Source organism: Malus sylvestris, chromosome 17 (assembly GCF_916048215.2).
Source record: "Malus sylvestris chromosome 17, drMalSylv7.2, whole genome shotgun sequence".
NCBI lineage: Eukaryota > Viridiplantae > Streptophyta > Magnoliopsida > Rosales > Rosaceae > Malus > Malus sylvestris.
In genome coordinates, this window is record NC_062276.1 from 19,743,019 (window position 1) to 19,814,638 (window position 71,620).

The 71,620-nt window shown below is 39.3% G+C and overlaps 3 protein-coding genes and 2 long non-coding RNA genes across 13 annotated transcripts in view; 3 read left to right on the forward strand and 2 right to left on the reverse strand.

Moving 5' to 3' along the window:
* The first annotated feature begins 24,203 nt into the window (after positions 1-24,203).
* On the forward strand, positions 24,204-25,812 carry LOC126612673 (uncharacterized). The gene is made up of 2 exons (XR_007619237.1): positions 24,204-25,115; positions 25,317-25,812. It is a non-coding gene; the product is annotated as an uncharacterized LOC126612673 (long non-coding RNA).
* Positions 25,813-29,459: 3,647 nt separating this feature from the next.
* LOC126612674 (uncharacterized) lies at positions 29,460-35,493 on the reverse strand. 2 transcript variants are annotated; one of them, XR_007619239.1, is made up of 2 exons: positions 35,407-35,493; positions 29,460-31,105 (listed from the first exon to the last, which is right to left on the reverse strand). It is a non-coding gene; the product is annotated as an uncharacterized LOC126612674 (long non-coding RNA). The 2 variants fall into 2 exon arrangements; XR_007619238.1 differs by lacking the exon at positions 35,407-35,493 and adding an exon at positions 31,196-31,271.
* A 3,967-nt stretch (positions 35,494-39,460) lies between these two features.
* On the forward strand, positions 39,461-46,578 carry LOC126612662 (uncharacterized). 7 transcript variants are annotated; one of them, XM_050281124.1, is made up of 16 exons: positions 39,461-39,730; positions 40,509-41,115; positions 41,544-41,673; positions 41,780-41,981; positions 42,208-42,294; positions 42,380-42,439; positions 42,537-42,638; positions 43,039-43,110; positions 43,290-43,345; positions 43,584-43,669; positions 44,411-44,501; positions 44,596-44,753; positions 44,871-44,962; positions 45,590-45,673; positions 45,855-45,928; positions 46,094-46,578. In XM_050281124.1, the coding sequence occupies exons 2-16, from the start codon at positions 40,554-40,556 to the stop codon at positions 46,167-46,169; spliced, it is 1,932 nt and encodes a 643-aa protein (XP_050137081.1). In that variant the 5' UTR covers positions 39,461-39,730; positions 40,509-40,553; the 3' UTR covers positions 46,170-46,578. The 7 variants fall into 7 exon arrangements, with proteins under 7 accessions (XP_050137081.1, XP_050137080.1, XP_050137082.1 ...); XM_050281123.1 differs by having other exon boundaries at positions 40,518-41,115; XM_050281125.1 differs by having other exon boundaries at positions 40,521-41,115.
* A 90-nt stretch (positions 46,579-46,668) lies between these two features.
* LOC126612664 (uncharacterized) lies at positions 46,669-51,669 on the reverse strand. Its single transcript, XM_050281133.1, has 11 exons — positions 51,527-51,669; positions 50,144-50,209; positions 49,949-50,016; positions 49,772-49,805; positions 49,521-49,590; positions 49,158-49,215; positions 48,866-48,994; positions 48,139-48,230; positions 47,506-47,590; positions 47,171-47,249; positions 46,669-47,031 (listed from the first exon to the last, which is right to left on the reverse strand). Exons 1-11 carry the CDS (start codon positions 51,531-51,533, stop codon positions 46,949-46,951), a joined length of 771 nt encoding a protein of 256 aa, XP_050137090.1. The 5' UTR covers positions 51,534-51,669; the 3' UTR covers positions 46,669-46,948.
* An 18,095-nt stretch (positions 51,670-69,764) lies between these two features.
* LOC126612661 (uncharacterized protein At1g51745-like) overlaps positions 69,765-71,620 on the forward strand; it is a 5,258-nt gene continuing 3,402 nt past the window's right edge. Inside the window, exons 1-2 of one of the 2 annotated variants that reach the window (XM_050281122.1) lie at positions 69,765-69,887; positions 70,288-70,661. In XM_050281122.1, the coding sequence (XP_050137079.1) occupies positions 70,471-70,661 (191 nt within the window). In that variant the 5' untranslated portion in view covers positions 69,765-69,887; positions 70,288-70,470. Of the gene's footprint in view, positions 69,888-69,923; positions 70,142-70,287; positions 70,662-71,620 lie in introns of those variants that run through there. The other variant, XM_050281121.1, reaches the window with a different exon arrangement.

Sequence of the window (71,620 nt, forward strand, 5' to 3'; positions counted from 1 at the left end):
AGGTTCAAGCTTTCCTTTAGTGGGTACAAGTGAATGATTTAGTACAAATGGCATTAGGAAATATTTTAGGAGAATGATCTCCTTTTATAGAAGAGAATTTCTAGCCTTGTTCTGACATTGTCACGTGTCGTGTTGTGATTGGCTTCCGATGTTGACATGTGTTGCACTATGATTGGCTTCTGATGTCAACACGTGTCGCTCAGTGATTGGCCTCCTGGTTGGAGGGGAAGCTCCTCGGTTGGGGACTTGCAATATCCAAGCCACTGAGTAATCACGAAACTTCTATGTACCGAAGTTTGGTATCGTCTTCACTTGCCTTATCTGTCTCATAGGTAGATGTGGCATCTTCTTTGGAAGTACTCTTCTTCCGTCCAGGGGTGGTATCTTTAACTGGTGAAGATGCACAAGGTAATGTATCAATTTCACTTGAAGCTTACTCGTAGTTCAGGCGTGGTCAAGCGCGATACAAACCATGTAGTAGGAGTCCCCCAAGTCGCCGAGCTAGGGGATCTGCTGAAAGAGGTGACAGACGAGGTAAGCAATCAGAGCTCCAAGCAATCAGTCCTAGATCAGAAGTTTGATTTCGAGTTCCGGCTGATTGTTCTCATTCTCCTTATCTTGCAGGCAGCATAAAGGATAAAGAGAAGAAAAGGAAAAGAGATGATATGAGATACTTTTGCTTTTGAAGAAGTAACTTTCCACAAGCTTATTCTTGAACTGGGTTGGAGGGTTTTCTGGTTACCTCCAGAGTATAAGGCCGACTGAAGAATTTGATGGTCAAAACAAGTCCATCAAATCTAGAGTACGTTCGACCCTGTTGATATGGGATACTTTTGCTGTTGACAAAGTAGTGGAAGTATCGGCATGTGTTCTGTTACGCTTGTCTCCACATATTTCCTTGTATCCTTCTCACTGGCCCTATCTGTTCCTCAGGCAGATGTGGTATCTTCTTTGGAAGCATAAGATGTTGAAGATGAGTACTCGAGAGCAATGCCAGGTAAGTAATCAGGTAAGGGGTTCCAGGCAGTCAGTTCCTGACTAGAAGCTTGATTCCAAGTGCTGACTGATTGCTCTCTTTCTCCTTGTCTTGCAAGTAAGAACAAGGCCAAAGGAAAAGACAGGGAAAAAGCATGATATGGGATACTCTTGCTTTTAACCCTGATGATATGAGATATTCTTGCTCTGGTGTAGCTTGTTTGGAGAGGTATTATCGGGGGGAAAGAAAGCTGAGTATTTTGAGAGGCTTCGTTGGGAGTGCCCTCTCAGATATGAAGAAGGGTTGAGCATTTTTGCAGGTCTGCCTGTCCGTTGGGGATGGAGGTCGACATATATAGGAGTCTCCCTAACAACAAGTAGTAATGCTATTCCTTTACCCTTCTTGATCATAGCACTAAAGTGGGAGCTGCCCGCTTCACGTGTTTGAACTCTGTCAGAGCACTTTGAAAAAGTGGTATGTGGTATCTGGAAAGCTGATGTTGCGTGTGAAGATTACAGACAAGCTTTATCCAAGGAGATCTGGCTCTCGAAGTTGAGAAAGCGATGCCTCTTTGGTTTTCGAACAAGCGATCCTGTTGGGGAACTGGCTCTCAAGATTCGGAGAACGGTGCCTTTTCGATTTTTGAGAAAGCAATCCTGCTGGGAGTCTAGCTCTTGAAATTCGAAGAGCGGTGTCTCTTCAATTTTTGAGAAAGTAATCCTGTTAAGAGTTTGGCTCTCGAGATTCGAAGGGCGGTGCCTCTTCGAATTTGGAACAAGCAATCTTGTTAGGAGTGTTTTCTCGAATGTGAGTAAAGGTTGGGCATTTCTGCTAGTCTACCTTGCCACGGAGCACAGAGGTTAACACACAGGGACTTTCCAATTATCCAGTAGTGGTGCTGTTCCTTTACCCTTGTAGGTAATAATATGGTAGCTGAACCTTCAAAATTTATGTGTATAAACTTTGTTAGTGCTGTTTCTTTGCTATTCTTTTACCCTTCTTGGTCATAGCGATGTAGTGGGAGCTGCAAGTTTCACGTGTCTAAACTTTGTTAGAGATCTTTGGCAAAGTTATCTGTGGTACCCATGTGCTGATGTTGCGTGTGGAAAGTGGATGATGGAACAGTAAGATTCACGTGCTTTCTACTTCACCAGAAATCTTCGACAGATTGCCCTTAATTTCCACAAAGCTGAGTATACATGTGACAGGTGCTGACAAGGCTGAGAAAGCAGGTGCCTCTACGATTTCTGAGATTGGCCCTCGTGGTCTCTGAGCAGCCCAGCTTTTAAGAAAGCAAGCGCCTCTTCGATTTTTGAGATCGGCCCTCGTGGTCTTTGAGTAGCCCAACTTTTGAGAAAGCAAATGCCTCTTCGATCTCTGAGATCGGCCCTCGTGGTCTCTGAGCAGCCCAGCTTTTGAGAAAGCAAACACCTCTTCGATTTTTGAGCAGGCGCCTCTTCGATTTCTGATGCTTCATCGAGTGCAGATTTTTATAGAGGCTGGCATTAAGTTCCAAAGCACACTTCAATCTCCACCAGTAGAAGCTCCCTTCTTGCACTTCTAAGATCTTGATTTGTCCAACCTCTTATCTCTTCAACACCTTTGAAAATGTCTGGCCCTTCCGACCGTCGTTTTGACTTGAACCTTGGTGAAGAGGCAGTCGCGCCTTCTCCAGACAACATATGGCGCTCATCATTCTTATCCCCTACTGGTCCTCTTACCGTTGAGGATTCTGTGATGAAGAATGATATGACTGCTGCGGTGGTGGCCAGGAACATTCTCACTCTCAAAGATAACAGACTTCTTTCCAAATGGTCTGATGAGTTGGCTGTTAAGGATTCTCTGGATTTCTGTGTTCAATGTGCATGTTCTGTGTCGAATATGGCCCAACGCCTATTTGCTCGAACCCGCCAAGTTGAATCATTGGCGGCTGAAGTGATGAGTCTCAAGCAAGAGATTAAAGGGCTCAAGCATGAGAATAAACAGTTGCACAGGCTCGCACATGACTATGCTACAAACATGAAGAGGAAGCTTGACCAGGTGAAGGAATCTGATGGTCAGATTATACTTGATCATCAGAGGTTTGTGGGTTTGTTCCAAAGGCATTTATTGCCTTCGTCTTCTGGGGCTGTACTGCGTAATGAAGCTCCAAATGATCAGCCTCCGATGCCTCTTCCTTCTAGGGTTCTGTCCAGTACTGAGGCTCTGAGTGATCACCCTCCGGTGCCTTCTCTTTCTGGGGCTCTACTGACTGCTGAGACTTCTCCTAAGCAACCTTTGTGAAGGCCCCCTCTTGTTTGTTTATTTTAACTCATGTATATGTACATATTTGTAACTTATTGGAGATATCAATAAATAAGCTTTGCTTCATTTCAACGTATTGTGTTAAATACACCAAAGCCTTCTTCACTAAGTTCTTTGAATTTTTCTTTTGTTGAAGCTTGTATGTTGAAGCTTTGTGAGTGAAACATGTAGGTTGAGGTAGTGTTCCCTTAATTTCTCGAGTGAGGAAAACTTCTCAGTTTGAGACTTGAAAAATCCAAGTCATTAAGTAGGGTCGGCTATATGAATCTTAGAACGCCATTGTGCTCGGTCCTATGTCATGTCCTTCGTTAGATCCAAGTACTCTAAGTCTTTTCTTAGAGTCTCTTCCAAAGTTTTCCTAGGTCTTCCTCTACCCCTTCGGCCCTGAACCTCTATCCCGTAGTCGCATCTTCTAACCGGAGCGTCAGTAGGTCTTCTTTGCACATGTCCAAACCACCGTAACCGATTTTCTCTCAGCTTTCCTACAATTTCTGCTACTCCTACTTTACCTTGGATATCCTCATTCCTAATCTTATCCTTTCTCGTGTGCCCACACATCCAACGAAGCATCCTCATCTCCGCTACACCCATTTTGTGTACGTGTTGATGCTTCACCGCCCAACATTCTGTGCCATACAACATCGCCGGCCTTATTGCCGTCCTATAAAATTTTCCTTTGAGCTTCAGTGGCATATGACGGTCACACAACACGCCGTATGCACTCTTCCACTTCATCCATCCAGCTTGTATTCTATGGTTGAGATCTCCATCTAATTCTCTGTTCTTTTGCAAGATAGATCTTAGGTAACGAAAACAGTCTCTCTTTGGTATTTCCTGATCTCTGATCCTCACCCCTAACTCATTTTGGCCTCCATTTGCACTGAACTTGCACCCCATATATTCTGTCTTTGATCGGCTTAGGCGAAGACCTTTAGATTCCAACACTTCTCTCCAAAGGTTAAGCTTCACATTTACCCCTTCCTGAGTTTCATCTATCAACACTATATCGTCTGTGAAAAGCATACACCAAGGAATATCATCTTGAATATGTCTTGTTAACTCATCCATTACCAACGCAAAAAGATAAGGACTTAAGGATGAGCCTTGATGTAATCCTACAGTTATGGGGAAGCTTTCGGTTTGTCCTTCATGAGTTCTTACGGCAGTCTTTGCTCCTTCATACATATCCTTTATAGCTTGGATATATGCTACTCGTACTCCTTTCTTCTCCAAAATCCTCCAGAGAATGTCTCTTGGGACCCTATCATACGTTTTTTCCAAATCTATAAAGACCATGTGTAAATCTTTTTTCCCCTCTCTATATCTTTCCATCAATCTTCGTAAGAGATAGATTGCCTCCATGGTCGAGCGTCTTGGCATGAACCCGAATTGGTTGTCCGAAACCTGTGTCTCTTGCCTCAATCTATGCTCAATGACTCTCTCCCAGAGCTTCATTGTATGACTCATTAGCTTAATACCCCTATAGTTCATGCAATTTTGTACATCACCCTTATTCTTGTAGATAGGCACCAAAGTGCTCTGTCGCCACTCATTTGGCATCTTCTTCGTTTTCAAAATCCTATTGAAAAGGTCAGTGAGCCATGTTATACCTGTCTCTCCCAAGGCTTTCCACACTTCGATCGGTATATCATCTGGGCCCACTGCTTTTCTATGCTTCATCTTCTTCAAAGCTACAACCACTTCTTCCTTCTTGATTCGACGATAAAAGAAGTAGTTTCTACACTCTTCTGAGTTACTCAACTCCCCTAAAGAAGTACTCCATTCATGTCCTTCATTAAAAAGATTATGAAAATAACCTCTCCATCTGTCTTTGACCGTGTTCTCTGTAGCAAGAACCTTTCCATCCTCATCCTTAATGCACTTCACTTGGTTTAGGTCTCTTGTCTTCTTTTCCCTTGCTCTAGCTAGTTTATAGATATTCAACTCTCCTTCTTTGGTATCTAGTCGCTTATACATATCGTCATAAGCCACTAACTTAACTTCTCTCACAGCTTTCTTCACCTCTTGCTTCGCTTTTCTATACCTTTCACCATTTTCATCGGTCCTATCCTTATATAAGGCTTTACAACATTCCTTCTTAGCCTTCACCTTTGTTTGTACCTCTTCATTCCACCACCAAGATTCCTTTTGGTGTGGAGCAAAGCCTTTGGACTCTCCTAATACCTCTTTTGCTACTTTTCGGATACAACTAGCCATGGAATCCCACCTTCGGCTAACTTCCCCCTCTCTATCCCACACACACTGGGTGATTACTTTCTCTTTGAAAATGGTTTGTTTTTCTCCTTTTAGATTCCACCATCTAGTCCTTGGGCACTTCCAAGTCTTGTTCTTTTTTCTCACTCTTTTGATATGTACATCCATCACTAATAAGCGATGTTGATTAACCAAGCTCTCTCTCGGTATAACTTTGCAATCCTTACAAGTTATACGATCCCCTTTCCTCATTAGAAGAAAATCTATTTGTGTTTTTGACGACCCACTCTTGTAGGTGATCACATGTTCTTCTCTCTTCTTAAAGAAGGTGTTGGCTAAGAAGAGATCATATGCCATTACAAAATCCAAGATAGCTTCCCCATCCTCGTTTCTCTCCCCAAAACCATGGCCACCATGAAAACCTCCATAGTTGCTTGTCTCCTTGCCCACGTGTCCATTTAAATATTCTCCTATAAATAACTTCTTCGTCTGAGCAATTCCTTACACCAAGTCTCCAAGGTCTTCCCAAAATTTCTCATTCGAACTCGTAGCCAACCCTACTTGAGGTGCGTACGCACTAATCACATTGATTAGTTCTTGTCCTATTACAATCTTGATTGCCATGATTCTATCTCCTACCTTTTTGACATCTACAACATCTTGTGTCAAGGTCTTGTCCACGATGATGCCAACATCGTTTCTCGTTCTATTTGTGCCCGAATACCAGAGTTTAAACCCTGAGTTTTCTAGATCCTTTGCCTTAAGACCAACCCACTTAGTTTCTTGTAGGCACATAATATTTATCCTTCTCCTCACCATAACTTTCACTACTTCCATAGATTTTCCCATTAGGGTTCCTATATTCCACGTTCCTAAACGCATTCTACGCTATTGAACTCTACCCTTCTGTCCTAGCTTCTTCAACCTCCCCCGTCTAATAGGATTAAAGTACTTCTTTTGTGTGTCCTGTGTAAAGTTGATAGGAGCATATGCTCCCAAACAACTTTGAGTGTAGTCGTTCGAAAAGAAGTTTCTATGGCCCCCTTGCTCATTTAACACTGCATCTGGGTGTCGATGGAGATACAGCGACCCTTGCTCACTTATCACTGTGCTCGGGCCACACAGCGCGCCACTTATGGGTGACGCCCTAGCTTTAGCGCGATTTCGTTCTGGATTCATTTTCATAAGGATTCGACGTAAACTAGGAGTGCCGGCTGTCGACTACCTGACGCCCTCCCCCTCCTCCTTTATCCGGGCTTGGGACCGGCAATGTAAGATAAACTTACACAGGCGGAGTTCTCCGCGCTACACCGAAGTAAGAAAATTTTAATTTTCCTTGTCTTCTTCTTAGATAGTGCTGTCGCGGGGCAATTGTCGGGGTGGTGCGGCACGTCAGCTGGCAGAGGCCAGGAGTCGGCTCAGCATGGGCCAATGAGGTGTTGTGGCAGGGACCACTGCTTGGGCCGCTTGGCTTGGTTAATGCCAAGGGCAACTTGCATGGTTGGGGCCGTGGATTGAGGCGCTAGGGCATAGTGCTAGGTGAGTTGCATGGTTCTTGTCTTTTAGGCTATTGGTCCCGACGCGGGCTAGCCCGACGATTGAGAGAACTGAAAAGGTCTTGGGCCTTATAGACTGCTAGAATGCTGGGCATGCAGGCCTTATGCCTGCTGGTCCGAGAGAAAAAAAAAAAGGGAAAAGCCAGTATGGGTTGAGCTCCCATGTTGAGTACCGTGAATGGCGTTGACTGCTTAGTTCTGTTCTGATGTGGTATAAACTAACACACAAATTAAACCCTATAATTTAGATTATTGTAGTATGAGGAAGTATGGATCGTTCTAGGCCGGGGATTAAGAGGAATGCTAATCAACACAAATTAAACTTAAAAACTGAAAACTAAGCTAGACTAAAACAAAATAAGAACTGAGGGGGTTTTTGGACGAATTTTAACAAAAATAAAGTAAATTGCAACAAACGAATTAGGTCTTGTACGAGATATAGGTGAAAGGCTAGCTAGAGGATTGTTCTCCACACATGAAACATATGCACACAAATCGATTTCCAGTTATTATTTCTATAAATCATGAATGACAATGCCCCAAATTAATTGTGAACAACACTAATTAACTCTCAGATTTTCCTAAATTCATTGAATTGGACTCAGCGACGCAATCAAATTATTCTTCTCAAGTTCCCTAACTATGAAAAGCATGATAGAGATACATCTCAAAGATCATTAAGTTCTGTGAAAATCATAAGCATTGACAAATCATTTGTAACAATGAAAAGGATGATACTTCTGCCAGGAACTTACTTAACTCAATCATTGTAACACCCTAACCCCCAATTATATGTATAATTTTGTTATTCCCCAAAATGTTTATGAAATTATCAATTTAGTCCATTTCTCTTTTACCCAATTGAGCTGCCACGTGGCAACACCCTATCAATCCTCGTGCTCTCTCTCTGTCTCTTCCCTGTAACCCCTTATTTCTTCTCTCTTTCTCTGCACTATACTTTCCCTCTCTCGGAACTCTCATCCCTCTCATTCTCTTGCACCGTGACCACACACACACACACACATAGAGCTACACCACCTGCACGAGGAAGACAGTCAACATCACCATCAAAACCTCATCTTTCTCTCTCTTCCCTCTGTCATGACAAGCACCGAGAGGGTGCAATGACGAACTCCGGCGAACTCCACCATTTCTGAGCAGGTGAGCCTCAGAAATCATTTTACGCTGCCTTAAATTAAACGTTAGTACAAATTTCTGAGTATGTATGCTTGTTTTGGTGAAGGTTGAACTTGAAATCAGTTCGGGTGTGTTAAACCCAGAATTCGGCGAATGCCTATGGCTTTCAAGTCACTTTCTGGACATTTCTGATTCTTTTCACGGTGAATTGTCGGTATAGACCTCTTCCTTTCATCTAGTCTTTCATTTTTATACCTATATTAGAGTCTAAGAATATAGTTTGCAGTCGACCGGAGCTCTACAGCTCCGGCGTCTTTCTTCGGTGTTCTTCTCGACTGCACCTAAGCCACCCAGGCCATCAGGCCTTCTCAAACTCCTCGGGCCTTAGCCCATTCTTGGATCAACCCATTTCCCTTTTTGGTTAATTGGTCTGCGGGTCATGCCCTGCATGGGCCGGGTTTATGTGTGAGGTGTGTTTTGGGATGCACAGTGTGTGTGTGCAGGCCCCGTGTATGTGTACAATGCGTATGTGTGTTGTGTGTGTGTGTGTGTGTGTGTCCGTCCATATGTGGTGTGTGTGTGTAAGCATGTGCACATGTGTGTGGTGCACATGTGTGTATGTATGTATGTGCAGGTGGGTGTTGTGCATGCTTGTGCTTGTGCTAACGTGTGTGTATATGTATTGTGTGTGGGTTTGGGCTCAAGCCCAAACCACCCATTTATTCCTATCCAAACCAAAAACCCTTAGGATCCTAAAAATTAGACCTTAACCCATTCAACCCAAATCCTTTATTTTAATTAGTTCAAGCCCAAATCCTTTAGAAAATCCTTTTATTTATTTATTACATTTTTGTGCTTAGGTGAAGTTGCTAGTGAGGGAATTCGTAATCCTTATCCGCACAACTCTACTGCTACGAAGTACTGTGAGTGGACCCCTTCTAAAATTACATGATTTTATAGTTCAATTGCATAAATGAATAGCATGCCTTACAAGTTTATGATTTGATTTTATGTTAAGCATGTTTATTGAAATTGTTGATTTTTGTCTCATGTTTTTGGTGAGGAATTAATTTTTGGCCTATATTGAGCTATATTTTAATATATCTTATTTTCTATAAAAACCATGAACTGGTAGACTATCTGATGGATAACAATAGGATGCTAGAACATGTTTTAGAAACCCTCTTTATAGTATAGACGATGGATGACTTTATACTATGAAGTGGTTATTTATGAGAGGCGTAACCATTTGTGCGTACCTAGTGGACACTATGCCGCCTGGGGCGAGGATCTGGTGTTGGCAGATAGGCCGGGAGAAATAATCCCTAGCGATGGGCTATGGGACATGGAGCAACATTGGGCCAGGAGTTGGTAATCTCTGGCTACGGGCGCAGAGACCATGGTGCTGGCATAGGGCAGGGAGAATATATTTAATTCAGTGATCTTACTAGCAGTACACCGCGCTTACGAGACAATATACGAGATGATACACGCGATGATTTATATGATGTTTTTCCGTGTTATACCTGTTGAGATGTTTTATGGCATGCTAGAGTTCAGAAAACCTATCATTTATTATGCTAGTAGTTTTCATTATATATAAACATGGGGGTTAGTATGTTTATAATTGTTTTCGTATTATGTATGTATATAAACTTGGTCCACTCACCCCTTTTTTTGTGCCCCTTTCAGGATTTAGAATCGAGGCATACGATCCCGACGTCAACACTTTCGCATTGGCATATTCGAGTCCTCTCGGTGTAGGACCGACATCCTTTTATTTATTCGATTTTATATTAATTCTTTTAGAGCTCTAGTTAGTTGTATACTCTGAACACGTTCCTAAATTATTAATTCATTTTATTTTAAATTCATAACCCTTATTTATTTCTTATTCTTAGCTTTTGTATCAATTAATGGCTTTCGTCACCTTTGGGTGTCGGCCAGCACGTGGCTACCCTGATATTCTGGGAATATCAGGGTCGGGGCGTGTCAATCATGACTAGTGACTTTTACTACTTGCAAATATAAGTTCATAACGATTAGGTGAAATTCCCTTATATTCTAGCATCAAATCACTGCATGCAAACTAAGTATGCATCCTTAATAAACATACAAGAATAAGTTCTCTATAAAGCAGATAAGTAAATCGCTTTCATGTTTTATGAAACAATAACTGGATGTAATCAATTTATATAAAACATATGATCATGGCTTCGAATTCACCTCTAGCTAAAAAGAAACTTAGTTACACATGTTCATCATAATTGAAAAGCAATCTAAAATAAATATTGAAACTAAATAAGAGTAGAAAGAACTTTGAAAACTCCAATGATTTAATGGCAGATTCGGCACTTTTCTCTAGATGCAGGATGCGGCATTCTTTTTCTCCTCCTGATATTTGCGACAACAATATGTATATATAGGGCAAAGAGCACGACTAAACCCTAGGAGGAAACATATTTGAATTATTTTAGGACTCCTATAATCATATAGGAAGTGTTGGAATGTGATAAGGATTCCTCTTTGCAGCTAGAGATAAGATAAGGTAAGATTGGATAAGATAGGATAAGATAAGGTTGGATAAGATAAGATTGGATAAGGTTGCTCTTTCCTGTCTAATTCCTTATCTTCCAAGCCTCAATTTTAATTCCTCCATATTTTAGCACAAATCCAGCACCATTTAAACACCAAAAACATCAGCCCAAATGCTATCCAAGCCTGCTGTCCAATCTAAGTCCAAAACTGCTCCAAATTGCTCCATTTTGCCATTTATCATCATTTTTCCCAACTGGACCTACAATAATACGAAAATAACATAAATTACCAGAATAAATAGAAATTAACTAAGAAAATGCAAAGAAATAAGATAACAAAGTCGCATAAATATGCTCCTATCATCATTGCTGGGAGAAAGGTGGGCTGCTCCCGAGAGAGAAGGTAAAGAGGATCGAGGCAGATGCATTGGCTCGTCTGAACGCTGTCATGGAGCCTATTATGAATAAAGGTGGAAAGAAGAGATCTTCCCCGCCTGCTCAAAAGATGCCGGTTGAGAAAACTGAAGACTTCCTTCGCTACTTGTGAGGGTCCGCCCGTTGCCGAGAGTTCTGTGATTGACATGACTTCTTCCAATTGGAAGAAAAATAAGGATGTTAGATCTGAGCAAGTGGCGCCTGCCATGTCGAGAATGGCTTGTACGATTGTTGATAGTATTGCTCAATGTAAAGGTCTTGTCATGCCCTAGTGCCGAAGTCTGTGCCAAGACGTCTGTTGGGAGTAAAGTTCGGTTCTCCTTCGGAAATGCTTGCTATTATGAAGAGGGATAAGGTGGACTATGCTATTAAAGTGGTGCTAAGGCCCACTCCCTCTGCTGTTGGGAAGGAAGAGACTGCTCGTGTGGGCAATTGTGAGAAATCCACTAAGTCTGCTTCTTGGGAGGCTACTGAGATCTGTATGCTCTTGAAACTAGATCTGCTTGAAGACATGGATGTTTGTGCCAAGTTTGTTGATGGTGTTTAGAAAGGTTTGTTTGCCCAATTTCCTTTGCGAAGTATACGACCCAACATAGAATGACTGCTCTGCTTGCTATGATGTGGATATATCAAGGTTGCCAAGAAGGTGGCGAAGACTATGGTAGCTAAAGCTTATTCCTTGGCTGAGAAGATCAGGAGGTTGGATTCTGAGCTCGTTACTTTGAAGGGGTCTACTATTTCTGCCCCCACTTCTCTCAAATTCAAGATCTTGAGTTTGCAGTTTCTGAGCTTCGTTTCGTTGTTTATGCAAAGGATGAAGAGTTTAATTCCTGCTTATAATTAAATGATCCACTTTAAGAGAATCATTGATAGGTTTAAACCCAAGTGTTAGAACTTCAAGGTGTACTAAAGATCAACAAAAGTCTGAAGAATGAAGTGGATGAGCTGCAGCGCATTCGTGTTGGTCTGCTCGAAAGGGATGAGCAACTGAAGGGTGAGAATGATGGGCTCGAGGTTTTGAGACCTTCTCTATTTCTTCGGAAGACTTGCTTACTTTTACTTTTGAGGCTTCCATTGATGAAGTAGTTGGAGAAGTTGGTGCCCAGGCTAGGGCAGCTAGAGGTGAAGCGCTGGATGATGCCACTACTAAGAGCGTCGTGGCTGCTAAAGGTGTGGCGACCGAGTAGTCGTGGGATGTCCAAGCTACTGAAGTGTAGTCTTCTAAGTAGCCTTTAGGATTTTCTTTGTTTTTCCTTGTAGCTCTTGTTTTGGTTGAACTATTTCGGCCTTTGCTAGTTGTTTATAAACATGTTTCCTTCGTTTTTCTTCATCTTCACTTTTTTGTTCATGCCCTAACCTTTAGACTTTTTAGACCAGTGGAATGTGTGCTACTTTTCTATAAGAAGACAGGCTCGCATAGCCTATGCAGCCATAGGTGTTAGTGTAGAACTTTGCAAAGTTGTTAGCCACAGGGTTGGTAGCTGGATGTCTTACTTACAGAAGTAGACAAGTTCGCATAACCACTAGGCTGTTAACCTTGGCTTTCTCCAATTCCATAAGTTGCGTAGCAAGTATCACAACACTTTAGAACTTGGTGTAGGTTGTTTTGTGCTTGGCAGAGGTGAAGCTTATCAATTACATAGCATGTCAGCAGTGGATAAAGCTTCATATATGCACGCTAGCTTATTTAACCTTTCACAAGAATGTGCGGTTGTATAAGTCTAGTGTGGTTTTACTGCTCGAATGGCAAGCCGTAGGTAGTCTTCCTGAAATCGTAGGCTACCTTAGTGCACTCAGTAGCACTTTGGGGTTCCAGGGCAACCGTCTATAGAGTGTACTGCGTAATGTGCCCCCTAGTCTCTAGGGCCCGGTTCCTAGCGAATTAGGCCAAGAGACCCAAAATCCTTTAGTTAGCTAAGCCTTGAAAAAGATCATTGTGGCTACTTTTAGGAATCCCGATGTAAGCCATCGTGTATCTAGTTATACTAGGGCAGCCAGGCTCATCCACGTCTGGATATTCGGAGTGTAGAGTTTATCCTCCCGTCTTGGAGAGTTGACCCATGTGAGTGTCTGGGAATTGGGTTACCCTATCGCATTGGAAAGCATGGTTGGTCCCTCAAGGAGCGCAATTCCTACGATGAGTCCTTAAGAAGGGCGCGGTCTGCTTTTGAAGTGTATGAGTGATCAGTTGTTGTAAACATGCAGCCGAGCCAAGTTGTGATTACTTCTAAATTCCTCATTGAAAAATGAGTGAAACGAACGAGAACTTAGCTGTGAGGTAGGAACTGCATAACAACTGGATAGTCCTCGGCTTGTGAGGTGGTGTCCGTCGAGCTAATTTAGTCTTCGGCCTTTAATGTAACAGGAGGTCACACATGGTACTTCCTTAGATTGTAGGTGCTCCACTTCTTTTTTATCTTTTTATCGTTTCATGGTGGCGATGGTGTAATTACTCTTACCATCTACTCTATTGATCTTGTACGGACCTTCCCAGATGGGATCCAACTTTTTGAAGCCTTCTCTACGGGCAATGATAAAGGCTTTTCTTAGGATTAGATCTTCGGGCTGGAACTGTAGGATCTTGGCCCTTTTGTTATAGCTGGAAAGAAGTTGTTGCTGGTAGGTTGCGATGTAGGTGATGGTCTGCTCGCGCTTCTCCTCCACCAGATCTAAGTTTGTGGCCATCTCCTTAATGTTCCGCTCAATGCTTGGTAGTAGAGCGAAGATACTTGGCTTAATGACATTGGGATGAATGATTGCTTCTGAGCCAAATGCCAAAGAGAAATGAGTCTCATCGGTTACTCGTCTTTTGGTAGTGCGATATGCTCATAAACATCCAGGGAGTTCGTCTAGTCATTTTCCCTTCTTGTTGTTGAGGGATTTCTTGAGGCAATTGAGGATTATCTTGTTGGATGCTTCGGCCCGCCTATTACCTTAAGGATATCTTGGTCGTTGTCAGTGACAATGGATTGAGGGATGCCAAATCAGCAAATGATGTTCCTCTATAAAAAAAGGTTCTATGTCCGTGTGAGTCGTTGTCGTCATGGGTTCTGCTTCTACCCATTTGGTGATGTAGTTGTTTACCACGCTCATCATGTCTCTGCCCCTAGTAACAAGTGGCATAGATCATACCAGATTGATTGCCCACTACATGAATGGCCAAGGATTCGTCTGTAGGTGTAGCTCACTGGCATGCAGTGATGGTACCGGCTTGTAGCGTTGGCAACAGTGGCACTTTTGTACTAACTCATTAGCATCTCAATGCATGGTAAGCCAGTAGTAACTTGCGTTAAAAGCCTTATGTGCCAATAATCGACCTCCGGAGTGATTTCCACAAATGCCTTCATGGATTGAGCTTAGAACCTTCAAGTCATTGGGAGGCGCTAGGTAGCGGAGATGTGGTCTGGTGTAAGATTTTCGGATGAGAATGCCATTCCACATGTAGTAGCATGCTGCCTTAATTTGAAGCTTCCTAAACTACAATCTTTTCGTGGGGAATGCGTCATTGACCAGGTAGTCTACAATGGAATCTTGTCCGTTTGGAGTTGTACTAACTTATGACACCTTGGCTGCTGGTTTCACCTCTATGCTTGGCTCGTATAGATACTCCACCGGAATAGAGTGTTTAAGTTGATGGTTGAGGGGCCTAGGCCGACTAGTGCATCCACATGAGCGTTGTTTGCTTGTTGAACTTAAGTGAAGGTGTAAGTCTGAAACGCCTCAAGTAGTCTGGCTAGTGATTAGTTGGAAATCAGAATGAATTACGATCTCTTTCACCGCCAAGTCTTTTGCCAATTAGAGGTCTGCTAGTAGGGTCTCGTGTTCTGCTTTGTTGGATGCTTTAAAGCTTAGAGTGATCTCCTGCTCAGGCATCGAACCGTCTGGGTCACAAAGACTATACCTGCTTTCAAACCTTTGTAGTTGGATATGCCATGGACGTGCAAATGCCAGAAGTCTCTATCAGGTGGAGCAGGCACGGCTAAGGTTTGCTTAACTACCTCCAGGGACTCGTTGGGCCGCTTTGTTGTGTCGTGAATGTGTGGCAGGCTGGGACCATGTGACACGTAGCAGGAGGTGGTGCTCAACTGCCGGTACATGCTGCTCCTATGTAGAATCTTTTGGGGCGACGAGGACAAAACTTGCTTCCAAGTATGTCCTTTCAACGTTTGTCTACCTTTGGCGTGTCTTTTGGGCTGAGTTATTGCTTTCGTCAGAAAACTTTGCATTCGCCAGGGTCTTACGCCTTTATCATCGCATGTCTGGATTGGGCAAAATAGTGTGTCATGAGGATAATTGCATGCGTTTGAAGGTAAAACTTAAGCTTCCGGATTACAACAACTATCGCCAAAGTTAGCTTTTGAATTTGTAATAGCATCAAGGAAAGCTTTTAAACTGTAAAATACAGGTAGTCGAGCCTCCAGCTCTTCTCGCATGATGGTAGAGCTTATTGCTGCTTTAGATACCGTCAAACATGCGAATAAGTCTTCCGCTACTTTCAATTTGGATAGTAGGGAGGTGATGTCGGGTACTTCTTCAAGTCCTTGAATGTGTAACGGTAAGTCTCGTCCCAAAGTGCATACTTTTCTGCTAAAGCGAAAGAGTTTGCCATAGTTAGATCTTCTTTCATGATTAATTTTTCGAATAGCAGGTGGTCTGCTAGAAGTCGTTTTTGGAATGCTGCTCTAGCTATTGAGTCGTTACATCTGACTATCCTTGCCTTCTTATCTTTGAACCTCTTCACATAGTAGTGAAGCAACTCATTTGGGTTCTTCTTAACGATGAACAAATGGTCGGACTTCTTTTTTATCGAGCGATAGGATGAATATTCTTTGGTGAAAACCAAAGAAAGTTGAAACTCCGAATAGATTGTGGTAGCAGGGTGTAGAACCAATCTTGTGTCTCGCCTTGTAGAGTGGTGGTGAATATCTTGCACATGAGATCGTCGTTGTTTCGATAGAGGATCATTATGCTTCAATAGTGCTTTAAGTGTCTCTCTAGGTTTTCATCCCTTTTGAAAGATGTGAAATGTGGCATGCTGAACTCGTGTGGAGGCTTTACCTGCTCGATCTCGTCCATAAAGGGTGACCTGCTTATGTTGGTCATGTTTCGTCGTAATGCCTTGTCGGTGACCTCGTTACGTTGGAAATTACCCAATCGCTTAGTCAAAAGTCTTTCTACTTCTTCTTGAATTTGCCTTTATTGGGGTAGTGGAGCTCTCGGTTGCCCCCAGTCGTGACTTGCTAGTCTAGGCTGCTCTTCCATGTATTTGGCTCATCTATGTCACATATGCGGTGTGTGTGGTGTGTTCCTAACAAGCGAGCGAGCTCTTCGCAGGCTGTCGGTTAATTGAGCCAGATTGAGTGACTGCTTTTCTCCGTCTGTCGTGCTGCCTACTCCGATGTGAGGTAGATGATGCTCATTGTGGGCTTAACCGCGTATGAACACTTCAATTGGAAGGCTGCTCATGTTGACTATCAGAGTGTGACCCCAACCATAAATATATGCTCGTACATGGGCCTAGTCGAGAGTGCACGCTCCTCCACGTGCTAAGACGGGAGTATACACTATCTCGGGGGCCCAATCGGGAGTGTACACTGCCTGAACGCTCGGTTCGTGGCTGTTTGCTGGGACGTTGCTGGAGAGGTTCTTTGTCTGCCCTTATCCTACTTCGGAACATCTCGTTTGGGGCACGTTGCATCTCAATGCACTGCAAGAGCTGGTTCACCAAGGTCGTCTACTGTGTGAGGGCGCTTGTCAACTCTATGACTTGTCGAGACAAGTGTTGTTCTCCATTTGGGTTGGAATAGCTTCGAACAAATGCGTCTCCTTGAGCAGTGGAAGTGTGGTAGACTCCGAGCGCGAGATTTGAGTTGGGAAATGGAAAATTCGTAGAAAAATATGGTGAAAATGCTCTTGGTTCAATCGTCAGTCCGAAAATTTGGAGCTAGGATGGTTAAACTAATCTTGGATCGATTTGGGCTGCTTAGAAGGCCACGAGAGCAGATTGGGTCACGGGAGCAGGTTAGGCCACAAGAGTGGGCTGCTCAGCGAGAGTAGGCTAGGCCACGGGAGCAGGCTAGGTCATGAAAGTGGGCGGCATGGAGAGAGTAGGTTGGGCCATGGAAGCAGACTGCTCGGCGGTAGTAGGCTGGGCCACAGAAGTGGGCTGCTCGGCCTATAGCGTACGTGGGTGCGAGGCTAGGGCTCAATTTGGCAACGCGTTAGCTCACGTTGGGCTTGGAGTGACATGGTTTGGGCCGTGGCTTTGGTCCCATGGGCCTTGGATGTCACGGCTTGGGTCGTGGTAGTAGTGCCATGGACCTCGCCACGGGTGGTTGCCATGGTGGCCACCGCGATGGTTACCGTGGTGGCCACCGCGGTGGTTACCATATTGGAGCCTCGTAGTGGTGATGCTGCTCTTCTTATTGTCACATTTAGCCTCGTGGATCGCCGCGATCCTATCTCTTGAATATTGGAATTTTCACTTGTTGAATTTTCTAAATTTCTAGTCATTGTACTTCTCTTTTACGTTTTATCAAAGAATTTTTGGAAATAAAAAAAATTCTAAAAATAAGAATGTACGAAAAATCTACAAATGGACAAGAATATAGAAAACCTTATATGCGAGAGTCTTCTACGAGTATAGGACTCAACTCTCAATGAAAGCACCAATTTGTGGATGAAAATTTCTTCCTCCTTGATCTTGGACAAAATTGCATCTACAAAACAATTAACACCTTTGGTTAAGGTCAAAAGCCTCACGCGCCCACAATGAATGAGGGGGCTTTGGCCGAAGAACCTCCGATGCCAAAGTTAGAATTTAGAGAGAAAAGTGTTTAGAGAGTTTTGAGTATAAAGCAAGAGTGAAGACCTAGGTTTTTAGAGAAAATGGGGTTCAATATATAGCCGGTTCCCCTTTTGAGAAAAGGTGGCCGGCCCTTTGGGGTATTTTTGTGTGAAATGGGTGATTTAATTGGTAATTAATGGATTAATTAGGAATAAATCCATTAATTAGCCAATTAACTCAATTTATATGGAATGTTTTGAAGGTTATGAAATAATTGCCTTGTGGAAAATATAGGATGAGGATGGATGAAATAACTTTGAATTGTTACCTATTTTGGGCATTTTTGACTTGATTGAGAGATGATTGTCCACTGCTCGCGCGTAGGAATCCCGATGTGCCTCGAGGATAATTTTGTCCTTTTTACCCAAAAATTCACATGTCGCCTCTTGATTATTTTTTACTCCACAAACTCCATTCATTCTTGAGGTTTACATATCATAAGGTATGAAAATCTTCTGTTCATAACCAATACAAGAGTGTACAACAACCCAAAAAAAAAAAAAATCCATGGCTATAAGTGCAGGCAGATTTACGAAACCCTTGAGACTTCATTGTTGGGCTAGTTTGGTATTTATGTGCTTTGAAAAAAAATTGTTTCTGCTGTGCTGTGGAAATAAACAGTTGTGAAATAAAGCAGTAATGTGTTTGGTAAACTATAGTTATAAAAGTACTTTTGGCAAAAAAAAAACAATATTATAGTGTCTGGTAAATCTTTATATACAACAGCTGTGATTGTGTAAAATGACTAAAAAGGCATAGTACTTAGATGTGCTATTAATTTAATTGATTGACAGTTTTTTGGGCCAACACAAACAAATATCAATTATTAAACATACTTTGCTGTTTTTAAAATATTCATATCTTAATTTAAATCTATTCTAAATACTAATTAGTACCACAAATTACTTAAAAATATCAAAATCTTTTAAACTGAATATGATAAGATCTTCACTACTAATTTTTTGCTATTTCAGCTAGCTACATGACAAAAACATCAATAACTAATCAATTTATCGTTAGCATCTCCAAAATACCCATCTTTTTATGTTTTATTATCATAATTAAAAGGGAGCCAACCCACTTTCTTTCCAGAAGCACCTCTCAAACACTCTTTCTCTCACATGTCTCTCTTTCCTTTCCCTTTCTCGTTGTTTCCGCCTTCTTCCCATTTCACATTTTCTTTCTCGATCATCCTTTCTCCATGTGATCTCTTTCTTTCTCAATTGAAATCCTAAAAAATTTTCCTTCGTGCTGGATGGTTCATTGGCGGGTTAGATTGCAAGCTCGAAACCAGGTCGACAATGGAGGAAGAGGGGCCTGGGATAGCTCTTCTTGGTCTGAAAGCTCAAGGTCCGCCGCTCCAAGGCCTTGAAGTACGGCCTCACGATCTTGAATAACCTCAAAAAAAATCCAGTCTCAGCATGGAAGGTGAGTGTTTGAGCTTCGGAATGTTGGTAATTCCATATGGGTTTTTTGTTAGTTCAATTGGGTTGTGGGGATATTACCATCAGAGGTAAACAACCATCGAGAAAGGCACCTGGCGCCGCCGTAGACAGAGAGGGTTGGTGTAATATTGCCCGTTGCATCACCACCTTGACTCCGACTGATTCCGAAAGCAGGTTGTATGATTGTAAATTATTTAATTGCTTGAGGTCATTTTGGGTATGGTCATTTTGGGTATGTGAGATTTTCATTAAAGACTCAGCGCCTATTGGAAAAGAGGTTTGCGCAGAGGCTGAAAATTTGGTTTTTTAAAGTTGATTTTTGCTGCTTTGAACTTTTAGCTTTTTTTTTATCAAAAATTGTGAAAAAAAAACTGGTTATAAGACGTTACCAAATGCTGGAAAGATCCTAGCTTTTTTTTATAGCCGTTTTTTTTTAAATATAAGCAATACCAAACTGGTACTTAGTTTAAAGAAAAGAAAGACTCCAGTCCACTAAGCCTAACAAAGCGTAATTTAAAAGAAGTTTTAACAAAACACTTTTAGTATTGTTCATTTTTAACGAAAAATCATATTTTTACATTTCCTTGATATTATTTACTACATCTTCATTTATCATTTTTCATTGAAATTAAAATTTTTTGAACTTTTCATTAGTTTTCCTTAATTTAAAAGTCAAAACATCAATATCACTTTTCTCAAGTACTCCAAATCAAGTAACTAGAACTAATAATTCAATTATGCCAAAAACACATAAAAAATACACCAGAAATCCAAAATTACTTATTAAAAAACATAAACAAAAAATGCTACAAATTTTTAGGGTAAATTACATAATAGCCTCTCAGGTTTGAGATCTATTACAACCCCATACAACAACTTTAAAACATTTCACTTTCATACATCAAGTACCATTTTATTTCAAAATAACACCTCCGTTAGATTTTCCATCCACTAGTCTGTTAAATGCTAACATGACTTCCACATTTGTGCTGATGTGGCTGCCACGTGGTAAAAAAAAAAAAAAATTTATACATTAAAAATATTATAATATAACACTATTAAAAAAAATTAAAAAAAAAAAAAAAAAAAAACCCTCAACCTTCTTCTTCCCCGCTCCCATATTCCCCCAACCTATACCCCGCCGAAACCCCATCTCCTTCATCTTCCCAATCCGTCCTCCCTCACTATAACCCAAATCCAAAACCACTCCCACCCATCCTCCACCTCCTTCGCGCACCCATCTTCCCATCTCCCCCACCCCCATCCAAGCCCAACCTACAACCTAGAAAGAAAAAAGAGAGAAAAAAAAAACCCCCATCTTCATCTTCCTTGCAACCCACCTCTTTCTCCTCCCTCTCGTCTTCCCCAAACCCACCGTGCACCCATCCTCCACCTCCTCCTCCGCACCCAGTATCTGCAACCCAGAAAAGAAAAGGAGAAAAAAAAAACCCATCTCGTCGGGGAGGGGGATTTAACGGGAGTGGGTCGTCGGGGGGGGGGGGGGGGTGGGATTTGATGGGAGTGGGTCGTCGGGGGAAGGGGGATTTGACGGGAATGGGTCGTTGGGGGGTGGGGGGGAGGAGGAGGTTGCTGCGCTGGGTTTCTGGTTTTGGGGGTTGCGGGTAAAGGTTTCAGGTTTTTTTTTTAATATTTAGAAGATTAGATTTAAAAAAAAAAAATTTAAATTAATTTTTTTGCCATGTGGCAGCCTCATCAGCACAAATGTGGCAGCCACGTCAGCATTTAATAGACTAATGGATGGAAAATCTAACGGATGTATTATTTTCAAATAAAATGGTACTGGATGTATGAAAGTGAAATGTTTTAAAGTTGTTGTATGATGTTGTAATTGACCTCAAAACCTGAGGGGCTACTATGTAATTTACCCAAATTTTTAATTCCAATCATCCCCAACTCATTTTTCAAAATTCAACAACACCCACACGTTAATTCTCAATTTGAACAGAACCTAGAATTCAGAAACAAAAAAATTCGTTGAGTATCATAAGAGCAGAAGAAGAAAAGAATAAACTCGAAACGTTTCAACTGTCCAAGTGGGGACTTTGAGCAATTGTTCTTCTCCAAAGCTGGAACCTTTGTCGTGGGAATTGTGGAGGAGGATCAGAATCTTGAGTGAGAAGAAGAGAGGAGAGATTGTGTGGTAGAAGAGTAACACAAAACAAAAAAGGGTACATTAAGTATGAGAGGGTTGTATTTGATGAAATTGAGTTCTACTATAAAACCAATTTACAATATATTGACAATATTAGGAGTAACCCAAGACCATATAAGCACATAGCAAACATTATCCCTCACTGATGTGGAACAACTCTTAACACGCCCCCGCACGTGTGACAGATTTTCAAGGCTACACGTAGACAACAACTGGGTGATGTGGAGCGCGTGTGGCCGTTTGGCTTCACACGAAGACAACCCGCTCTGATACCATTATAAAATTGGGGTTCCACCATAAAACCAATTGACAATATGGTAAGTAGCTCAAGACCATATAAGCACATAGCAAACATTGTCCCTCACCGATGTGAGACAACTCTCAATGGTATTTGTGTAGGTGGGGTTGTGACTGATGGGATGAAGAGTGAAGTAGTATAAGAGGGTGTGGAAGGGACAAGCTCTGTCGGAAAAGATGATGGGCAATTTAGGGGATAACAGTTGCAATCAGAATGAATTCCTACTTGTGCTCCGCCACCAATGTCGTCGAAACTAGGGAGCGAGTGAACCTTTGCTTCCCATGAAAGGAGGAAGTGCGAGGTCGGCACCATACCGCGGACCCATGTGGACCGTGGCCCTAATTTGTAAAAGGAAGAAGGTGCAGAAAAACTGTTGGAGCAGTTATGTTTTTATTTAAATATTTAAATATATTTATATTTTGTTTTATTACCAATATTATATATATAATATTTTCCTTTATTACCAATGTTAATTTTCAAACTGTTTTGTTTTCTTTTTCAGTTTGAATTGACTACGTTTTGTCCCGTTGTGATTTTTTGTCCGTTTTGATTACCATGATTCCTGGCGTTTTGGCTTTTACTTGCATTGATTCCAACAGTTTGCAATCTCAACATATTTTTTATTATTATAATGTATACATACATACACACATGCAATCATGATTTTATAAAAATGGCCATCTCAACGGATACCAGGACACACACCAACACATATATATTTGTAATTTTGGGTTATGCGGATTAGAAGTAAAAACAAGAAAAAAAAGTTTTACATATATTGATTTATAAGCAATATATTGAGAGGGTGTGAGTTCGAAGGCTCTTCCACTATGCAAGGAAAAACTTTATCAGAAGAAGAAGGTTCTGGGCTGTTTTGTCCTGGGGACGACGTGGTGTTTGTGAACTGCTTGCACACTTTGGGCAAAGCCGTGAAACGTCTTAAGCGACTTAGTCCGCGACTCATCCCAAGAATCATTCATCACTCAAGACTTCTACATTTTTCGGGTAATTTCGTTCATTTTCTATTTCATTTTACAACAAAAACGAAATAAAAGCACAAAGAGAGTAAAATTCGTTCATCTCATTCATCATGCCTTTCCAATGACAGTTCCATGCGTTACATCACCTTCAGTAGAGGCCTAGACGCATCTCCAACTAGTAGAACCCGAATACCCACTCATACTATGACCCGAATTTATTGACCCATTAAGACCAACTGCAACTACCAACCTCAAATATTTAAGTACATTAAAAGTTGAAAAAAAAACAAAAGTACATTAAAAGAAACAATTTCTTCTAAAAACAAAGACCAAATTTTAATCTGTGAACAGTGATGTAACTCATCTCTAGACCTAAATTTCAGGATTTAAAATATGTTAATTGTTGTGGAATGGCCTTAACACTATTTTTTTTTTTGGAAAGAATTTTTTTACTTTGAATTATGTTATCCTAATTTAATTTTATGAATGTTTTCACCTAAAAAAATTTAAAATTCGACCAAATTTTCAAAACCGAACAAATTACACCAACCAATCACTCAACCAACAAAACTTTCAACATATACACCAACCAACCAACCAAACTTCAATACGCATACCAACCAAACTTCAATATACAAACCAACCAACCAACTTTAATATACATCAACCAAATTTCAATATTCACCAATGAAAATTGCCTAAATAATGACCAACTCAACAAACCAAACTTCAATATACATCAACCAATTCACCAGTGAAAACTACCTAAACAATGACCAACTTAACCAACCAAACTTCAATACACACATCAACCAAATTTTAATATATAGAAACTAACCAACCAAACTTCAACATTTATTATTCAAAACTACCTAAACAATCACCAAAGAACAATAAATTTTCATTTGAGAAATCGCAACACCAAACCTCACATATAGCTTGATCTTCTTTTTTTTCTCCCATTTTGACCTCTTGCATTTTGTCCTAAAGACAACTAAAAAAGACGAAGAAAAGAAGGATGAAAATTATGTGAGGAAGGAATTGATTTTGTATAGATAAACGACAAATAAATGAGTATTTATAGAGTTTATGATTTTTTTTTAAATGAATCTGTTTTAAAATAATTACTTTATTATTTTTGTCGTTAGATTTAAATTTCAGCGTTGAGTTTTCATTTTATCGTTATATAAAAAAGAAGTGTAAGTAGACAATCTCAAAGAATAACACTATGTTTAGAATTTCCTTATTTGGATTCATAAACATGAAAATTTAGAATTTCCGCGTAGAAAAAAAGCTTGGAATTTGGGACCTTCAATTCCCAAGTTCAAATTCCATATAAATAGGTGTCATTTCCCAATTTCTATGTTTAGAGTTTAAAAATAACAAATTCAGTGTTCAATTCCATTGTTCTTTTAGATTAACCAAACAAGAAAATTTACAAATTCTTGAAAATAAAATCTTGTCATTTCAATTTCCGTCATTTTAAAATTTCTTAGTAATCTTAAATTTCTTCATCCAAACATAGTGTAACAGAATTTGAATATTACCCTCCACAAAGGGCGAGTTTCGTAGTAAGCAATTATCTGCACGAATGGAATCAATGATTTAGTCCCATTTGATTAACTCTTTGAGTTCTTCCTACCCACCATATCAATGTGCTGTGATATACAAATATATGCACGCATATATAAACCGAATAGGCTGAAATGGTCAGGCAAAACAAAAACAAAAAGCCTGACCTGAATACAAAACTAATGTACAGAGCTAAGTGCTACTTGCAGGTATACTGGGTGCGCGGGCACGGCAAAACTGCGAACGCCTCTCAACGTTAGACCTGACATTTTCAACCCGATATGTTAATCCGATCCGATCTGACCTGTTAAAATTAGTACTCAGATGAGTGATAAACGGATCAGATGGTTAACAGGTCAACCCGTTAATCACCCGTTAAATAACGGGTTATTTTGGGTGAACCCACGAATCCGTTAACCACCCGTTATGGAGGAACACAGGCCTGGTGAACAAAGTCGACCATGATTGCGGTGCCGCTGATGTAGGCGGGGCCTGAGCTCTTTGTTTGCTTCAAAATCCTCAAGTCTTTCCCTTTTTCGCTTCTGGGTTTTTGTTTTCTGCATCAGTTTTGCCTCAATTTTTACATTTACCAGAAAAACAAGCATGCAACTCGCCTGGGTTCTTAATTTTTTCCATTGATGGTATCTTTTTTGTTCCCAAAGATTATGTGTTTTTTACTTATGAACTAAAGATGAAATTTGAAATATTTTATCTGATTGATGATTATAAATATAAAACTTGAATTTTTGTTTTGTTTTATCCCATTGAATGTGCAATGTGTTAATTTGTTGTTCTGGTCATGTATGTATGTCAATGCCATGGTGTTTTATGTTGTGAGACAGTAGTTGGGCAGGCAGTCATCAACCATGACGGTGACACCGCAGATTTCGATCAATGATGGGAACCTGGTGGTTCATGGAAGGACCAGTTTGACTGGAGTTCCAGACAACATCGTACTTAGGGGTGTCGAAGAAGCTGCCGTAGGTGGAAAGAATGGTGATGGAGAACTTGTGGGGACCGTAGCGGTGGATGAGCTTGCCGAGCTCCACCATGGAGATGATGTGACTGTTAGAATTAAACATAAACCAATAACAAGTTATATGAGCTACTGTTATCAAAACACAAATCAATGTTCATTAAACCAATGTATGGAGAAAACCGTACCTGTAGATGAACTTGAACCGGTTGCCATGTCTGATTTCTGTAACAATGTTGCAGTGCACCTTCTCCTCTCTTCAGTGTTCAAGGTTCTCAACTAATAATAGGTCTTAGTCTTGTATTGAGTCCACACTGCGAGAGCAGAGGCCACCATATATATACTATACAATCTTAGCCAAATTCTATAAGGATTCCCCTATTAAAATCCATATGGAATACCAATTCATTCCAAATAGCAGTCCAGTTACAACATGGATTTACAAATCCATTCTCAACAAGACTTCCTATTCAATCTCTAATCCTACAACCAAGTTAACCGATTCATACTCATGCTCATATTCTAACATTCTTTCACTTGAGCAAGTATGAACCAAGAAAACTAGTTCGATTAAGACTATAATAGGTTGATCACAAAGTCTTTTGTTTAACATCATAAACAATCTATCCGTGCATTTCAAAACATGGGACCAAAAGCTGTCAATTACAACATATATGTAAATGCTAACTTCAAATCACATATGTTCAATTTGCACTTATAACATTATGACCAAACTAACATCAGTGGACCTTAATATCCACTCCCACTATTCATTAACTTAATTCGAAACAATTAAGTCCAACAGATAGTAAAACTATCAACTAGTAATTCATTCCAATATAAAGAATTACCAATATATGAATTCAACCAACTGCTCAAGTCAAATCACAAAGATTCTCAAGCATCAAACTGAATCCAAAACACATATTTATCCTTCTTATAACTTGACAAGGATTTCCTTTTACAATCCTTATAGAAAACAACTTATGTTTTCCAAGCCATATCAGTTCAAATATTTTTAACAGAATCCTTCAAAAATAAGGATTTGTTCACAACTTCTCATAAGGCTTTCTTATTCTAATTGGACTTAACCATTCACCGTCAAAAACACCCAATCTCATGTTCATTTTCTTACATTTTTCTCCCACTTGAACATGAGATCAGTTTCAGACATGAACTTCTCCAATTTAGTGATCACAGGGCCTCACCTAAGAATCCATCTTTATGACCATCATTCTATTCACCAGCTTTTATAACTTGTTATTGGTTTATGTTTAATTCTAACAGTGACCCGTTCCTGGAGCTGCGTACAGCACTATTACGTCACACATGGCGGCTGCTGCTGCTGATTTGTATGCGTTTGGTGTTTGTGTGTTGTGTTTTCTCTTGAATTTATTTGATTTGATTTGATTTGAGAGAAAAGAAAAAGAAAGAAAAAAATTGTTAACAGATGAAATGGATAATCCGCTAGTTTAACGGGTTAAATTCGGATGACCAGTTAACTTAACGAGTTGGATTCAAGTGATCCGTTAAATTAACGGGTCGAATTGAACCCAATCCAAACTCAATAAACTCGATTTGTTTACAGGTCTACTCAACGTGACATGAGTTCAGCAAGAGGACTCTGTTGTGCTCTTTTCAACATCTAGGTTCCCAGTCACACCCTCGGGCCTGAAGGAAACCACGACAATATTCACAATACTCGCACAAAAAATTAAACTAAGTGCCAAGTACATAATTGCTATGGGTAACACGAACTAAATATTTTTTTCAGTCTCTTATATTTCTGCAAGTGACAATATTATGAGTAAAGCCAAAAAGCTCAACAAGATAATATTAGTTGTTAGAGAAATAAAAATCAAACCACTAAGCGTTAAGTTTAAAGTTATCGGTAACAAAATTACGAAAAACAATTTTGAAGCACTTTATGTATTGTAAATACTCCTGAAAAGTAAGTATCTAAATTCTTTTAAATAATAGTTACCAACACCACATCACTAGCAACACAATGTTAGCTATTTATGTACGATCACAGTGTTTTGCTCAAATTATTCCTTATTCATCAAATATAGGATTAATCCCAACATATGCACTACTGAGCTTATCTGTTGGGCTGGGCAGACCGAACTTCAAATCTTATACAAATTCAAGAATTAATTTAAGGGAACTTTAACGAAAAACCACATTTTTACATTAAAACGTCAATCCTGGTACTATTCACTTTACCCTTTATTTTGTCCTTATCATTAAAACTCAAAGTTTTCAAGCCCTTTTCATTAGTTTTCCTTTAATTTTTAAAGTTTCTCATGTTAATAAGGGTTAGTTTGGTATTACTGTACTTTTTTAAAAAACTATTTCTGTTGTACTGTGAGAATAAACAGCTGTAAAATAAATAAGCTACAAGCCAAGGTGGCACTGGGAAAAACTAAGATGCCGTCAGTTTTGTGTGCTGCTGCTCAGTAAGACGAGGAGTATCAGTTCAAAGCGTTGGTCGTGGCTTCCTAATGTACCCAAATTCCATACTGGAAAAAAAAATGAACTCGAAACCGTTCTGGATTTGACCAAGATAACAAACAAACATAGGCAGAAGCAGTGGCGACGTAGATTGATAAGCATCCAAGGTATATGAGGCCTGATCAGCCTCTCAAGTTTGTACCGTACAAATCCACCGTGTTATGAATCCAGAAACATTTTGGACCATGAGATGCTTACAGCTTCTGAGAATGATATAGCGAACTAGCTAAGAAAGAAAGTATTTAGGAGTAGTTTAGGGAACAATAACTTAATCTTTTGAAAGATTTAAGGAACAATAATGTTGATGCACAACATCGGAGGGGTCTTGGAACAACGTAAATTCGATCGTGAATCTGCAAGAAAGTAAATAACACAAGATGTATCGTGGTTCACCCCAATGTTTGGGTTACGTTCACATTGATATTGTATTTCTCTGAGAGGATTGTGATGGAGAGAGTCTCTGTAATGAGAGTGAGGCTTTTCTCTTAATATGGGAGGCTTGAGGATCTCAGGCCTAAGAATTGGCCTCCCCTAATGAGGAGAGGGAGTCATTTTATAGAATAAGGGTTTTTTCACTTATTACATATTTGCCTTTTTATTTATTATATAATTACATTTGAGTTCCTCGAGTATTTATACGAGATCTAAATACAAAGACTCTAACTATAGTACAAACAAATCATAAAATTGATTGTTGCTCGAAAGGTTTTTGTACGTAATTTCTTTTGTCATTATTAGTGGTACTCTGTTTTGTTGTTTGAGGTGTACTATGTTTTCAAGAGTATATATATGTGTTTAGCTCTCAACTCTAGCGAGCTTTGGAGCCCACAACTTTTGAAAAACTTCTGCAGAAAACTTTCGCTTTGATATCATTTGGTACATAGGACGGGATAGAACGGAATGAGACAAATCGTTCCGTCCTACGTTTGGTGCGTCTAAAACAGGTGGAATGCACTATTCCACGGGACGAATTTTTGGTGAATTTTCGTTCTGTCTCACCCCTGGAACGACTCGTTCCACATCCGTGGAACACAAAATTATAACCTCTCCGTCTCCTTCTTCTTCCTCCTTGTTTCCATCCAAGGACATCTTTGTTCCCTCTCCGTTCTGTCCCGTCCCGTCGTCTGCATATCAAACGATGGGAACTATTTTACATTTTTCATATAAATGGTTAAAAAATAGATCAACCCATTCATATGTTTCTTTTTTTAAGAAAATTATTTGAAAATCTAAGTTCATTAAGCAACATAATAAATGCATTTAACAATTAAATAGTGGAAGCATGCTTGTATGCACTTTAAAACAAAACTTAAACCATGAAGTTCAAAGCTTGGGAATGGTAGTGAACCATTATTCAACTGCAAAAACAGAGAGTTGAAAAACTTGTATACCTTTGAAGCACCTCTTTGCTTAGCAAAGGATATTCATCCTCTTAACTATGGAAATGAAATGCAGAATTAAAGATTGCACAAGGAAATTAGCAGGAAATCAAAGCTTGAAGAAGAAGATAATGCTTTGTTATATTTCACAAAGAGGCGGTTTTTACAATACTTCACACTTAAGGGAAAATACAATCAGTAGGGAAAAGCTATATATTTAATTACATTGGCTTCAGGCATACGCAACACTTATCTTAGTTGTACGGTGACATGGCATATTCAGCCAATACCCCCCCTTGAGTCAATCTTAATTGGGATAACCCAATTTAAGATTGAAGCACTACCTTAGAAAAACAGGACTATGAAGTCCTTTTGTCAAAACATCAGCCACTTGATCTTTGTTGCACAGGTACTAAACTGTTAAATCCCATTTTTGAACTCGTTCTCGAACAAAATGGAAGTCAGTCTCTAAATGCTTTATTTGAGAGTGCTGAACATGATTTAAACTGAGAGCTATTGCAGATTGGTTATTAAAAAACACAACTAATGGAGAAGGTAAATATGCATGCAGATCTTTAAGAATAAGTCTGATCTAAGCAATATCAGTTGTGGTATGAGCCATAGCTCGATACTCCGCCTCAGTTGAACTTCGAGAAACAGAAGACTGTTTCTTAGACTGCCAAGATATTGGATTATCCCCCATATACACTACATATCCAGTAATAGACATGTGTGTATTTAAATTCGCAGCCTCATCAGAGTCACTATAATCTTGTAATTGTATGGAACTTGCAGATGTATAGGTCAGTCCACATGTAGTAGTACCTTGCAAGAATCTCAGAATTCTTTTCACCATTCCCAAATGAATATCATTAGGGGCACTTATGTATTGACAAATGATATTAACAGCAAATGCAATATTTGGCCTAGTGTAGGTCAAATATTGTAAGGCACCTACCAGACTTCTATAGAAAGAAGGATCATTGAGTAAGACACCATCATTTGTAAGAACTTGATTATGTGGCATACAAGGAGTAGAACATGGTTTGTTGTCAACTATACCAGCTTAATGAAGATCTTTAACATACTTTCCCTGATTAATGAATAGATCACCATTGGACTTGTAAACCAATGAAATAAGCCAGTTTACCCATGTCTTTAAGATCAAACTCCTCACTTAAAGTATGAATCACATATTGAATTAAGGAAACACTAGAACTTGTGATAATGATGCCATCAACGTAGAGAAGTAATATCACCACATTGTCACCACTAGATATTCCAATTCCTTTCCCATTATGCTCTTGGTCTCCTAACCAGCCATATTCTCTTTGGATTCTTTATTTGGGCTTCAAAACAAGTAACAACTTTATTTGGACTCCAAAACAAGCCACTAAACTTCTCTCCACGTTTGAATAAGGGTCAGCTCCAAAAATGGCATGTTTTCACTTCTTTTGCCCTCAAATTTATCCTAAAGTACATGTAACTGCACACTAACACAAAATAAGGTAAAATGCAACCAGTTTAACTCAAAAACATCACAAAGAGATTAGGAATGGATGGTATAAACGCATGAAATATATGAGTTATTAGCCTGTCACATGTTTATCAGAAGAAGGTGGGACAAGAACCCAAGTTCCTTGAGTTTAAAGTGCATCAAACTCTTATTGCATTGTCACTTGCCATTGTGGAATTTGAGAAGCCTATTTGAAAGTCGATGATTCAGATGCATCCATAATATTTGCAATGAAGGTAAACCCTCCTGAAAAATGACTGTCATCAGCAAGTGTTAAAGAATGAACTTCTTGAAATATGGTAGTGAGAGCAAAGTAGCCTTTTCTGGTGATTGTACCAGTTTTCAATCTTGTTTGTATTCCCTGGGAAGAAATAACAGGATATGTGGACATGAATTGGATGAATTGCAAGCTGGCAACACAACCTTAGGTTGATTAGTGTGGAGGACAAGCAACATTGGAGTAGGGTTGGAAAGAGTAGTATTTGACCGTGATTCATGTGCATGGCAAGAAGAACTTGATGAAGTATTCTCATGAGAAATTAACCCATTTTGTGATTGATCAATAAAGCTGAGAGAATCATTTGTAGAAATACCTTAAGAAACATCAATTGTAGTAGTCAATAGCATTATCACCAAAAATAGACAATTGCACAACTATAGGTCTATGTGAAACTGGAGTGAAGAACTGAGAAGTCTGAGATTTACTAACAGTGGAAGTACCTTGCAATTCTACATAGGGAAATGTTATCTCATCATAAAGAACATGTCTAGAAAAAATGATCTTCCTTGTGAGTAAATTATAACACAATGCCCCCTTATAACCTGAAGAATAACCCAGAAACACACATTGTATAGACCTTGGTTGTAATTTGTTTGCATTAAAAGGCCTAAGATAAAGGTATATTGATGCTCCAAACATTCTCAAATTAAGAACATCTGGTTTCTTACCAAACAACTTAGTAAAAGGAGAACACATTTTTAGAGTTTTACAAGGCATCAGATTAATGAGAAAGGTTGCATGATACCAAAACTTATGGGGTAACTTTGCAACTGATAACAAAATAATGGTTGTCTCAATAAGATGTCTATGTTTTGTCTTAACCTAACCATTTTGCTGAGTCGTGTATGGGCATGAGATATAGTGTAAAATACTATGTGTATCCAAATAGTTCTTAAAACTATTACTAATAAACTCTCCACCACCATCTGATTGTAATATCTTAATCTTGGCATTAAACTGATTTTCAACATATGCATAGAATTTAACAAAGGCACCAAAAACTTCATATTTATTCATATAAGGAAACAACCATACAAACCTAGTGGCTTCATGTGACATCCCACATCGCCCAGGGGAGTGATCCTTAAATGTATATTCTCATCCCTACCTAGCACGAGGCCTTTTGGGAGCTCACTGGCTTCGGGTTCTGTAGGAACTCCGAAGTTAAACGAGAAGGGGGCCTGAGCACTCCCAGAATGGGTGACCTACTGAGAAGTTGCTCGTGAGTTCCTAAAAACAAAACCGTGAGGGAATGGTAAGCCCAAAGCAGACAATATCGTGCTACGGTGGTGGAGCGGGCCCGGGAAGTGGTCCGCCTCGGGCCGGGATGTGACAATTGGTATCAGAGCCTAACCTTGGCCGTGGTGTGCCGACGAGGATGTCGGGCCCCTAAGGGGGGTGGATTGTGACATCCCACATCGTCCAGGGGAGTGATCATTAAATGTATATTCCCATCCCTACCTAGCACGAGGCCTTTTGGGAGCTCACTAGCTTCGGGTTCTGTAGGAACTCCGAAGTTAAGCGAAAATGAGCCTTGAGCACTCCTAGGATGAGTGACCTACTGGGAAGTTGCTCGTGAGTTCCCAAAAATAAAATTGTGAAGGAATGGTAAGCCCAAAATGGATAATATCGTGCTACGATGGTGGAGCGGGCCCGGGAAGTGGTCCGCCTCGGGCTGGGATGTGACACTTCATCTATAAAGGAAACATAGTATCGAAACCCCTCGATAGATACAACTGGAAAAGGTCCCCAAACATCACTATGTATCTCAGAAAATTTAATGTCAATCCTATCAAACCTTTTTGAAAAATGAAGTTTACTCCATCTTCCTACTAATACAATGTGAACAAATTTTGACATTCTCATCAGCATTACAAACAATATTGGAATCTCTAAGCATACTTATAAGTATCTCATTAGATGGATGATCAAGCATTTGATGCCATAAGAAAGTTTGGACAGCATGTCCGGGATAACCAGAAGAATGTTTTGAGTACGGTTAGAAAAACATGCACAGGAATTCTGAACAATTCATCTTTACTATTCTTTCCGTGATGAAGAATTACCCATGTTGCCTTGTTCTGCATAAAGAACTGAACATCTTTACAAATAAACCAACTATGATTATCCTTGCACAATTGTTTAACGGAAAGTAGGCGAACAGTCAACATAGGTATATGTAAAATGTTCCTAAGATGCAAAACATGTGAATTAGATTGCAATTTTCCATGACCAATATGGTAACTTCCAAACCTTCACCATTGCCCACAATTATAATTTCAAAACCTTCATAAGGAGTTTCTTTTGTCAACATAGAAAGGTCAGGACTTATGATGAGAAGCGTCTGTGTCAATGATCCATGACTCTTCATTAGTGAACCCTTGAGAAGGCTAAGCAGTCATAGTAGGTAAACCAGATGAATATGATGAATTAGGAAAAGACACCACTTTTGGTTGAACATATTAAGTGACAAGATTATGTGGGTTGTAATAAAGATCAAGTAAAAACAATCATATCAGGATGAGAGAATGGTTGAAATCCGAGAGTATTTGGTTAAAAACCCTGTGAAGCATAATTTGCGGAAAATGAAGGAGGATGAGGTTTGCCTTGATAGGCATAATTGCCTTTATGCCTACAATTGAGAGCTATATGACATTTTTTACCATAAATTTGGCACTCCTGAACACTTTGATTAGAATCACTCTTATGTAAACAGGTAATTGTTGTATGTCCCTTGCGAGAGCAAATTTGACATTGAGGAATAAGCTTAAACATTGTAGAAGTATTGCCTGCCCATGGCTACCAAGAATTATTAGACCTTTGACCATTAAATCTAAGTTTGTATCCCTCATTTCCTCGTGGCCTATAGTTATTAGATCCAAAAGATCGACCTCTATTTGAACCACCAGAATTAAAATGATTCCCATTAGATCTATAACTACCACCAGAGGAAGATTGAGGCATAAGTGATGATCCAGGACCATTGAAGCCATAGCCAAAATTCTGAGAAAATTGAGGAGCTAAAGAACTTCTAGAATTACTAGCATTCCCACGAAAAGATGAAGACTGAGGTGAGACATGCACATTAGGATCAGTAATTGTAAGGTTGGTATTAATATACATGGCTGCCGTACTTCGAACTAAAGAATGGACTCTAGTCTCAATGGTCTTCTTTGCACCAATCAATTGATGGTCTTCTTTTCTCCAGCAACTTGAAGTTGATCTTTGATTGCTTTTAAATGCATAAGGTATTTATTAATACTATCACCCCATTTTGCATAGTATGAAGTTCAGCTTTTAAGTGATTAATGCTAGCACTGGAAACGGATATATACCTATCTTATAAAGCTAACCAAGCCTCATGAGTTATTTTACATCCAACGACATGCTCAATAGCATCATCACTCAGAGTTGCAATCAAAAGACTTAACAATGTTATATCTACCTTCATCGATTCTTTATAAGCAGCATTAATTTCAAATGTAACCCTTAATTCAGAATTAAGAACAAACTTGGGTGGACAAACAGAATCTCCAGTAAAGTGATTAAGAAGATCATATCCAAGAAGAATTGAACAGAATTACAAACTCCACTTAATGAAGTTATCATCATTAAGCTTGATCGTAAGCATCCCTAATAAACTTTCAATTTTCATAGAACTCAGCATGGTTATGTCAAAGATTGAGAAACGAACAAATAGAAGAAGAACAACTCATATCAACAATTTCCCAAATGGAACTTTAAGTCGGCAAGAAAAATCCAGATGCAAATTTAAGTCATCAAGAAAACCCAGATGACAAACTAAAAAATCTAAGTGCAAAGCAAGAATAACACCAACTACAAACAATCTACTATTGTAAATCTTTAAGAATCAGAGAAAAATCCATCATTGGCATCGGTCTTTAGTAATCAAGAAACTATCAACAAATCAAAGAAAACTTGGCATTGGCCTTCATACAATTCAACAAAAGAGCATCAAGAAACCTATTGTCATGGCATCGACCTTCAGTAAATGTAATAACCCGAAAAAAAAATCAATATTTAGTAAGAAATTAAATTCTTTAAAACAACATCACCTAAACACACAATCGTAAGCAGTGGAAACAATCAGACCGGCCATACCACGTGAGCGAGATCGGCTCTAAATACCATCTTAACTATGGAAATGAAATGTAGAATTGAAGATTGCATAAGGAAATTGGCAGGAAATCAAAGCTAAAAGAAGAAGATAATGCTCTGGTATATTTCACAGAGATGAGGTTCTTACAATACTTCACACTTAAGGAAAATACTTGAGGAAACGTGCTTCTGGGCTCTATGTGTTGTTAGATTTGGATGGAGGAATGAGTTCTCCAAAAGCCCCCAAAGGATATGGCCTATAAAGTTCCGGCACCAAGGATGATTAAGGAATGGGATGAGTGACCATGGGAACAAAGATTGTTAGCTAAAACTCCTAAGGTGCGTTTGTTGCACCGGACTGTCTCAGACTGGACTAGCTTCAGGGACTAAGCTGGACTGACTTAGACTAGATTAAACTGGACTGATTTAGTGAAGCGTTTGATGTAGTGTCGGACTAAAAAGCAGGACTCATGTATTATATTATTAAATTTATATTTACAATATTTTATTATTAATTTAATCTATATATACTAATATTTTATTATTAAATTATCATTTTCCCTTCTAGAATCTCTCAATTTTGTGTCCGCCCCCTACATCCTCTCATCTTTCCCTGCCATTTCATCTTCCTCTCATTTTTTTGTCCACCCACTGCATCCTTCCCCTCTCTTCTTTCTTTGCCATTTCACCACATTCTCTCTTTTTTTTTGTCCGCCCACTGCATCCCTTCTCTCTCATTTTTCTCTGCCATTTTATTTGTGCCACTGTCTCTTTCCCTTTTCCTTTTTCTAGGTTCAATTTTTCTGGGTTTTCTGGTTGTGGGAAGCAGGGAAGAAGGAGATGTGAGGGGCAAAGCGGAGCAGAGGTGGCAATGGAAGAGGTTAAGGAGGATAGAGCCCGAAGTCCTTGCCGTAAAAAATTGAGGTCTAGGAAGAAGGAGCCCAATCGGTGGGCACGACTGATAAGCTTGGTATGAGCAGGGCGCGACCGACGGAGCTCCTGAGTTCTCCAATTAAAGTTCGAATCAATGTCTCTTTGTTCATGATTCAGGGTTGGGGATGAAGAGAGAGGGAGAGAACGCGAGCAGAGAAAAGAGTAGGGGACGCGAGCAGAGGGCGACGAAGGGATTAGCTAGTCCCATGGTTCCCGATGTCTCTCGCTAAGACCGTCTAGCACGGTCCTTAGTCGAGGCGAGTCCGGTTTACTCCCACTAAAGCTAGTCCCGTGAAGTAACAAACATGGGACTGGACTAACTATTACTCTAGTCCGGTCCAATGAGGGCTAGTGAAGGGAAACAAACATAGCCCTATGGTTTGGCCAGCCACCTAGAGAGAAAGAGAAAGTTTGTGTTCTTTCATATTTCCTCAAAGAAACTTTAATGAAGTAAAGGCTATAAAGTTGCTTTTATACCTTCCTTCATTTGAGTGGCATACTTGTAATAAGTTCAAAACCACTATCTCTCTTAGCAAGGCTGGCCTCCCTTTGTTTAGTAGGTTAATTGCCCATTGTGTTTTAGTTGTAACATAACTTAAACTTAATGGGCCTTGTGGACCAAAACCACTTTGGGCTCCGGAACCCGAAACTAATTTAAGGCCCTATACAAACCTTTTGTATGATTTAATTAACATATTAATTAATCTTTTCCATATACAATTAAAGTATTTAATTGTCCTTACTCATCTTCGTTATATCCTTCAATCATTACTTTACACTAGGGGTGGTTCGGTATGGGATACCGAACCGAAACCCGTGTCCCGATTCCTAAACCGAAATTTTTGGGAATCCCAAATCTAATACTGATCCCAAACCAATTTTTTGGGAATCCCAATTTTCAGGAATCCTGAAATAATTTCGCGATTTCAAGACAAATCGGGAATCCCGAATTGATTTTGGGCTTTTGGACTAAAATTTAACATACTATGTTTTGGGCTAAAATTCAACCTTTTATATTGGGCAGCCAATCTGTTGCAAACTAAATTTTCTTAATAAATTTCATAGGCCATTATAAGTTACAAGTATACAACCAAACCAATCTATTGCAATAAAAATAAATTTAATCTGTAACTTACAATTTAATATGTGCACAGATTAAATTTCATGGAGGACCTGAGCATCAAAATTCCCATTAGTCATTAGCGTGCATTTCACTCATCCTTCCCAGCTTTATCTGTCCTAGTCATTTACAATGCCAAATGCCAAACTTTTTCGCGTTTCCCATGCACACACAGACACACATATATACATTCACACCCAGAAGGATAAATCATACACAATTTATATGCAACGGTTGAGATTAAATCTCAACAGAATTCAACGGCTATTAAAATTCTAAATATATATTTAAAAATTAAATAATATATATATTTTTCGGTTCGGTTTGGGATTACCAAAATCCCAAAAACTTGAGACCAATTCCCGTACCGAAATTTCGGGATCGGTTCGGTATTGGGTACCAAAATTTTTGGGAATTTCGGTTTAGGATTTTTTCGTTTCGGTTTCAGGAATTTTTCAATTCGGTTTGGGATTTTTTTCCAACCCTACTTTACACGGTGTGCGATCCATTAGGTTCCTTTTAGCGAGGTAGTGGGCGATTAAAAATCTTACTAATCAATTGTGAATTGAAACTTACTTTCAATTCTCCCTTTGATGTTTATACATCTTCGAGGCTTCCCACAAGCCATGAGTGACACCTAACATTATGTCATGACTACCCAAGCTAATCAAAAGAGGTTTGGAGAACCTATTCACCTTGGGATTTCAAATGCAATACGGTCTTTCTCTAATTTAATACTCTTGATCACATTGTTTGGTTTGATACTTTATTCATGTCTATTATCCAAAGTAGTTCTATTTTTCTATATGATTACCATGAATGTGATTTGGAAAGGCTTCTAAAATTTCATTCGTACTCTGGCCAGAGATTCTTAATCATATAATAGAGTATTTTCCCTCAATGGTTTGAAGGTTAGAGATCTTTTGTTGCACATTCACATGCCCCATGATTAAGTGGCTTACTATGTCGTGAACACTCTCAAATAGAATGCCTTTAACACAGTCAAAGACTAAAGACCTAACCACACGACAACTATAATGTATCATGTCAAAGGATTTGCATTATCTCAATCATGAGTTCTCATGTGACATGAGTATGAGAACTCATTGTTGATCGTGTTCAATGGACTCATTCTCCATTGAGCACCTACATACTTGTCTTGGTGTCAATCACACTAATGACTCAAGAACAACAACTCTCTTGGGAGAGAAGACATAACATGTACTGATCTATCCGGATCGTCAATGCCCAATTTGCAATCCTATGTCAAGAACGTTTAGGATATGTGTACAAGGGAATGGTCTCCTAAATCTAACTTCTTTAGATCACATTCTCCTAATTACGTATTCCTTCGACTTATCGTTTCAATATATAACATTTAACGAGACGACTTTAAACAATAATCTTTACCCAATTAACCTAGTTTAGTTTACATGTGAAATGTTTGTAAAGATTCCAACATCTTTGATCTGAACTTGTAGCTCTGCATATAGATCTTTAGAAAAAAAAATCATTCAAGCTTCTCAATCTATTAATGTTCAATTATGGATATTTCATCATTTAGCTGGATTCATAATTTTCATCTCATCTTAGTCTCATTCACATCATTGATGCCACAAGAGCAGAGCTAAAGTTCAAGTTGCCACAACAGGGAAGACTAAGATTAATTTGAAGAAATACAAGCTGAGAAGGTGCTTCTTTAGTTTAGTCTAGAATTTGAGGTTGTATTATTTGTATATGAACTTGTTGTTTTTCAGTTGATGGAGCTCTTAGAGTTCTCTCGATTTTTTACCCAGTGAAGGGTTTTTCGGGCACAAATATTCATGCGTGATCAAGTTATGCGTGAACCTTAACCAAAAAAAAAAAAAAAGTGAAAAGACAATTCTTTCTCATAAGTAATAATGTAATTTCCAATAAATCAAAATTTTCTGTTTTGTTTCTTTTATTACTCACATGTCAGACTATGCTATGATGACGTAAGATTGCACATAATTTTTTATTTATTTTTAAATAAATGATAGTATTTACACTAAAAGGTGGGAAGTTAACTAAATCTTACAATAAATTTGCCTTAATAATATAACTCAATTTCATTTTTATCAAGAATCGAGTGTCTCAATTCTAATTTCTAAATAATGATTAATAAATTTTTTGTGTTAACGGGTAATTTAGACAACAAGACGATCTCTTTTTCTTTTGTGTTACTGTTCTACCATACAATCTCCCCTCTCTTCTTCTCGCTCAAGAATCTGATCGAACGACTATACAGACCCGTTCATCTCACTCTTTGCGTCGTCCTCATCGACAATTCCCGCGACCCTTTGTTCCAGCTTTGGAGAAGAACAACTGCTCAAAGACCCAACTTTGAAACTGCAACTTGATACGTTTCGAGTTCATCCTTTCGTCTTCTGCTCTCACGGTACTCCACGACGTTTTTCGTTTCTGGATTTTGGTCTTTGTTTAAAATTGAGAACTAACGTGTGGGTGTAGTTGAATTTTGAGAAATGAGTTGTGGGATGATTGGAAATGGATTTGGTTTGTGGGGTTTCTTGATTCCTATCTGAGAATGAGAATTCAAAGTTCATGTTTTTTTGTCTGTAATTTTGGATTTCTGGTGTATTTGGATGTGTTTTCAGCTTAATTGAATGATTAGTTACTTTACCTGGGTTTATAGAGTTTTTAAGGATAGCTGAGAAGATGATGTTGTGAATTGGTGCTTTGGTTCTTGTTGTTTTGGCTTCTAGGGAGTCAGAACTGTTATCTAAGTTATGCATATGCTTTGTTAGGCTCAGTGGACCAGATTTTTTCGTTTCTTTAGGGGGAACAAATCCTAAGTGGTATGAGCAACCAAGGGTTCAGCTAAACTAATTATGAAGTCTCGAGGGTTTCGTAATTCTACGTGCACTGATAGCCGTGGATTTTATGTGCCTTTGTACACTCTTGTATTGGTTATAATATAGTTACGATGTGTGAAAAATATAAATAGAAGATTTCATGCTATATGTTGATTCATACCTTATGAAATGTAAACCTCAACTTGGTGGCTACTAGTGTTGTAAGGTTTGCTACGTTCTAGGTTGTGAATGAATGGAGTTTATAATTTTTTTTGGTTATATTGTTGTGTGAAATTATTTTGTTTTCTAATTTATTCATTTAGACAATTGTAAAAAGGAGTTAATAAATCTCTCCGTGACAAGCGGATGCAGCAGGATTTTGGGTTTCAGTTAAGACTGTCATGCTGAATGTTGCTACCAGGAAGTGGAATAAGGATGAACTCCATGATGGATGATATGAACTTGATTCAGCAGGCACAGAGGCATCACTTAGTGGTTCGGGAGCTTGGGGAAGAGATTGATTTAGAAATTGGAGCTGGGGATGACGATCCTTCATTTGCTAACACCCCCCTTATTGTTGTTCCACCACGGGAACCTTCTGTTGAGGATCATGACGAGAGTAAGAATATGGTAATGGCTTCTCAACTCGCTAGTGATGATCAAGACATGTCAAAGGGACAACCAGTAAAAAGGAAGAAAAAGGTTGTGAAAAGATGGAGAGAGGAATGGGCTGATACCTACAAATGGGCTTATGTTGATGTCAAGGAAGGGACAGCTAGGATTTTTTGCTCTGTGTGTAGAGAGTATGGTAGGAAGCATAGAAGAAACCCCTATGGAAACGAGGGCAGCCGGAATATGCAGATGAGCGCACTTGAGGAACACAACAATAGTTTGCTTCACAAAGAGGCACTTCGCCTTCAAATGGCCTCCAAGGATAAGGTCGTTGCTGACAAACCCATTTATGTCAAAGGTTAGCACGTTCTGCTCAATTTTCTTTTAGTTTGCTTTGGAAGTTTCAAATAATGACCATCTGAATTCTGCATTAATTATTTGCAGAGTGTCTCCCAGGAAATTCTTTTCGTGAAGTTTCGTTATTGTTAATTTTCATGTTTATGAAAGTGGGCCTTGCGGTTAAGTTTGCATTTGGGATTTGTAATTTTTGAACTCGTTGCTGAATGAAAACTTTGGTTCAGTTGACTTATTTTTTGCGGTTCAGCATGCACATACCTAAATACTTCTTCTGGCATTAAATGGAGTTGTCAACATTAATTTGTTGATATTTGCAAATTATTTACACCTTCATATGACTGAAAGAAATGAATTTTGAGTTTAAACTTTAATTTGTAAATATTTTTTCCCGTTTTGTTGATTTTTCTTTGGAATTACTCCTAAATGTAGCTCTTATGTCAAAAACGGCTGGATCGATTGTTGAAGCTGCACTGAAAAGGGATCCTCATGAGGTTGAGTTCATACAATCGGTGCATGAAGTGGTTCATGCTTTAGAAAGAGTGATTGCTAAAAATTCTCAGTGAGTTTCCTTCGGATGGTGTATTATTTTAGTCAAGCTGTTTAACAAAAACAAAGTCTTATTTCTGATTTCTGTAAAATTATTAAGTGGCTTTTTCTCTTTTCAGTTATGTAAACATCATGGAGCGCTTGCTAGAACCTGAGCGCACGCTTGTTTTTCGAGTTCCCTGGATGGATGATAGAGGTGAGACACATGTTAACCGAGGATTTCGAGTACAATTTAACCAGGCCTTGGGTCCATGTAGGGGTGGCTTCCGGTTTCATCCTTCTATGAACTTGAGCATTGCCAAGTTTCTTGGATTTGAACAGGTATTAGTTGTTTTCTTGAGTTCTTCTGAGTTGACTTGTCTTCTTTAGGTTGGGTCAAACTTTTTCCAAATCTTTTTCTTCCCATACCTCTGTTGATTTGTGTATTCTAGTGATTGGTGCTCATAAGAACACCAAGCTAAATACTAGTGGCGAGGTTAAACCCTTCAGATTGGAAGTGACTAAGTCTTGTGACGACTTTGCATTGTGCTATTTACCTTATGTACAGACTTTAAAGAATGCCTTGTCACCATACAAAATTGGAGGGGCAGCGGGAGGTAGTGATTTTGATCCAAAGGGAAAAAGTGATAATGAGGTAAAAGTTTTCAATTTGTTATATGTTGTTATTCGTCATTTTTAGCCTCCTCAGAAGTTGTGAATGATTGTTTCTAAAATGGCAGGTTATGCGTTTTTGCCAAAGTTTTATGAATGAAATTTATCGTTATTTGGGTGTTGACAAGGTAACTTCAGGAAGATTACATTCCATAAATAATATTTTTCTCCATATGGAATTTCGGTGTTGTATGCATGTCTGGTTTAATGCTGTATACACTTTAGGACCTTCCTTCAGAGGAGATGGGTGTTGGTACTCGAGAAATGGGATACCTTTTTGGACAATATAGACGTCTAACTGGTCACTTTCAGGTACCAGAAACACCGGTAACAAACTATTTCTGAATTTATCTTCTTACCTTTTGTGATGTAATTTAGTATCTAGATGCCATTGATGACATTGCTTTTTCTAAATCTGATGTAGGACCATAGGGTTATGGAAATTCGGAAAATAGTAATTAAATAAACAATCCTATTGTTCTTTTCTATCCTGACAAAGACTATTACTCCTTTCTATCCTGACAAAGTCTATTGTTCGTTTCTATCCGTATGAAAGTTAAGATTATGCTTATCTTTTTATCATGGGAAGATAATTAAGTGATATGTCTTTATCTATTTAGTGTTCTTTTCTATCTGTACAAAAGTAAAGTTTCTGCTTAAGTGTTTCTCATGGGAAGAAACTTAAGTAATGTCTTTATGTTTTTATATGCATGCCTTACTTATGCAGGGAAGTTTTACAGGGCCAAGGATATTTTGGTCTGGCTCTAGCCTTCGAACTGAAGCTACCGGATATGGACTGGTAACTAATATCACAACTTTCCCTTGCTCGTGTTTAGGCTTTCTCTTTTTCTTTTTCAATTTTTGATTTTTTGGTGACAACTTACTAGATATGTCTATTTTTTGTGGGTATTATAAGCTCCCTATGTAATTTTCCTCTTCATTTCCGATGATGTGAACAAAGTTCCCATGCTTCTCCAGGTTTTCTTTGCACAACTCCTACTTGCAGACCTCAATAAAGATTTCAAAGGATTAAGGTACCTTTTACCAAACTTTCAGAAGTTTTAAAATTTTCACGAAACACCATAGGATATTGACATAAACAGCACATGGGAGTTCTTTCTGTTTATGTAGCCTTTTGAAGAATCCAATCCTGTTCAACATATCTTTGAATTTTTGTATACATATCTATGTATTTGTGTCCACAAGAGAGAATGTATAATTTGTGATTGCTTAAAGGTTATTTTGAAGATGTCTTTATAAATTTCCCTCCAGGTGTGTTGTAAGTGGTTCTGGAAAGATTGCATTGCATGTCCTGGAGAAGCTTATTGCATATGGCGCGATTCCGATTACAGTTTCCGGTATTTTCTTATAACAAGTATTTTTGGAGCTACTTGAATGATGTCTTTTGATGGAAATTTTTAGTAATATACATATCTGGTATGAATGTTTGACATGAAAAAATTTCCATTTGTCATACCAGTCATGTGTAGTAACTACTTGAACTCTGACATGATTTACTTGCTAAGAATGTTTAAATTTTAAATGTTTGACGTGATCATAGTGATGAATGATCTGGAGAACAATCATATTGTCAACAATGTTCCTAGCACTTCTTCATCCAAAAGATTATAAAAACAATGAACTTAGCACTTAAGTTAAAACCAGTGTGTGCTAGGAGTCAGTTTGTTTGTATCTTCTGTGGCCTTGAATGGTTTTGTATCTTGGGTTGTAAAGATGATATGTTAACATCTGTGGCTGTATTTGGATCGAAATAACAAAATGAATTAGTTTTCTGATTGCATCTGAAGAAAGAGAAAATATATGAAGAGCGAGAGTACTTGTCCTGTGAATGTGGTGTTAAATTCTTTTTCCCCCCACAATTATTATATGCGGAAATATTGGCTATTTCATATTCTAGTTCCATGCTTTATTTAGATTACCTAGGGCTTTGTGTCAGGAAGTTAGGATTTTCGAAGTTGTAAACATTTAGAGTGAATTTTCCCAAAAAAAAAAAAAAAAAAAAACATTTAGAGTGAATAAGACTGGTTATTGACATTTAATAACACACATGGCTTTTATCTGCAATTTATTGCATATAGACTCGAAGGGTTATTTGGTGGATGATGAAGGATTTGATTACATGAAAATATCATTTTTGAGGGAGATCAAAGCTCAACAGAGAAGTTTGAGGTCTGTGTTTCTTGTCATCTGTTTTGCATCTGTTTATCAAATCGCTTGGTATAGTTACCTTCAGGGGTTCATTGGTTTTACATCTCATCTGCAGAGACTATTCAAAGACTTATGCTCGATCTAAGTATTACGATGAAGCTAAACCTTGGACTGAAAGGTGTGATGTTGTGTTTCCTTGTGCTACCCAGAACGAAATTGATCAGACTGATGCCATTAATCTGGTTAATTCAGGATGTCGTATACTAGTAGAAGGTATTGATTACTGGTAACAACTGGCATAGTCTTTTTTTAATTTTTTTCATTTGTTTTCATAATCATTAACGTTAGCCCTGTAACACCTATTATTTGTTGTTCTTTTCTTGTATCTAGGTTCAAACATGCCTTGTTCACCTGATGCTGTTGATATTCTGAGAAAAGCTAATGTTTTAATCGCTCCTGCAGTGGCAGCTGGTTCTGGTGGAGTATGTGCTTGAATGATGCTATTATGAACTTTATACGTATCATGTTTTTATTTAGTCCAAAATGTTTTTGTTTGGTCCAAATTTATGCCAAGTTCAAGCCAAGCTTGTCTGTTTATGAAAATATGGAATTCTTCGGTCCAGACTCCAAAGAAAAAGGGAATTCAGTAGTACTAGCGCATGAGATCATTCAACATCAAAGTTTCTGTTAAGAATATAAGAATCTCACATCGAGTATTCTAATCCATCTCTCTCGATAATGAAATCAGGAAGCTCTCATTTATCCTTTTACACATGGCATCAGAGGGGGCTGTTCATCCATGCGTTAGGTTCAGTCATTCATGCTCAGCATCACCCAATATAACTTATTCACATTTTTGGCCTTGTGAATGGGTGCATTAAATACAAAAATATCACGTCGGGTATTCTAAGCTTGCTTCTAATATATGAAAATATGGGCCTCCAGTTATTGCCAATTGGTTTTGGGCTCAATACTTCAATTTTAGCATGCTTGAAAATTCTACGAAGTGACATTTGGGAATTAAAATTTAATTATTTTTGTCAGTATGGCTTCTGATTATCTTCTTCTTTTCCTTAAATTTATGTTCTCCCCTTGTTGATTAATGGTAGCAGGTGGTTGCTGGAGAATTTGAATTGAACCATGAGTGTAATTCAGTGAACTGGTCCCCCGAGGACTTTGAATCCAAATTACAGGTGACGCTGTGTATATTTTATCTTGCTGGTATAAATGTTAACAGTAAGTAGTTGTAGGAGTTTTTAAATACGAAACTTTCATCATTGGAAGCTGAGAGGAATGTAAAGTTTGCTCTCGAAGGTTTGACCTGGTATGTTTTTGTTTTTCTGTATGATTTCTGATTTGCATCGTAACTCTCAGGAATCAATGAAACAGACTTACCAGAGAACCCTCAAAGCTGCGGCTGACTTTGGTTACCAGAAAGAAAGTCCTGAGTAAGTGCTTTATCGTATTGATGCTTGCCTACTCTTTTCCTCTTGAATCTTTGAAGAAAGTAGATAGCTTCTGTTGTTGTTGTGACTTTTGCGCTGGCTATGTAAAAGTTGCGTACTGTTAACGTTAAACACTCCAAGAAGCAATTTTTCTTACATGCTTGACAGGTCTTTGGTCCACGGAGCCATCATTTCTGCTTTTCTGACTATTGCTCAAGCCATGACTGATCAAGGATGTGTATAGAGCAGAAGAATATTGTACAATTACTCCCATGTTCCTCAAAGCTGATCGGTGTCATAAAGAATGAAAAATTCTCAGAGGTGCGCATACAGTAGATCCTTATTGGCTTTACCGTGCCGATTTCAAGATCAAGGTGGTATTTCAGATATACAAGGTTCCATTGTAACATAAAAATGTGTAATGTTGAAATAGCCGTGACTCGGAAAGAGCGAGGACAAATTATAATCGGCGGAGTGCAAGTGAAAATTGTCTAGTAGGTGAGTGGGATGGGGTAGGAAGGGCGTCAAATGTTTCATAGCAGGAAGCACTTGTGGATTGACTCGGCTGAGATTTCATCAAGTATTTATTGCCTGTCTTGTGGAATATTTGGATACTGAACTGAAGTTGGAAATAAAATTGGCATATTTATCGATTTGCCCCCCAACACTTATATAGAGTTGTCAATTTTCCGTGAACTTTAAATTTAGCCAATTACCCCCCCTAAGTATTGAGCTTCAGAAAGTATGACCGAAATATCACTATCAAAATTCATCCAAATTGTGAGTAACGAGTATTCGAACAAATGTAAAACCACAAGTTTACCAACCGTGAAGCAGTTATTTTATATTTTGCAACATCATATCTTCTCCCTCGGCTCTCTACAAAGAAAATCATAGTCATAAAACCTACAATCTCCTCTTTGTCCTCGACGCCTAAAGTAAAGCATGAAATACATATGAGGACAGCCAAAACTAGGCACATTGTTCATCAGATGATGCGCTCTCATTCTGTTGTTTTTAGATCTAGTTATTGACCCTCTTCGAAGAGTGAGTTGATGAGTCCGACTTCTCAGCCAAATAGTGTTCCAGCATATCATCTTCGTCATCTGCCATTAACCACAAGACAAGATGATTTCTTCATCAGATTGTGAACACAAAGGATTCCTTCACAACAAAATTCAGTGATTCGACTGATTTTGGTCTCATCAACATAAGACTACATGTGCTATAAGGAGAGTGAATCACCTTCAAAATCATCAGAATCGAAGTCAATCTCGTCCTCATCCTCTTCATCGGACCCTTCAGAGGCTGGAGCTGCACCTTTCTATGGTGTGAGGAAAAGTCACTCGTATTACTTTTTATTCTTTGAAACTAAGCCATTATATGTTCCAACAATAAAATCCTCACATGTAATAACCCAAAACCTCCCCTCGTATTAACCCTAAATAATATACCATGAAACTAACTCAACCATCAAATCAGACCAGTAACGCATTAGTTTAGTTTTCGCTGTATTTACTTGTTTTTGGGAAAACTGAACAATGTAAGATGTAGGTAAAGTTTAGGGTAAAATAAATTACCACAGCATGTCTTCCGGTTTCAAACCACTGTCTACCTGTGAGCCTCTTTTCCTTGGGTGCTGAAAGTGCAGCGTCAGGCATTAACCTTGGAAATTAATCACCATTCGTCAGAAATGAAAATAAAGACTTCAAGCAGAAATATATGATGATCTACTATTGGGAAATTGTTAACTTTCAAGAAGGATTCCTTGGAATTTATATATTTCTTTTTGAACGGAAAGTCTTGGTTAAGGGGCTAATGAACCGTCGCAGCTTCTTTTTTCCTTCTTTTCTCATACCAAACTTTTTTAGTATGATTTGAACCTACAACTAAACCTAACCATCCCACCGCATAACCTGCTAAACAAAGACCTGGCTCTTGTATATGTCTCTTCTCTCTCTAATGTCATGTCTATCATGTACAACATAATGTCCTAAAGTACATGTAGAAATGAATTCCGCATCTCATGCCTCTCCAGCATAATTAGATCTTTCTTCCCAAAATGTAGAACTTTTTGGTGAAAAGATATCAGAAACAAAAACATCTGTACGAACCGATATTAGTGATCCCCACTTTCACATGCTTTATAATGACAAAATTACTGAGAGTTAACGAAGAAAACCTTATTGAAATTATACAACGATAATACTTACTTGGCTCGTTCCAGGGCCAACTCTGCTTCAAACATCTCTCTCCATGCCAGAAATGTTTCAACTGTAACTGGTTCTCCATGTGGTATGATTACCTAAAACAGGAAGGAGCAGGAAAGTAAGAAGCAGCTCCTGGAGACAATCTTTTTCAGGTGAACAATCCTTACCAGAGATGCAAACATGCAACTTTGAATGAAAAAAGTAAATCCCATCGGAAAGTGTGAAGCTGATTATGCATTTTTTCACTAATATTCACAACCAACTGCATCAAATTCACGCCGAAAATTGCAAGATGCAGAAGAGAAAAGATGGACACCCTTTGAAAAAGTATGGTTAATCTTCTAGAAGCTTCACCTTTCCAGATACACTACTCATCCAGACCAAGGAGAAAGAAAGAGGGTCTCTTAGAGAGAATAGCTAGCAGTTCTATTGACAACCCCAATGATTTCATGACTTAACTTCTTCCAGCTATCTTTAGACATGTAAAAGCCTCAGCAAGACTTAAATACATACAAGCGACACCGACACCGGAGTGTGAATAACTAACTAGCACATTGTACATTCAACTATCTCCCAAGGACATTGAGTCAAACAGGTTTGCAAGGTTTTGGGATCTTGAATGTATAGTTTTCAAGGAATAGTAGGACGTAAACTCCATTTATTCTTAGAGACTAAGAAAGAAAATAGCCACAAGATGATTAGATATGAAGACGTAGGACAAAAGGCATACATCATCCTTTGCTGCTTCTTCTGCTTCAGCATCCTCAAGACTAGTGTCTTGACAATATTGTTCAGAAAGCCATTCCTTGGCTGATGTAACTAGTGTGTAGATCATAGCCATACCAAGGTTTTCAGATGCCTGTAAAAATATAGATATTGAATCAAAGTCTGCAAATCAGATAACTTCACATCATCTATAGGACAGATAAAAAATATGCTCACTAATCTTTACATGTATTAGGACAGATAAAAAACGACACAACAAAAAGCTGCATAGAGAATTAAAGAGTACCCAAAATTACCTCTTGCAGAAGCTTTTCTTTCAAAATTCTTAGATGTTCTCCTTGTATACCGCGTAAACTAGAGGGAAAAAAATCAACCATTAGAATAGTTCCTCATAAAGCATCATGCATCCGCACTTCTGACTTTCCCACAGCCTTACTGAATAACACAATATCGACGGAACAGTTATATCTGAACAATAATATTTTTTCTCAAACTTCTTTCTTTTCTTTTTAGTAGTATTTATATATGCAGTTACAAGAAGGTACTAAGTAGAACTTGTATTTGCTTTGTCCAGAAGAAAAAGGGCAATGAAAATGATCAAGTTCTTTCCATCATTACGAACAATGAAGAGTGGAGAATAGCACGATTTTGTGCCATACCTATTCAAATTCAAAAGTGGAGGTTCATCTGGGTATCTTTCTGTGTGTGAGAAAATCAAAGCCAGCTGAACTGAAACAGAAGTTTCCAAAACAGCTTATGTCCAAATGAAATGTAAAAGATACAAAATACAAAAAGTCAAAAAAGAAGAACTCCTGAACATTTCTAGATAAAAAAAATCAAGTTGGTTATCCAACTAAGAAGTAACACAAGGGCATCATTCAAGACATCGTATAATGCAAAAAGAAAATACCTGGATTGGTTGTTAATTCATCTGCTTCATCATCCTGTTGAAAAGAAAGAAAAGAAATACACATAAGGAAAACCTGAACATATGTCTAGTGAAGACGGAAACGTTCTCGGCTTGACATGAGGCTGTTATAACAATTATGCCAGTAGAATGAAAACAGCAAGAGAAGGAGATACCTACCACTGGAGATACTTTTATTTGAAAACACCTCTTGGAAGTATTTAACCCGCTCTCACCCGAATGTATTTCTGGCATATCGAAAACAACAGTAAAGAACATTCCTATTAATTTCACTACTTGTGATAATAAAAAATGAAAACAGATAACAAATTTTATAACAAATGTTGGTCTGCAGAAGCACCACATAGCAGATACCTTTGAAGTCATCCGCAAGTATTGCTTCCAACGCTTCAATTTCCATCTCCTGCTCTTGTATATAGTCTGTAAACATAGTAGTAAAACACACAGTTAAGCATAGTAGTAAAACACACAGTTAAGTAAATTCCATAGCTTGAAACATAATTTAGTAAAATTTCATAGCCTTCTGCTAAAAATCACACATTTCGATCAAATCCCATATCCTGAAAACCTCAACAAAAAAAAAAATTATATCAACAAAATCCCATTTATTATAACTCCTAATGTCATTTGTACTAAATCATTCACCTGTACTCACTAAAGGAAAGCTTGAACCTATGTACTTGTGTAAACCCTTCACAATTAATGAGAACTCCTCTATTCCGTGGACGTAGCCAATCTGGGTGAACCACGTACATCTTGTGTTTGCTTTCCTATCTATATCCATTTATATACTTATCCACACTAATGATCGAAGCAATCTAGCGAAGATCACAAAAAGCGACCGTTTTCGCTACCTAGGATATATCGTGCAAGAGAACGGAGAATTAGAGAGAGATCTCAACCATAGAATAGAAGTTGGAAAGATGAAGTGTAAGAGTGCATCCGGCGGGTTGTGTGACCGTCGTAGGCCACTGAAGCTCAAGGGAAAATTTATAGGACGGCAATAAGGCCAGCGATGTTGTATGGCACAGAATGTTGGGCGGTGAAGCATCAACACGTACACAAAATGGGTGTGGCGGAGACGAGGATGCTTCGTGGGATGTGTGAGCACACAAGAAATGATAAGATTGGAAATGAGGATATTCGAGGTAAAGTAGGAGTGGCCGAAATTGAAGGAAAGATGAGAGAAAATCGGTTCCGGTGATTTGGACATGTGCAAAGAAGGCCTACTGACGCTCCGGTTCGAAGATGTGACTACGGGACAGAGGTTCAGGGCCAAAGGGGTAGAGGAAGACCTAGGAAAACTTTGGAAGAGACTCTAAGAAAAGACTTAGAGTACTTGGTTCTAACGGAGGACATGACACAAAACCGAGCGCAATGGCGTTCTAGGATTCATATAGCCGACCCCACTTAGTGGGAAAAGGCTTTGTTGTTGTTGTTGTTGTTGTGGAGTTTCTGGGTAACTTTAAATTCCACAAAAAGCAATTTAAAATACCAAAATCAGTGACAAACTACAAAACCAACATAAAAAAATCGAAAACTTCAAAATTCTATTTAAAATACATTCTTCAATAGAAATTCAATGCTACAAACCCAACATTAAAAAAAATTAAGAATATACAGCTTCATTGGGCGGCTAAAAGTTATACAATTAACTTAAATCGCGACCTTTTAGTTCATCAAATCGATAAAGAAACAAAATTTACAACAAAAAATAGTGTAATTAGCATCAATTACCCGTCATGATTTCGAAATTCTTCTCTGATTTCGACTCTTCTCGCTACTCAGAGCCGAGGTGTCTCCGTACCAAATCCGCTACACTCTACGAGCAGAAGAAAACCTAAGGCCCCTGAAACGCTGCGTTTTGTTCTTCTTATTTCGTTATCTATTATTTCGATTTATACAATTTATTATTCATTTATGTATTTATTTATTTTTTTAACGAACGATATTATCTAATCTAATAGGAAGAGAGTTAGCGGTAGGTGCAACTCGGGCGGGTTGAAAGGTCAACCCAATCATAATCCAACTTTTACAATTCGGATTCGAGTTCGGGTTGGTTTTCATTCAGGTTCATTTGAGCTCGGGTTTAATTATGTTAGGCTTTGCTTGGGTTGGGTTCGGATTGCCAAACTTTTTCAATTTAATCTTGTAACAACTTAGTTTCTAAGAATTCCTAAAAAAATTAAGCTAAGTAACATCAAAGCTAGCTAACTTTAATTTCATAAATCAATCTACAATAAAATTTTAGGATTTAGAGATTATGAATATGAGCTGATTAATCAAAATCTCTTATCTCCTAAAAGCTTAAGTAATTATAAAGGGTAATTTACTATAAAAAAAAAATATTAGAAAGGGCATTGGTTTTTGGACTTGACTCACTTGGGTATAGTATAAACATTAATTGATATATGTTACAATCTGGTTAGATTGGGTTTGGTTAGTCGATTACGTTGGGTTAGGGATGGATGGGTGAATGATCAATCCAACTCAACCTAATCAATGAATGGGTTGAAATTGGGTTGGGTTGGGTTTGGGTGTCACATCCCACCCATGCCTTTAGCACATCCCGAGCTCGACTCTGTTGTAGCACGATATTGTCCGTTTTAGGCCCCAGCCACGCCCTCATAATTTTGTTTCTAGGAACTCATACGAGAACTTCTCAGTGGATCACCCATCCTAGGAATGCTCTAACCTCTTTCTTGCTTAACTTCAGAGTTTCTACGGAACCCGAAGCCAGTGAGCTCCCAAAAAGTATTGTGCTAGGTAGAGATGAGAATATACATATAAGGCTTACAGGATCCTCACCTTTAGGCAATGTGGCATCTTACAATCGACCCCCCTTAGGGGCCCGACGTCCTCGTTGGCACACTTCTGGCCAGAGATTGGCTCTGATACCAAGTCACATCCTGGCCCGGGCCCCCACCACATTCTGGGCTCGACTCTGCCGTACCACGATATTGTCCGCTTTGGGCCGACCACACCCTCACGGTTTTGTTTCTGGGAACTCACACGAGAACTTCCCAGAGGGTCACCCGAAGCCAGTGAGCTCCCAAAAGGCATTGTGCTAGGTAGAGATGAGAATATACATATAAGGCTTACAGGATCCTCACCTCTAGGCAATGTGGGATCTTACAATCCACCCCCCTTAGGGGCCCGACGTCCTCGTTGGCACACTTCCGGCCAGAGATTGGCTCTGATACCAAGTCACATCCCGGCCCGGACCCCACCACATTCTGGGCTCGACTCTGCCGTAGTACGATATTGTCCGCTTTGGGCCCGGCCACACCCTTACGCTTTTGTTTCTGGGAACTCACACGAGAACTTCCCAGTGGGTCACCCATCATGGGAATGCTCTGGCCTCTTTCTCGCTTAACTTCGAAGTTCCTACGGAACCCGAAACTAGTGAGCTCCTAAAAGACTTGTGCTAGATAGAGATGAGAATATATATATAAAGCTTATAGGATCCTCACCCTTGGGCGATGTGGGATCTTACATCGGGCGGATTATAACCAAAAAAAAAAAAAAACTCACTTGTTTGGGTTTAAAGTCAGGTTGGACATGAGCGGGTTCGGATTAGCCCAACCCAAGTTACACCCCTAGTTGGCAGATGTTGTCGATAATCTAACATAAGACTTCTTCACTTGTAATAACCTCGTACTTATAAATGAAGAGAAATATCATTAGACTTAGCATTACAGCCTAATGATATTTTTATTCACTTTTCACTTGTAAGTGAGGTTTTTAGGTTTGATTCTCGCCGAATGATGAAATGTGGTGGGGCCCCGACATGCATAAGAAACAAGTGTAGGGATTTTAACATATGCATGTCCGTGTAGAATCTAAACCACTTCTTCTCACGAGTTGTGTTTTTTCATGTGCTGCTTTGCTCCCACCAAAAGCTGCAAAACGGGTCGGTGCCTCGAGTCTTTAGTTTCACTTCACTACACTTTTAGGGGTATTTCTAAAATATAATTTGAGATATTTCACTACAAAACATTTATTTCAAGAATATAATTTGTAGATTAAAATAGTGGATATTATCTTCCAAAACAAATTATAATATGTCGATTAAAATAATTAAGAATATCTCCACAAAAAAAAAATATAATCGTTTTGTGTAAAAGAACATATAAATAATTAAATATTTCACAAATAGGTATGCAAATATTCGTAAAAATGGAAAGATTTATGATAAGATTAGTCGTGAATGAGCACAAGCGATTTCTGACAGTTGATGAAAATGTGGTGTCCAATTACGAGTTTTATACACATTTACAATTCAAAGCTCAAGTAATTGATTTCATCGTGACTTAACACTAATAAGGTATATTAATAATCAAACGAAAATGATTTTTGGTTTATATGTTCTTTTATAGGAATGAGTGGATGAAACTTGAATAAGTAACATGTGTTGCAAAAGCCAGTAATACCTTATTAATTACTTACAACTTAGGGTTTTAACTCTTCTGATATCTTTCATCATTGTAGATGAATATTGGACAAGAAATTAAAAATTGAGGTTTCACATCATGAGATCGCAACAGTCGTAGTGGGCTATTAATTACTAGCAACTTAGAACTTTAACACTTCTAATATCATTCATCAATATAAATGAATCCTGAACAAGAACTTAAAAATTGAGGTTTCATATCAAGAGATTGCAAGAGTCGGTAGTGCCTATTAATTATTGACAGCTTTAAGCTTTAATGCTTATAACATCATTTAGATTTAAATAGAATCTCATGTGCTACATTCTCATATTATAAAAATGAAAGCTTTTGCTACACATGTTTTGCTATTATTAGAAACAAATACAATATAGCATCTTTATTAGTAAAATATTGACTTACGTGATCAACGACTCAAATTAACAATGTGGAAAGACAGTTGATGAAAATGTGGTGTCCAATTATAGGCTTCATACACATTTATAATTCAGAGCTCAAGCAACTGACTTCATCGTGACTTAACACTAAATAGATATATTAATAGTCGAACGACAACGAGTTTTGGTTTATATGTTCTTTTATAGGAGATGTATTTGTTGATTTGCCTCCTGAACTTGTATGGAGCTGTCAATTTCCCCCTGAACTTTAATTTTAGCCCATTACCCCCTTGAACTTTTTTAACTAGCCAATTTCTCCCTTGAACTTTAATTTTAGCCGATTACCACTAAACTTTAATTTTAGCCAATAGCCAAATCTCCCCCTGGTGTTAGATTTTAAAAACTTTTATTCAATTTTTCGTCCTTTTTGCCCTTATATGTTGTCATGTGTTGTTTTCGTGATCAAGATGAATGAAATTTTTTAAAATCTAACACCAGGGTGAAATTGGTTATTTATAAAATTTTAGGGGGTTAATCGGTTAAAATTAAGGCTCAAGGAGGAAATTGGATAATTTAAAATTTTCAAGGTAGTAATCGGCTAAAATTAAAGTTTAAAGGGGGAAATTGGTAGCTCCATACAAGTTCAAGGGGTAAATCGATCGACAAATATGCATGTATAGGAATAAGTGGATGAAACTTGAATGAGTAACATGCGTTACAAGAGCCAGTAATGCCCTATTAATTACTTACAACTTAGGATTTTAACGCTTCTTATATCTTCCATCATTATAGATGAATTTTGAATGAGAAATTAAAAATGAAGTTGAAAATTAAGGTTTCATATCATGAGATCGCAAGAGTTGGTAGTGGGCTATTAATTACTAGCAACTTAGAACTTTAATGCTTCTAATATCATTCATCACCATAAATGAATCTTGAACGGGAACTTGGAAATTAAGGTGTATAATGAGATCACAAGAGTCGGTAGTGCCTATTAATTACTGACAGTTGTAAGCTTTAACTTCTAACATCATTTATATTTAAATAGAATCTCACGTGCTACAATCTCAGACTATCTATGTTGATGCACAAAATCAGTGAGGACTTTGGTACAACAAAAAGTGTTAAGTTTGTGACCTTCGCTAGATTGCTCCGGTCACTAGTGTGGATAAGTATGTAAATGGATAGAGACAGGGAAGCAAACACAAGATGTACGTGGTTCACCCAAATTAGCTACGTCCACGGAGTAAAGGATTTCTAATTAATTGTGAAGGGTTTACACAAGTACATAGGTTCAAGCTCTCATTTTGTGAGTACTAGTGAATGATTTAGTACAAATGACATTAGGAAATATTGTGAGAGAATGATCTATATTTATAGAAGAGAGTTTCTAGTTTCATTTTGACATTGACACGTGTCGTGTTGTAATTGGCTTCTGATGTTGACATATGTTGCACTATGATTGGCTTCTGATGTCGACACGTTTTGCGCTGTGATTGGCCTCCTGGTTGGAGGGAAACTCTTCTGGGTCTTTGATGGTATAACGTTAATCGGTGCTCAGTGGTTTCAGGATTGGTCAAGTATGGTACAAACAGTGCTCCCCTAAGTTCTCGAGTGAGGGAAACTCCTCGGTTTGGGACTTGCAAGATTCAAGCCATTGAGTAATCACGAAACTTCTAAGTACCGAAGTGTGGTATCATTTTCACTTGCCTTATCTGTCTTATACGTAGATGTGGCATCTTCTCTGGAAGTACTTTTCCTCCATCCAGAGGTGGTATCTTTAACCGATGAAGATGCACAAGGTAATGTATCAATTTCACTTCAAGCTTACTTGTAGTTTCGGGCTTGGTCAAGTGCGATACAAAACCCTATAGTAGGAGTCCCCAAAGTCGTCGAGCTAGGAGATTTGCCGAAAGAGGTAACAGACAAGGTAAGTAATCAGACTTCCAAGTAAACAACCTGGATCGGAGGTTTGACTTCGGCTTCCGATTGATTGTTCTCATTTTCCTTGTGTTGTAAACAGCAACAAGGATAAGGAGAAGCAAATGGAGAAGAGATGATATGAGATACTTTTGTTTTTGAAGAAGTAACTTTCCACAGGCTTATTCTTGAACTGGGTTAGAGGGTTTTCTAGTTTCCTCCAGAGTATAAGGCCGACTCAAGAATTTGAGGGTCAAAATAAGTCCATCAAATCAAGAGTACGTTCGACCTTGATGATATGGGATACTTTTGTTGTTGACGAAGTAATAAATGAATCGGCATGTGTTCTGTTACGCTTGTCTCCACATGCTTCCTTGTATCCTTTTCATTTGCCCTATCTGTTCCTCAGACATATGTGGTATCTTTTCTAGAAGCATAAGATGTTGAAGATGAGTACTCGAGAGCAATGCCAGGTAAGTAATCAGGAAAGGGGTTCCAAGCAGTCAATTCCTGACTGGAAGCTTGATTCCAAGTGCTGACTGATTGCTCTCTTTCTCCTTGTCTTGCAGGTAAGAACAAAGGAAAAGGAAAAGACAGGGAAAAATCATAATATGTGATACTCTTGCTTTTGACCCTGGTGATATGAGATACTCTTGCTCTGGTGTGGCTAGTTTGCATAGGTATTATTGGGGGGAAGAAAGCTGAGTATTTCGAGAGGCTTCGTTGGGAATGCCCTTTCAGATATGAGGAAGGGTTGAGCATTTTTGTAGGTCTGCCTGTCGATAGAGGATGAAGGTCGACATATATAGGAGTCTCCCCAACAACAAGTAGTAATGCTATTCCTTTACCCTTCTTGGTCATAGCAATGTAGTGGGAGCTGCAAGCTTTACGTGTTTTAACTTTGTCAGAGCACTTTGAAAAAGTGGTACGTGGTATCTGGAAAGCTAATATTGCATGTGAAGATTGCAGACAAGCTTTATCCAAGGAAATCTAGCTCTAGAAGTTCGGAGAGCGATGCCTCTTCGATTTTCGAACAAGCAATCCTGTTGGGGATCTGGCTCTCGAGATTCGGAGAACGGTGCCTCTTCAATTTTTGAGAAAACAATCCTGTTGAGAGTCTGGCTCTTGAGATTCGGAGAGCGGTGCCTCTTCGATTTTTGAGAAAGTAATCCTGTTGAGAGTCTGGCTTTCGAGATTCGGAGGACGGTGTGTCTTCGATTTTTGAGCAAGTAATAATGCTATTCCTTTACCCTTCTTGATCATAGCAATATAGTGGGAGCTGCAAGCTTCACATGTTTTAACTTTGTCAGAACGCTTTGAAAAAGTGGTCTATGGTATCTGGAAAGCTGATGTTGCGTGTGAAGATTGCAGATAAGCTTTATCCAAGGAAATCTGGCTCTCGAAGTTCGGAGAGCGGTGCCTCTTCGGTTTTCGAACAAGCAATCCTGTCGGGGATCTGGCTCTCGAGATTCAGAGAACGGTGCTTCTTCGATTTTTGAGAAAACAATCCTGTTGGGAGTCTGACTCTTGAGATTCGGAGAGCAGTGTCTTTTCGATTTTTGAGAAAGTAATCCTGTTAGGAGTCTGGCTCTCGAGATTCGGAGAGTGGTGCCTCTTCGATTTTTGAGCAAGCAATCTTGTTGGGAGTGTTTTCTCGAATGTGAGTAAAGGTTGGGCATTTTTGCCAGTCTGCCTTGCCACGGAGCATAGAGGTTGACACACATTGGGACTTTCTAGTTATCAAGCAGTGGTGCTGTTTCTTTACCCTTGTGGGTAATAGTAGGGTAGCTGGATCTTCAAAATTTATGTGTCTAAACTTTGTCAAAGATCTTTGGCAAAGTTATCTATGGTACCCGAAGAGCTGATGTTGCGTGTGGAAAGTGATGCTTCTTCGAAATTCGGAGACTGGTGCCTCTTCGATTTTTGAACTAACGACCCTGTTGCCCTTTCTTTTATAAGGGCACCAATTATGTGCAAGAAGCACATTCAGAGAGTTATTACTTGTAGGAATTTTCTCCTTACTTCAGAGATTTATTGCACCTCATTTCTCATTCATCATTTCTGAGAATGTCTAGCCCATCCGACCTTCGTTTTGACTTGAACTTTGGTGAAGAGGCAGCCATGCCTTCTCAAGACAACATATGGCACCCATCATTCTTATCCCCTACTGGTTCTCTTATGGTTGGGGACTCTGTGATGAAGAATGATATGACCGCTACGGTGGTGGCCAGGAACCTTCTCACTCCCAAAGATAACAAACTACTTTCCAAATGGTCTGATGAGTTGGCTATTAAGGATTCTCTGGCTCTCAATGTTCAGTGTACAGGTTCTGTGTCTAATATGGCACAACGCCTATTTGCTCGAACCTGCCAAGTTGAATCATTGGCGGCTGAAGCGATAAGTCTCAAATAGGAGATCAGAGGGCTCAAGCATGAGAATAAACAGTTGCACAGGCTTGCACATGACTATGCTACAAACATGAAGAAGAAGCTTGACCAACTGCACGAATCTAATGGTCAGATTTTACTTGATCATCAGAGGTTTGTGGGTTTGTTCCAAAGGCATTTATTACCTTAATCTTTTGGGGCTGTACCGCGTAATGAAGCTCCAAATGATCAACCTTCGGTGCCTCCTCCTTCTTAGGTTCTGCCTAGTACTGAGGTTTCGAATAATCACCCTCTGGTGCCTCATCTTTCTAGGGTTCTGCCGACTACTGAGACTTCTTCTGAGCAACATTTGAGAATGCTCCCTCTTATTTGTTTATTTTGATTCATGTATATGTACATATTTGTAACTTATCGGAGATATCAATAAACAAGCTTTGCTTAATTTCAATGTATTGTGTTAAATACACCAAGGCCTTCTTCACTAAGTTCTTTAAATTTTTCCTTTTGTTGAAGCTTGTATGTTGAAGCTTTGTGAGTGAAGCATGTAGGTTGAGGTAGTGTTCCCTTAATTTTCCGAGTGAGGAAAACTTCTCGTTTGGAGACTTGAAAAATCCAAGTCACTGAGTGGTCGTGAGACTTCCGAGTATCAAGGTGCAGTAGCATATGGTAGGAGTCTCCCAAGTCTCCGGTCAAGGGAGTTGACGAATGAGGCATTTCCTTTCTAAGTGGTAGCCCAAAACTCCTTCTTCATATATATTTGTTATGAAAGTTGTTAGGCCTAAAGAAGATGAGGCCTAGGCAATTTTCTTTTTTTTTTGAATTTTTTTATTTTCGATTTTTTTTTCTTTTCGAATTTTTGAATTTTTGAATTTTTGAATATATATATTTTAAAGCTTTGTAGGTGAAGCTTTGGTGTTAAAGCTTTGTAGGTGAAGCTTTGAGGTTGAAGCTTTGTTGGGCACCATGAATTGATTTTGCTTCACACTATCTTGATCAAGATAATGTGAAGCTTTTGTAGGTGAAGCTTTTGTGGGTCAAGCTTTTGTGGGTCAAGCTTTTGTAGGTGAAGCTTTTGTGGGTCAAGCTTTTGTGGATCAAGCTTTTGTAGGTGAAGCTTTTGTGGGTGAAGCTTTTATAGGTGAAGCTTTTGTGGGTGAAGCTTTTATAGGTAAAACTTTTGTGAGTGAAGCTTTTGTGTTGAAGCTTTTGTGGGTGAAGCTTTTGTGTTGAAGCTTTTGTAGGTGAAGCTTTGGAGTTGAAGCTTTGTAGGTGAAGTTTTGGAGTTGAAGCTTTTATTGGGTACCATGAATTGATTTTGCTTCACACTATCTTGATCAAGATAGTGTGAAGCTTTTGTAGGTGAAGCTTTTGTGGGTCAAGCTTTTGTGGGTCAAACTTTTGTAGGTGAAGCTTTTGTGGGTCAAGCTTTTGTAGGTCAAGCTTTTGTGGGTGAAGCTTTTGTGGGTGAAGCTTTTATAGGTGAAGCTTTTATAGGTGAAGCTTTTATGGGTGAAGCTTTTGTGTTGAAGCTTTTGTAGGTGAAACTTTGGAGTTGAAGCTTTGTAGGTGAAGTTTTGGAGTTGAAGCTTTTATTAGGTACCATGAATTGATTTTGCTTCACACTATCTTGATCAAGATAGTGTGAAGCTTTTGAGAATTTGTAGTTATCCTCCATTGATGAAGCTTTGTTGAATTTCCTTTTTTTTTTTTTTTTTTTTTTGGGAATTAGAAATTTGAAAATGTGGGAGAGACAACATATACAAATTTTGCTTCCACACTGTTGAGCAAGAGATTATGATGTAAGCCACACCTTATGGTAGTCGAAGGTTTGGATGAACCATATAAATTGAATTTGCTTCAAACAGTCTTGAATTTGCTTCAAAGGTTTGAGAATTGTAGTTGCCTTCCATTGATGAAGCTTTTGTTGACACCATAAACTGGTTTTGCTTCACACTGTCTTGATCAAGAGTGTGTGAAGCTTTTGAGAATTGTGGTTGCCCTCCATTGATGAAGCTTTTGTTGGCACCATAAATTGGTTTTACTTCACACTGTCTTAATCAAGAGTGTGTGAAGCTTTTGAGAATTGTGGTTGCCCTCCATTGATGAAGCTTTTGTTGACACCATAAATTGGTTTTACTTCACACTGTCTTAATCAAGAGTGTGTGAAGCTTTTGAGAATTGTGGTTGCCCTTCATTAATCAAGCTCTTTTTGGCACCATAAATTGGTTTTGCTTCACACTGTCTTGATCAAGAGTGTGAAGCTTTTGAGAATTATGGTTGCCCTCCATTGATGAAGCTCTTGTTGGCACCATAAATTGGTTTTGTTTCACACTGTCTTGATCAAAAGTGTGTGAAGCTTTTGAGAATTGTGGTTGAACTCCTTTGATGAAGCTCTTGTTGGTACCATAAATTGGTTTTGCTTCACACTGTCTTGATCAAGAGTGTGTGAAGCTTTCTACGAGTTGTAGTGTTTGCATTGTTACAAAGGGGAAATGTTTGAAGCAGATGCAAGAGGGCTGAATAGCTTGATCTTCGTATGCCATGCACTGAAGTTGTTCTTGGCTTGCAATAAGACTTTGTTGGTGACTATAACTCTTGTTGGGCATAAGTGCTCCCCTAGTTGAGTTGTCAAGCTTGAGGGTTTTTAATTATTTGTGATTGCTAGGAGTTCACATGTACAAGTTGTACCACTCATCTTCTGGTAAGTGGAATGAATGGTGAGTTGCTTTCATCACTTGGTTGGTGGTACAAAGGTGAGTTCCTTTATAACCTTTCATCACATTTCATCACCTGGTTGGTGGCACGAGGATGAGTTCCTTCTTCCCCTAGTTGGTGGCATGAATGGCAAGTTGCCAATTGATATTAGAGTACGGGTTGTACATTTCATCACCTAGTTGGTGGCATGAAGGAGAGTACAGGTTGTACATTTCATCACCTGGTTGGTGGTATGAAGATGAGTTATTTCTTCACCTGGTTAGTGGCATGAGTGGCAAGTTGCCAAATGATATTAGAGTACGGGTTGTATATTTCATCACCTGGTTGGTGGCATGAAGGAGAGTACAGGTTGTACATTTCATCACCTGGTTGGTGGCATGAATGGCAAGTTGCCAAGTGATATTAGAGTACGGTTTGTACATATCATCACTTAGTTGGTGGCATGAAGGATAGTACGGGTTGTACATTTCATCAACTGGTTGGTGGCATGAAGATGAGTTCCTTCTTCACCTGGTTGGTGGCATGAAGGAGAGTACGGGTGGTACATTTCATCACCTGGTTGGTGGCATGAAGATGAGTTCCTTCTTCACATTTCATCACCTGGTTAGTGAGAATAAGGGCAAGGTGTATAGGCACATTGTATCAAGTGTCAAATGACACAAAGTATGTTAAACCCTTTCAAATCACAGTTGGCTTATGTATGAATGGGTTGGAATGTATGATTGAACGAATATACTGTGAAGCTGTTCGTTTATTTGTATAGTCTTGTTGACATATACTTAGACTTTGTTTCATGTTGGAAGCATTCATGGTGAAGCTTTGAACCCGAATGTTTCATTGCTAGGAATGTAAGAGGATTAGGATAGAGTTGTCTAAATCACCTCTTTATTGAATTCATGCCAAATAGTCTTCGTTACATAGGATGCCGAACGGCTGAAGCTTAACACTTGTACAATGTGAGTTTACTTGTAATAGTACTTCAAGTGATTAGCATTCCATGGATGGCCAAGGGTCTCGCCATCGGAGCTTCTAAACTTGTAGGAGCCAGGACGAATGATGCCAACAACTTCAAATGGTCCATCCCAGTTTGGACTAAGTGTTCCTTCACTCGGGACTCTGTCGCAGAGTAATCTTTTCTTCAATACCCAATCCCCCACTTTGAAAGAACGAGGTTTGACCCTTGAGTCATAGTAGTTGGAGATGAGCTGCTTGTAGGCGACATTCCTCAAGTGAGCCTAGTTGTGTTCCTCGACTAGATCTAAGTTGAGGGTAAGTTGTTTGTCATTTTCGCTTTGCACGTAATTCTGGACTTGGAACGCTGCTTGCTCAAGCTCAACTAGGACAACTGCCTCTGTACCAAAAGCAAGTGAGAATGAGGTTTCTCCTGTTGATATCCGATACGAAGTGTGGTATGACCAAAGAACTTGGGGTACAAATTTTGGCCAACAACCTTTAGCCTTGTCCAAGCTGGTTTTCAAAGTTCACTTGATTATTTTGTTAATGGCTTCAACTTGTCCATTAGACTGAGGATGAGCTGGGGAGGCAAAACATAAGTTAATGTTGAACTTAGAGCAGAACATCTTGAACTTATTGTTGTCGAACTATCGCCCGTTGTCAGTGACTATCGCATTGGGAATGCCGAATCTACAAAGGATGTTCTTCCATACGAAGTCTTCTATTTTTGCCTCAGTAATGGTTGCCAAGGGTTCTACTTCGGCCCACTTTGTGAAGTAGTCAACTGCAATGATTGCATAGCGAACCTTGCCCTTCCCTGCAGGCATTAGGCCGATCAAATCAAGTCCCCATTGGGCGAAGGGCTAAGGGCTGATCATAGGAGTGAGCGGCTCAGGAGGGGAGTGAGGAATAGTTGCGTAGCGTTGACACTTATCACATGAGTGTTGGCATCTTGGTGGAGTGTTGGCCAGTAATATCCTTGGCGAAAAACCTTATGTGCTAGGGATCGAGATCCAGCATGATCTCCGCAGACTCCTTCATGTATTTCCTGAAGGACAGTTTCTGCCTCTACAGGCGTAAGGCATCTTAGGTATGGTAGGTTAAAACCCCGCTTGTAGAGTTGGTCATTAATGATCAAGTAACAGGTAGCCTTGTATCGAATCTGCTTAGCTTGGACTTTGTAATTTGGAAGGGTGCCATGAGCAAGAAATCTATAAATTGGGGTAATCCAACTATCCCCCTGTTGTAAGTTGCACACTTCCGCAGCCATGGTGCTTGGTGCTGCCAACATTTCGACTTGAATTTTTCTCCCAATCTTGTCTTCAACCGTTGAGGCGAGGCAAGCCAAAGCATCTGCATGACTGTTTGCCGCTTGAGGAATTTGGGTGATCTAGTAGTGGAAGTGCTTGAGCAACAATTGTGTTTGTGCCATATATGCTGCCATGGAGCTATCCTTAGCGTCAAAGTTGTTGGTGACCTAGTTAACCACTAATTGGGAGTCTTTGAAGATATCATTTCGTTTAACCCCAAGGTGTTTGGCCAAACGTAAGCCTACTATGAGGGCTTCATATTCGGCCTCATTGTTCGATGCCTTGAATTTGAAACGAAGAACATACTCTATCGCCACTTTATCAAGGGTCGTAAGGACTAGTCCTGCTCCATAACCTTGTTGGTTGGACGAGCCATCAACATATAGACTCCATGCTGGGGCTGTTGGTTCTATTTTCTAAGCTTCCGAGGGTAATGAAACCACTTTTTTAGGCGTAGAAACAATGTCAACAGGATATGTGAAGTTGGCGATGAAGTCTGCCACTGCTTGGCCCTTCTCAGCTGACTTTGGTTGGTAGGAGATGTCAAACTCACCTAATGTTGTCGCCCATTTGATCATTTGCCCAGAAGTGTCAGGATTTTGGAGTATCTGTTGAAGATGATGATTGGTAAACATGATGATAGAGTGTGCGTAGAAGTAAAGGCGAAGTTTTCGAGCAGATATAACCAATGCTAGAGCCAATTTCTCAATGTTGGAGTATCGTGTCTCCGCATTTTGTAAGGCCTTGCTAACGTAGTAGACAGACCGTTCGACATTACCATCATTTCGAATGAGAACAGAACTTACCGTTGAAGCCGATACCGACAAATAGATAATGAGAGTGTCACCAACCTCAGGTTTGGAGAGCAAATGGGCTTTACTCATGTAGTCTTTGAGGTTCTTGAATGCCTATGCACATTCATCAGTCCATGTAATGTACTTCTTACTTCTCTTAAGTGCTTTGAAGAAAAGAGCACATCTGTCTGTGGCCTTAGAGATGAACCTAGTTAAGGCTGCCACCTTGCCAGTAAGGCTCTGGATGTCTTTTGAAGTTACTGGTTCTTTCATGTCGAAGATTGTTTTGATCTTCTTGGGATTAGCCTCAATGCCTCGTTGGCTTATCATAAAGTTTAAGAATTTGCCAGAGCCTACGCCGAAGGCACATTTATTGGGGTTCAACCTCATTCGATACCTCTTCAAAATGGTGAAAGTTTTAGATAGGTTGGTGATGTGTTGGTCAGCATGTTTGCACTTGACTAGCATATCATCAACGTAAACTTCCATGCTCTTTCCAACCTGTTCGGCGAACATTGAATTGACCAGTATTTGATAAGTCGTTCATGCATTCTTTAGGCCGAAGGGTATGACTTTATAGCAATATAGTCCCATGTCAGTAGTGAAGGCTATGTGTTCTTGGTCCGGAGAGTTCATGAAGATTTGGTTGTATCCTGAGTAAGCATCCATGAAGCTCAGGAGTTCACACCCTGCCGTAGAGTCTATAAGTCTGTCTATGAGAGGAAGAGGAAAGCTATCCTTCAGGCATCCTTTGTTTAGGTCGATGTAATCGACACACATTCTCTACAAGACCTTTTGGAACAGGAGACTTTCCTTGGTCGGATTCTTCTTAACAAGGACAACATTTGCTACCCACGTTGGATAATTGACTTCGCGGACGAAGCCTATGCCTTTGAGTTTTTCAACTTCTGCCTTCATTGCCTCGTACCGTTCAGCGTCATAAGATCTTCGCTTCTGTCTCACTGGCTTGGTCTTGGGGTCAATACTTAAGCGATGACAGATTATATCGGGAGAGATGCCTGGCATGTCCTCGTATGACCAGGCAAAGACCTCAGTGTTCTTTTGTAAAAAAGAGATCAATGTGGTACCAATCTTCACCATGCGATCCGGATAATCTTTTGAGATAGAGACCTTCTCCAACTCTTCAGCGGATTGTGCTTGCTAGGTGAAAGAGTCATCTCGAGGATTGTCGGGTTGACTGTTGCCACCGTGAAGATCCAAGTTGGCTTCGTCTGGGCTGGTCTTTATGACTTGATCATGTATAGAAAGGGTTTCCTTGGGCACAGGTAGGTGTTGTTGCTTAACCGAAGTGTTGTAACATGATCGTGCACTAAGTTGATCTCCTCTGATGTAACCATTGCCATAGGGGGTTGGAAATTTCATCAACAACATATGTGTGGACACCATGGCCTTGAGATTATTGATGCCTGTTTGTCCAAAGATGACATTGTATGCCGTTGGGCAATCAACCACCAGGAAGTTAGTGGTAATGGTAATTGTGTAAGGGCCTGTACCAATGGTGAAAGGTAAGCGTATGCTCCCCAAAGGTTGCACGATATCACTAGAGAAGCTTATGAGAGGGGAAATCGAGCTATCGAGCAAGTGTTCAGCTACATTAAGTGCCCTGAAAGCTTCAGCAAACATGATATTGACCGAAGCCTTCGTGTCTACCAGGATTTGTCGTACTTTAAAGTTGGCTATGTGAGCTTCCACGATCAGTGGGTCGTTGTGAGGGTAGATGATACCTCTTTCTTCCTCAGGGTAGAAACATATTGGATCCCAGTTAGGCTTTTGATACTTACCTCTCCTGATATCTTCCACGTGAAACACTTGGTGGCCAGACCTTAAAGCTCGTTCACTATTTTTCATGGCCCTGTTGGAAGATTTAGATATGGGTGTGCCACCACTTATGGAATATATCACATTCACCTGACGTTGGTTACGGTTACCCCTTAGAGGGTGAAGGAGGAATTGATCAATTTTTCCTTCACGTGCCAAAGCTTCAATATGATCACGAAGGGAGATACACTTCTCGCCTTCATGGTCGTTATGCTCGTGGTAGCAGCAAAATGTGCCCGTGTTCTTCGTGGGCTTGTAATCCGGGTGCCTCGGCTTTGGCTTCGGTATCAAGTATGCTATGCTGGGGTAAATGGCCACGCATGTGGTGTTCAAAGGTGTGTATGCCTCATACCTCGGGGTAGGGGCTGTCCTGACACGTGTTTGACCCACTATGTTGACTGCTTGGGGTCGAGGATTATCATGGCGATACCCTTGGTTATCGCGATAGTGTCCCTTACTCTTTTTACTAAAATGAGACTGGTGAGGATGGAAATCTTTCATTTTGCCCTGAGATTGATATGTCTGTTGACTTGGCAAAGTATTAAGTAAGGCAGGGGGAGACACCGCTGCCGTTTGGAAGGTCGAGGTCTTCTCATTTGGTTGGATCTGGCTTCCACTCCCTACTTGCTGATAAGGGGTGGTTGTGGGAGGTTTCCCTTGATATGTCCTTGCCTCGGCGGAGGCATGGTTGTAAGCTTGTGCCATCACCTCAGAGTAAGTCTTCCAAGTGTTGGCATTAATCATGTACTTGAAGAAACAATCACGTAGGCCTACCGTGAAGGCCTTGAGGGTGGTCTTGTCATCTGCCTCAGCGCAGCGAGAATACTCATGGCTGAAACAACCAGCATACTTTCGTAGTGACTCGTCCGGCTTCTAGCGAATAATGTACAAGTCATATGCAGAATGCAAGCGATCGGTTTGGAAGATGTGTTGAGAGACAAACAGTTTCCTCAGTTCTTTAAATGAGTCTACTGTCTCAAGTGGAAGACGACAATACCAGTTTAGAGCTCCGCCAGACAGGGTGGAGGGGAAGAGAAGACATCGTTCTTCGTCGGTGTATATCCGATATGCCATGGTGGACTCAAAGAGGTTAAGGTGTTCAATTGGGTCATCCCTTCCAGTATAGAGTTGTAAACCAAGCTTTTAGTTTGTCTTCGCTTGAAGGGGGGTGTCGAGGATCCTCCTTGTGAGAGGGCCAGGCCTGGGTTAGTTCCAATCAGGTATCTCGGCCTGACGTTCGGCCTTCAACTTGTTTACTTCCTTAAGGAGCTGTAGGACAAGGGGGTCCTGAGTGGAGTCATGTACCATTAGGATTTTCTTTCGTAAGTCTCCATCACCTCTTGGAAGTAGGAAAGTTTGAGCAAGGGCATGTGATTTTTCCTTGGACTCGCCGTACTGACTTCTAGGGCGAGTCTGTTGGAATACCTTAGAGTCCCTTGTACCTTCGTGTTTCTCTAAGACTTGTTGTCCCTTCCCCAAATTGGTAGCCGGTCTGGGACATGGGAGATGATCGAGTCTTTTAGAGACCCTTGGGTCATTGATCTTCGAGCTTACATGGATGGGATTGTCTCAACGTTGCTTTAGGAAGTCTCGACAGTCGCGATAAACGGCTTTCGATCCTTCCACTCATTCTGTAATGAAGTGTCTTCCTCCACTTCTCCTGCTTCGGGTCGAAGCATCTGGGTTGAGAGAAGTCTCATGTTGATCAATATTTTGATGATTAGCTCGCTCCTCATCAGGGATACCCATGTCGAAGGAAGGTGACCCTCCGTGTTGGGGGGCACCCAGATGATGGTTGATGTCCACAGGGGTAATGAGCTCGTGTGTTTGAGTACGCCTAGTTTCATGGAGCGTCTCAAAGAGCTTCTTATACTGCTCCTGGATGACCTCATTCTTCATTGCTATCTTGTTGTTCTGAGCTTCTAACTCATCGACTTTAGCTTGAAGAGCAACCCTCTTTCCTTCCTTCTTTCGTTGCTTCGCACTAGGTGCAAGATGGGTGTCATTCTGTGTGCTGTGGCTTCCTTCGCTCCCTATGTTGGACAGGGATGCCTGGTCAAAAGAGAGTGTACGAATGGTGGAAACCAGCTTGACAAAGCTGAAGAGAGTGGGAATAAGTGTCGTTCCCACAGACGGCGCCAAATGTTGATGCATAAAATCAGTAAGGACTTTGGTACAACATAAAGTGTTAAGTTTGTGACCTTCGCTAGATTGCTCCGGTCACTAGTGTGGATAAGTATGTAAATGGATAGAGACAGGGAAGCAAACACAAGATGTACGTGGTTCACCCAGATTAGCTACGTCTACGGAGTATAAGAGTTCTCATTAATTGTGAAGGGTTTACACAAGTACATAGGTTCAAGCTCTCCTTTTGTGAGTACTAGTGAATGATTTAGTACAAATGACATTAGGAAATATTGTGAGAGAATGATCTCTATTTATAGAAGAAAGTTTCTAGTTTCATTTTGACATTGACACGTGTCGTGTTGTGATTGGCTTCTGATGTTGACACGTGTCGCGCTATGATTGGCTTCTGATGTCGACACGTGTTGCACTGTGATTGACCTCCTAGTTGGAGGGAAACTCTTCTGGATCCTTGACGGTATAACGTTGACCGGTGCTCAGTAGTTTCGGTATTGATCAAGTATGGTACAAACAATCTAAATACATTATGACAAAAAAAAAACATTATGATATTGGATTCATAAAATAAAAGTTTTTGCTACATGTGTTTTGCTATTATAAAAAACAGATACAATCTAACATCTTTATTCGTAAAATATCGACTTACATGATCAACAATTCAAATTAACAACATGACAAGATAGCTTGTGAGATTTCATATAATAAATTTTATGTTTCTATGTTTAAACAAAAATAATAAAAGTAAACCATCAAATATCTGATCTAAGCAAGCTCTTGTCATAAACATATTATGTTGTCACACTTGCAGATCTAAGCGATATATCATGGATTCTCTAATTTAAATGCACAATCTGTCACTTAGTACTACGGTGTTTTTACTTGTAAGTGAGGTTTTAAATTTGATTTTCGCAAAAAGCGAATTTGAACCACATAATTATTAGCTCATTGTGAGGCTAAATCCACATTCCTCCATCATAATATAGATAATATCGTTTGTTCTAAAAAAAAATGCAGGATCCAAATCACATTGTATGTAGATAGCATATAAACATATGAAGTGAAACCCTACAAACCGTGTACAGGAAACCGTATATAACCCAATACTACCTCCATTTTTCATTTTTATTTTCTTTCAGTGTATTTCCTTCTACCTCACTCTCATTCTCTCTCTCTCCGTCTGTCTGCTGGCAAAAGAGATACAAAAAGGTACGGTTTTGATCCAAGCACAAAGCTCCTTTGGTATTTCACTCTCCTCCCTCCCCCCACCCTCCTCTGTGCCTCCGTACACGGGCGAGCTCGAAGAAAAAATTTCAGAGCTAAATCCAATAGTGCAAGATCAGAAAATCAAAACCCAGAAAACATACAAATTAGGAAAATAAATTTATAAATATTTTTTTAAAAAAAACCCCATTTTCCAGATCCTTCTGTGCGTTCTTTTCCCCATAAACCCTTTACATCTGGTCCTTCTCTATCTCCTGGTTTTTATTTAACGTTTTTTTTTTTAAAATTTCTGGGGTTTTCTTCTTATTTTCTTCTGGGTTTTGTGTCGCATGCAGAGTTCAATTTATCTGATATTTTCTGGGTTTTGTTGTTTTTATTGATTTAGGTTGAGGAGTTTTTGCATTTTTCCGGGAAACTGAGCCTCCAGGCGATTTTGAAAGCTCGAATTTGGTTGAGAATGGAGGGCGGAGATTGAAATTTTGATTTTTCGAGATCAGAGATTTATTGGGTTTCAATTGTTTTCTGTTTTCTCTCTCTCTCTACCGCTCTCTGGTGGGGTTTGGTTGAGATGGGGAGTTCTGGTGAGACCAGTGAAAAGAGCATTGACGCGTCGGTGGGTAGTTTGGTTTGGGTCCGCCGCAGAAACGGGTCCTGGTGGCCGGGTCGGATAATGGGTCTGGACGAGTTGCCAGACAGTTGTGTGGTTTCGCCGAAATCGGGCACTCCGGTGAAGCTTCTCGGCCGTGATGACGCAAGCGTGTGAGTACATTTCTTTCCCCCTTTTAAGCTTACCATAATTTCTATCTAATTGATTGCTTGGATGAACTTTGTGTCCGTTGGCTTACTGATTTGCAATTGTCTTAACAATCTTTGTTTTTCAGCTTCTAGGTTATGTACATTGACCTTTGAGTAGAATCGGAATTAAAAGATGCATTTGGCTTGAGATTTTCATAGGTAGTGTTGGGGGAAAATTTTGGTTTGCGGGTTGGTGGATTTAGTGTTGCTTTCTTATTACCTTGTTTCACATTATCTTTATTCTCTTTTTTAACATTTGGTTGATTGATTGTTGTTTACTTTGGTGTTTCCGTTGAGCTCAACTGGATCATCATTTCACTTAATCATGGTTTTTCTTGTTCTATAGCTTGAAAGTATTATCTCAATGATTTGGTTAGCTTGCACTTAAATGTGAACTTGTTACTTGAGACATTAATTTTCTCTGCCACTTACTATGTGGCCCTCGGGTATTAAAAACTACGCACTGATTGGAGATGCATTCTCTGCAAACAAAAAAAAATCTTAGATGGTATGTTGTTTTATAAAAACGAAAGAATGATAAGTTTGAAGCTTGAAAATACATTTGTGTATACAAATTTCTGATGTATGAATACCTACTGCTTGTGTTGTATGGAAGAAAGAAGAAAATGCTCATACTTGAGGGATGGTTCTTTTCATCAATATAATTGAGGAATAGTTGTTTTGCAGTCCTAATGCATAGAAAGATACATATTAAGTAAATGAATCATGGTTTGCGGGAACAGATACATCATAAAAATGTCTTGTTATGGCTTCTCAAATCTGATTCTACTCATATAAATGATGAAACTTAGGTTGAAGTTAATTGCCACCCTGTTTGTAAAAATTCAATCATTTAATGGCATTATATTTGAGGTAGACTTACATGAATGCTTTGTTACGTCGGGGAATTCAAACAGTGAGAA

Coding starts and splice junctions, on each gene's coding strand:
- LOC126612662 (XM_050281124.1), top strand. CDS start 40,554: ATGTTGCTACCAGGAAGTGGAATAAGGATGAACTCCATGATGGATGAT. Junction 41,674..41,779: donor GTGATTGCTAAAAATTCTCA/GTGAGTTTCCTT, acceptor TTCTCTTTTCAG/TTATGTAAACATCATGGAGC. Junction 44,502..44,595: donor GCTCAACAGAGAAGTTTGAG/GTCTGTGTTTCT, acceptor TCTCATCTGCAG/AGACTATTCAAAGACTTATG.
- LOC126612664 (XM_050281133.1), bottom strand. Junction 49,806..49,948: donor AAATAAAAGTATCTCCAGTG/GTAGGTATCTCC, acceptor TCTTTTCAACAG/GATGATGAAGCAGATGAATT. Junction 47,032..47,170: donor CGATTCTGATGATTTTGAAG/GTGATTCACTCT, acceptor GGTTAATGGCAG/ATGACGAAGATGATATGCTG.